This window comes from Pristis pectinata, chromosome 40 (genome assembly GCF_009764475.1).
Source record: "Pristis pectinata isolate sPriPec2 chromosome 40, sPriPec2.1.pri, whole genome shotgun sequence".
Classification (NCBI taxonomy): Eukaryota; Metazoa; Chordata; class Chondrichthyes; order Rhinopristiformes; family Pristidae; genus Pristis; species Pristis pectinata.
The window spans coordinates 5,206,194-5,270,941 of NC_067443.1; the positions used below are offsets into that span (position 1 = coordinate 5,206,194).

The following is a 64,748-nucleotide window of genomic DNA, read 5'->3' on the forward strand; positions in this document are numbered from 1 at the left end:
ACCATTGGGGATTGTGACACAATAAGAATCTTGCTGGGCTGAAAACCAAGGTGAGTCGGGGGAGACTGTGAACAGGACTCAGGGTTGTAGAGCCATGGAAGCACATGATATACTGAGGGCTGAGCGGGGAAGTGGGTCAGGAGGGAATTGGAATATTCAAGTGTGAAGGTGTCAGAAACCTGCGAGGGCTTCATCAGGGGATGAGTGAAGGCAGAGCAGAGTTGGGTGGCATGTTGGTGAGCTTGGTTTCTGATAGTTGCTGAGGAGAGCTTTGTATAAAGTTATGAGGTGTATAGCTGTAACCCCATATCAGAGGTTAGTAAAACTGGAGGACACACATAGAGGGCAAAGGGTAAGAGATTTATAGGCATCTGAGGGTGACCTCTTTCACTCAGAGAGTGGCGAGTACCTAGAATACACTACCTGAGAGAGTGGTGGAAGCAGTCGCTGACAGTATTTAACAAGTATACAGAGCAGCACTGAATTGCCTAGGCAGGGATGGTACTGTGCTGGAAGATGGGATTAAAATGGATGGGTGCCCACTGGTCAGCATGGATGTGGTGGGAGAATGGTGTTTTTCCTTGTTGTACAACTCAGTGAGAGGGGGTGGGAGCTGGGTTGACATTGTATTTTTCACTCTGCTGGCAATAGTCGAACAAGCAGTCTCACAGTTCATTGGGTGGGGGCATCAGGGCGAGTGGGGTCAAGGTCAAAGTGTAGGGGGAAACTCAAGTGGTGTGAGCTGTTGAAATGGGCTTAAAATGTCTCAAGAGGGAGATGGATGGCTTGGTAGCTGACAAATGAACTTCAATATAGGGATGTGTGAATCATCTATTTGGGTAGAAATTACAAGGGTGTAACAGTGGTGTAAACCTATCTGGATGTATCATGGCTTGGTACAACAACTGCTCTGCCCAGTACTGCAAGAAACTGCAGAGAGTTGTGGACACAGCCCAGCACATCACAGACACCAGCCTCCCTTCCTTGGACTCGCTTTACCTCTCGCTGTCTTGGTGAAGCAGCCAGCATAATCAAAGACCCCACCCACCCGGGTCATTCTCTCTTCCCTTCCATCGGGTAGAAGATACAGGAGCCTGAGGGCACGTACCACCAGACTTAAGGGCAGCTTCTACCCCACTGTGATAAGACTATTGAACGCTTATACAATGAGATGGACTCTGACCTCACGATCTACCTTGTTGTGACCTTGCACCTTATTGCACTGCACTTTCTCTGTAGCTGTGACACTTTACTCTGTAGCTGTGACACTTTACTCTGTACTGTTATTGTTTTTACCTGTACTACATCAATGAACTCTGTACTAACTCAATGTAAGTGCACTGTGTAATGAATTGACCTGTACGATCGGTATGCAAGACAAGTTTTTCACTGTACCTCGGTATAAGTGACAATAATAAACCAATACCAAAACCAGGGGTCTAAATTGGACAGAGGAGAAAGGGAATTGGAATTGGTCTATTATCGTCATGTGTACCAAGATACAGTGAAAAGCTTTTGTTTGCGAGCCATTCAGTCAGATCGTGCCGTATACAAGTACATCTATGTAGTAAAATGAAAAACAGAACGTAGAATATAATGTTACAGTTACAGAGAAAGTGCAGTGCGGGTAGACACACAAAGTGCAAGGGTCAAGACGAGGGAGATTGTAAGATTAAGAGGTCATCATATACAAACCCTTAGAAGTAGCAACAAGGTTAACAAAGTGCAAGCCAATTTCTGAGGCTGATTTTTACATGGTTGGAACTGAAATGCAAATTAGTTACTATAAATGCACACTGTGTGCTGACTGATCTATATCACACCATCATTGTTCCGCTGACACAGTGGTTGGTGCTCCTGCCTCACACCTCCAGCAACCCTGAGAGATGCCTGTGTGCTGAGTTTGCATGTTCTCCCTGTGCCCCGGTTTGCTCCCCGTATCTGGAGACTGACCCCCAAACATCTGAAGACAGCGACCCTCTACATACATCTGGAGACAGTGACCCCCAAACATTGGGAGAAAGTAACCCCACACACACACACATCAGGAGAGTGACCTTCAAACATCTGGAGATTGACCCCACACAAACACACACACATCTGGAGACAGTGACCCCACAGACACCTGCAGTCATTATCTTACCCCCTCCAACATCTGGCAACAGCTGCCAAAAGCTTGTCCAAGTTGTTAAAGCAGGGAAGGGAGTGGGAAGGTGGGTGGGTGCAGGGATTTTGGAAGGGGATGCCCGACCTCAGGCTGAGTCTCGTGATTCGACGACAACGGCCCCTTACCTATGCGCTTTTGACAGCCGACATATGTCGCAGAGGATCTTCTGGTCAGTGGCACAGTACATGGTCATGGGCTTTTGATGCTTCTTGCACTGCTTTGGCCCTGAGTTACCAGGAGAGCGGGAGGCAGACTTCGATTCCTGCAGCCTCTCGACTAAGTTCGCAGCCAAGAAGTTCTTGGTAAAGTTCTTAGACGAGAATATCTGCAGGCAAGAGATGGGGACATTAATTTTAAAAACACACCTGATATGTTTCACGAGTATGTCTGTGGTGCAGTGGTTGTTACCCATTGTGATTCAGAGGCCTGGACTAACAGTCCAGACACCAGAGTCTGAATCTCACCTCAGCACATGTGGGATTTAAAGTTAGCTAACAATCTGGAACTGAAAACCAAGCAAGGAATAAAACCCAACTGGTTCACCGAGCTTTGACCTGAAACCTTACCCTATACAAGTCCTCCCCAGGTCCCAGCAGGGTTCCGTTCCTGTGAACTGCTTGTAACCCAGACAGTTTGCAAGTTGGAAATCCGGCTGTGAACCGTGTTCCCACCCGGCAGAAGATGCCTGCAGACCCGGGGCATCTGTCAAATCCATCCTGCCAGTCTCCCAAACATTTGCTTGGCTGTACATAATTCCAGCATTCATAAACTGGGGAGGACCTCTTTTCACTGATGCTGCCTCTCCTGCTGAGAGTTTCTAGCATTTTCTGTTTTTATTTCAGGTTTCTAGCACCTGCTGTTGTTTTGGTTCACTAATGTCCTTTCTTATTCAGTATTTTTTATTAATTCCAAATAGAAAATACAAAGTACATGAAACAAAAGACAAAATGTTACCAAATACATTGTATTGAATCACACTTGAAATCACAAAACCTCATATCGATAAACAAAAATGATAACTAATTAATATTAATAAATTGGAATAATTTTATTATAAAAAAATCTAAACCCACTACCAAAACCGAAGCTGTTTGGTAAGAAAAAAGACAAAAAGCCCTAAAGACATAATAGTATTAGCCAGTATCTGTACTTTAAGAACCAAATCAATGGTTTCGAAAGTAGTTCAAAAAAGTTCCCCATAATATTTGAAAATTCAGATTAGATCCAGAAATTGAACAATGGATCTTCTCTAAATTTAGATATAACAGAACATCCCGTAGCCATTGAGCATGAGTGGGGGGAGTAACTTCCTTCCATTTCAGCAACACAGCCCTCCTGGTTATAAGAGAAATGGAGGCCAATATGTGTAAATCAGAAGGCTCCAGAATTATATCTTTTTCTCCAACAATCCCAAATAATGTAGTTAAAGGATGTGGCTTAAAATTTATTTTAAAAAGCACAGAAAAGGTTTGAAATACCTCTATCCAGTATTTTTTCAGACATGGACATGACCAGAACACGTGAATTAAAGAAGCCTCTCCATTATTGCATCTAATGTCCTTGAGAGGAGGAAATCTGCCATCCTTAACCCAGTCTGAGCTATATGTGACTCCAGACTCACCAATGTCCTCTGACGTGGCCCAGCAAACCCCTCAGCTGCATCATTACTCATTACGTTTGGGCAACAGGATTCAAAGTGACTCATAATTTGGGATGGGCAAGAAATATCGCCATTGCCAGCAGTGCTCAGATCCCAGTAGGTGGAAACACCCTGTTGGATAAACCCACAAAGCCATCTATCAGATGTGTGGGGTTATTAATGTGGGAATGAATGAACCACAGGGACATTCAGTCCCTTGAACCTACTGCCCTAGTCAATAGGATCATGGCTGATCCAATACTGGCAGTAGGAGGCAGAGGGTGAGGGTAGAGGGTTGTTTTTTGCAATTGGATGCCCCGTGGCCAGTGGTGTCCCACAGGGACAGGTGCTGGAACCCTTGTTGTTGGCAATACATGTGAATGACTTGGATATGGATGGTGTGACCAAAATCGCAGACAACACAGAAATTGGCAGAGTTGTTGATTGGTATTGGTTTATTATTGTCACTTGTACTAAGGTACAGTAAAAAAACTTGTCTTGCAAACCGATCATACAGGTCAATTCATTACACAGTGCAGTTACATTGGATTAGTACAGTCCATTGATGTAGTACAGGTAAAAACAATAACAGTACAGAGTGCAGTGCAATAAGGTGCAAGGTCACAACAAGGTAGATCGTGAGGTCAGAGTCCATCTCATCGTATAAGGGAACCGTTCAATAGTCTTATCACAGTGGGGCAGAAGCTGTCCTTGTCTGGTGGTACGTGCCCTCAGGCTCCTGTATCTTCTGCCCGATGGAAGAGGAGAGAAGAGAGAATGTCCCAGGTGGGTGGGGTCTTTGATTATGGTAGACAGGCTGCAGAGACATCAACGTGTTGGTGAAACAGGCTGGAAAATGGCAGATGGAGCTTAATCCAGACAAATGTGAGGGGATGCATTTTGGGAGCACTAATGAAGCCAGGACATAGACCACGAATGCTAAGATGTTGGGGTGTAATAAGGAACAGAGAAACCTTGGAATAGGAGTCCATAGGTCTTTGAATATGGCAACACAGGTAGATAACATGATCAGGGTATTGGCCTTTGTTAGGGCATTGAATACAGAGATGGGGAGGTTATGCTGCAGCTTTATAAATCCTTGCTCAGAGCTCCGCTGGAGTTCTGCATGCAGTTCTGGTCACCACACTATGGGAAGTATGTGATAGTACTGGAGAGGGTGCAGAGGTTCGCCAGGATGTTGCCTGGGATGGAGTGTTTCAGTTATGAGAAGGGATTGAAGAGGCTGGGTGGGTTCTCCATGGAGCAGAGGCTAAGAGGGGACATGATTGAGGTACATGACATTTTGTGGGGTAGAGATTGTGCAGGCTGCATAAAGCCTTTCCTATATCAGAGGTAGATAAAACTAGAGGACATAGGTTTAGGGGAAGAGATTTAGAGGGGACCTGAGGGGAGTGGTGAGAACCCAGGATACACTGCCTGAGTGGCTGAAGCTGGGTCGCTGACAGCATTTAACAAGTGTCTAGATGACAGCTTGAATCAATTGGGCACATAGGGCTGGGAGATAGGATTAATGGATGTTCACTGGTTGGCATGAATGAGTTGGACTGAATGGCCTGTGTCCCTGCCCTGAGATTCTACAACTCCATAACATCCTTCAGGTCCATTTTCTCCACCCTTTCCCCATTACTCTGGATGATGCCAACTGACGAGGTCTCTCTCTCAGCCTGTTATATACCCGGGTGATAGACCTGACACATACCCCCATAGCGCTACGTGACAAGGAGTTCCACGGACTCTCAAACCCTCTGAGGAAAGAAATCCTTCCACGTCCCCCTCCTTCCCAGGCAACGCCCTCCGGCCCTGGCCGCTCCCCTGAGGAAACCCTCCCAGCATTTACCCCTCCAAACTCCCTCAGAATCTCACACATCTCGATAGCATCGCCTCTCATTCTTCCAACCTCCAGCCAGTGGAGCCGCGACCTGTTCAACGAACTCCTGGGGAAACTCAGCGGGTCGAGCAGCGTCCGGGGGGGCGGGAAGCGAGAAGGGTGCCCACGTGACCTGGCGGGCGGGAAGCACGAGGGATGCTCACGTGCCCGGGAGGGCGGGAACAGCGGGGAGGGGGAAGTGCCCACGTGACCAGGAGCCGGAGGAGGAGATCGGTGCCCACGTGACCAGGAGCCGGGCTGATGCCCACGTGACCAGGAGCGGGGGAGGAGATCGGTGCCCAGGTGACCGGGCGGTGCCCACGTGACCAGGAGTCGGGCGGGCAGGGAGCCCACGTGACCAGAAGCGGAGGGAGAAGGGGGAAGAGAGAGAAAGATCGGTGCCCACGTGACCAAAGCCGGGTGGGTGCCCACGAGACCAGGAGCCGGATAGGAGATCGGTGCCCACGTGACCAGGAGCCGGGGAGGAGATCGGTGCCCACGTGACCAGGAGCCGGGCTGCTGCCCACGTGACCAGGAGCCGGGCGGGGCCGCATGGCCGGGAGGGCGGGAGCCGCTCACCTGCCTGCACTGCGGACACGAGTAGCTGCTGCCCGACCCCCGGGCCGGAGCCGGAGCCTCGCCCTGCGCCAGCCGGCGCTGCCGCTCGCGGCTCTCCCACACCTGCACGATGCAGGCGCGGCAGAAGTTGTGGCCGCAGCCCAGGGTGACGGGCTGGCGGAAGAGCTGGAGGCAGACGGAGCAGGTGAGCTCCCGCCGGAGGGCTGCCGGCGACAGCAGCGCACTGCGCATGTCCAGCGCTCCGCAAGGTTAGCGCATGCGTTATGGCAGCCCGATCCCCGGCAGCGGCAAGTAATAGAGGACTTGCACTGACGTCATGCGCTGACGTAAGGGGCGTGGCTGGCGCCATCTTTCATCCTGGCCAGGATGCTGTGGAGCTTTTCCAAACAAATTTCATTCGTTAAAACCCCAATTCATTCCTAAACAGAATTATTTATCTTTAATTAATCGTTTCAAATTATGTTAGAACTTTCATTTAACCCATGAAAACGATTTATTAAGAAAAGTAACAAATAGGAACAAGTCAATCCGGGTCTGCACGACTTTTCAACAGGATCGTGGCTCCTCATCCACTCAGTGCCCGGTGTCTCCTCGCTTCCCTCAGTCCCTTTGGCATTAAGAAATATACTTGCATCCTTCTCGAATCTATTTAACGACTTGGCATTGGTTTATTAATTGATAAAGGAACGACCGATATACTTCCAGGGCAGTTACCGATAGAGCAATCGCACAGGTCCCAGCCTTCATCACTTCCCCTGAGGTCCTGCAAATCGTTTCCCCTCAGCAGTTTACATAATTCTTGTTTGAAACCAGTTATTGGTATTGGTTTATTATTGTCACACGTACCGAGATACAGTGAAAAGCTTTTGTGTGCCATTGAGACAGATCATTCCGTACATAAGTACATCGAGGTAGTGAAAAGTAAACAGAATGCAGAATATAGTGTTACAGCTACAGAGAAATTGCTGCAGGTAGACAATAAGGTTCAAGGGCCATGACGAGGTAGATTGGGAGATCATCTTTTTGTGTACGAGATGTCTATTCAAGAGTCTGATAACAGCGGGATAGAAGCTGTCCTTGAGTCTGGTGGTACGTGCTTTCAAGATTTTGTATTTTCTGCCCGATGGGAGGGGGGAGAAGAGAGAATGACCAGGGTGGGAGGGGTCCTTGATTATGTTGGCTGCTTTCTTCAAGAGTGTGTGTCTTCAGGCTCCTGTACCTCCTCCCCGATGCTAGCACTTCCCGGTTGGTGAGAGTCCTTAGTGATGGATGCCACCTTCTTGAAGCAGCACCCCTTGAAGATGTCCTCGATGGTGAGGAGGGTTGTGCCAGTGATGGAGCTGGCTGAGTCTACAACCCTCTGCAGCCTCTTGCGATCCTGTGCATTGGAGCCTTTGTACCAGGCGGTGATGCAACCAGTCAGAATGCTCTATAGAAATTTTTACAGAGTAAGACAAATTAACATTCATGGTTGACCACTTAAAATAGAGAAAAGGTAAAAGTGTTTCTCCTGGAGAGTCATAGAGTTATACAGCACAGAAACAGACCTTTTGACCCAACTTGTCCATGTCGACCAATATTCCATCTAAGCTGGTCCCATTTGCCTGCATTTGGCCCATATCCCTCTCAACCTTTCCTATTCATGTACCTGACCAAGTGTCTTTTAAATGTTGCTAATGTACCCGCCTCAACCACTTCCTCTGGCAGCTCGTTCCACATACCCACCACGCTCTGGGTGAAAAAGTTGCCCCTCGGGTTCCTATTAAATCTCCCCCCTCTCACCTTAAACCTACGCCCTCTAGTTCTTGGTTCCCCAACCCTGGGAAACAGACTGTGTGCATTCACTCTATCCATGCCCCTCATGATTTTATACACCTCTATAAGATCACCCCTCATTCTCCTACACTGTAACGAATAAAGTCCCAGCCTGCTCAAGCTCTCTCCATAATTCAGTTCCTCGAATCCCAGTAAAATCCTTGTAAATTTCCTCTGCACTCTTTCCAGTTTAATAGCATCTTTCCTACAGCATGGTGACCAAACTGAACACAATATTCATTGGAACACTCTCCCTCAAAGGGCTGAGGAAGCAAAGTCTTTAACTGGTAATTGGTATATTACTGTCACATGTACCGACATATAGTGAAAAGCTTTTGTTTGTGTACCATCCAGACAGATCATTCCTTACATAAGTACATCAAGGTAGTAAAAAGAAAACAGAATGCAGAATATAGATAAGATTTCTTTATTAGTTACATGTACATCAAAACACACAGTGAAATGCACCTTTGCATAAAGTGTTCTGGGGGCAGCCCGCAAGTGTCGCCACGCTTCCGGCGCCAACATAGCACGCCCACAACTCCCTAACCCATACGTCTTTGGAATGTGGGAGGAAACCGGAGCACCCGGAGGAAACCCACGCAAACACGGGGAGAACGTACAAACTCCTTACAGACAGTGGCCGGAATTGAACTCAGGTCGCCGGCACTGTAAAGCGTTACGCTAACCGCTACACTACCGTGCCTGTTACAGAGAATGTGCAGTGCAGGTAGACAAATAAAGTGCAAGGACCATGATAATTGGGAGACCAAGAGTTCATCCTTTAATGTATGAGAGGTCCATCCAAGAATCTGATAACAGTGGGATAAAAGCTGTCCTTGAGCTGGCCTCTTGCTCATCCCTGCAATCCACTCCTAACTTAAAAACAAGAGAACACTAAAAATAGCAGCATCTCAGGAGTTAGAATCCAAGTTAATGTCTCAGATCAGCAATCTTTCGTCAGTTGAAATGTCAAAGGGTTAAAGAGTGGAGCAGATTATGGAGATTGCAAAGGCATTGGAAGCAGATCCCCATTATAGCATTAACCTGAAACGTGAACTGTTTCTCTCTCCACAGATGCTGCCTGACATATTTCCAGCATTCTCTTTTATTTCAGATTTCCAGCATCTGCAGGACTTCTTTTTGTTCGTTTCTCACACTTCGCTGTTTGTGGGATCTTGCTGTGCGCAGACTGGCTGGCGCCTTTTTTAGCCACGTTTGGAGAAAATAAAACCAGGGGGACTAAACCTTTCCCTGTCAACCCAATGAAGTTCCCCCCTTCGTTTGTGGCTAGGCCCTTTCAAACGTGGCAAGGGCGCCAGCCAGGCTGAGCACAGCAAGATCCCACAAACAACGAAGTGTGAGAAACGAACGAAATAAAAGTCCTGCAGATGCTGGAAATCTGAAATCAAAGAGAATGCTGGAAATATGTCAGGCAGCGTCTGTGGAGAGAGAAACAGTTCACGCTTCAGGTTAACGCCCTGTCTGGCTCTAATGGAGACCGGGGAAAAACCCTGCAGATGTTAGAAATCTGAAATAAAACCAGAACAAATGCTGGGGATACTCACTAGGTCAGGCAGCATCTTTTAAGAGAAACTTTCCAACTCATTTTTCAAGTCTCCGGAGGAGGACTGTCTCTTTAAGACGTCGCGGCGACGTGGTTACCCCGGCAACGGGACACCGCTTCCGTCAACAAAGGGAGCCCCGCCCCCCGGGTTCCAACAGCCGGCGCCGCCTTAAAGGAGCCTCCTCGGTGCTCAACTGCAGGGCGGCCACTCATTCACCGTCTCCTTTCTTGTTGCAGATCCGTTCAGTTCCCCTACCGGCGAGGATGTGCACAGTCCCGAAGCGGCGATCGAGAAATGCCAACCAGTGGCAAGGCAGTGGGAAGGTGCAGTGAGCAGCTGGCTATTCGACCAAGGGGGGCGGCCCAGGGTGCACCTACAACTCTCTGCAATCTCCCCTCCCTAGAAGTGACTGACCCATCCACTTGGCAGGAGCTCAACTTCAATTCTTAAATTCTAAAAATTAACTTTCCTTAACTCTCCCAACTTGTGGGTAAGAGAGGGAAATGAGTCATGTGCTGTGGGTTAGTTTGGGGAAGTACTTCTTCTAACAAAGGGTGCTGTATATTGGAGTGCTTCCCCCCTCCCCACCAGAATTGTTGTAGCAACTGGATTATAGTATAGAAGGCCATTGAGCCCATCGTGTCCATGCCGGGTCCTAGAAGAACAGTTACATCAGGTAATTGGTTCATTATTGTCATATGTACTGAGATATGGTGAAAAGCTTTTGTTGGTGTGCCATCCAGACAGATCGTTGTATTGGTATTGGTTTATTATTGTCACTTGTACCGAGGTACAGTGAAAAACTTGTCTTGCAAACCGATCGTACAGGTCAATTCATTACACAGTGCAGTTACATTGAGTTAGTACAGAGTGCATTGAGGTAGTACAGGTAAAAACGATAACAGTACAGAGTAAAGTGTCACAGTTACAGAAAAAGTGCAGTGCAATAAGGTGCAGGTAGTACAAGTTAATTAATTGGTTTATTATTGTCAGATGTACCGAGGTACAGTGAAAAACTTTGTTTGCGTGCTATCCACTCCGATTATTTCACCACATTAGTACATCGAGGTAGTACAAGGGAAAAGCAATAACAGAATGCAGAATATAGTGTTACGGTTACAGAAAAAGTGCGGTTTAGGTGAACAAATAATGTAACAATCAGAATCCGGTTTATTATCGCTGACTTGTATGACATGAAATTTGTTGTTTTGCGGCAGCAGTACAGTGCAAAGGCAGAATTACTATTCAGAAATCTGAGGGCGGAGGGGAAGAAGCTGTTCCCAAGTCATTGAGTGTGGGTCTTCAGGCTCCTGTACCTCCTCCCTGATGGTAGTAACGAGAAGAGGGCATGCCCCGGATGGTGAGGGTCCTCAGTGATGGATGCCGCCTTCTTGAGGCACCGCCTCTTGAGGATGTCCTCGATGGCGGGGAGGGTCGTGCCCGTGATGGAGCTGGCTGAGTCTACAACCCTCTGCAGCCTCTTTCGATCCTGCACATTGGAGCCTCCGTACCAGACGGTGATGCAACTAGTCAGAATGTTCTCCGCCATACATCTGTAGAATGTGCAAGGGCCACGACGAGGTAGATTGAGAGATCAAGAGTTTATCTTTACTGTACAAGAGGTCCGTTCAAGAGTCTGATAACAGTGGGGTAGAAGTTGTTGTAACTTATTCTCTCTCACATGCCCATCAACACCCCTCTGATTTTTAAGCCAATTGCCTACTGTATGAGGTAACTTACAGTGGCCCTTTAGCCCACCAGCATGTCTTTGGGATGTGGGAGGAATCTGAAGCACCCAGGGGAAACCACAGAGTCACAGGGAGAATGTGCAAGGTCCACACAGGCTGCACCAGAGGTTAGGATCGAACTCGGGTCTCTGGAGCTGTGGGGCAGCAGCACTAACCGCTGCACCACCGTGCCCCATACGGGGTTCGACCCACTATTAGGCAAAGAGCAGGATGAGGGAGACCGCTCTAAAACCATACACAACACAAGCTAGACCACAGCTTGAGCAACTGCACAGTTCCAGTCACCACACTACAGGAAGGGTGTGATTACATTGGAGAGGGGATTTCCGAGGATGTTGCTGGCCCTGGGAAAAAACTTTCAGTGTGAGGAAAGGTTGGATAAGGAAATGTGTAAAATTCTATCACATAGATAAAGGAAGGCGCAATTTCCCTTGGCGGAAGGGCCAAAATCAAGGGAGCAGATCTGCGGAGGGGTTGGAGGCAAGATGAGGAAATCTTTTCCCGCAGTGGCAGTCTAGAACTCTGACAGGGAGGTGGTGGCAGAAACCCTCCCCACAATTAAACAGTACATGGATGTGTCCCAACGGGGCCACAGACCCAGTGCTGGGAGGTGGGACTAGGCTGGACTAGACTGGCATGGACACAATGGGCCAAATGGCCTCTTCCTGTGTCTTAAATATTCTATGAATCCGAATGTTGAATTGAAAACTTCAAAACCGACGCCCTGTAGATTTTTGTTACACAAGGGGATCAGGAGTTGTAGGTCCACGATAAGTGGACTTGACGTACAGACAGGCCTTGCTAGTATAACTTCAAGGGGCTGAATGGCCTATCTTGGTCTTTATGGAATCGGCTCAATGGGCGAACTGGCCTCTGTGCGGTCAGATGTGGAGGGAGGGGTGTGTTGGTGTTTGTGGGGCTGTTAGATCGAGCTGGGTTGTTCAGGATAGGGAATGGGTTAAATGATTCCCCTGACTTCCCCCCATTCCCCCAACATCCTCGAAGGTCCCTCGCTCAGAGCATTGTGGGTTTGAATCCCACTCCACTCCAGCGTTGGAACTCTTTGTGCAGTCAGCGGTGCCTCATTTCAGAAGGCGGGGGGAGGGGGCATGGACACTAAACCTCAGACCTGACTGCCTGCTCAGTTGGACACAGAAAGATCCCACAGCTGCTACCGGGGAGATCAGCGTCCCTAAAATCAAACGGCCCAGGTCGTCACCGCTTCTGATGCTATGTGCCTGTGACGCCGCTGCAAGCTTTTTCCCAGGGCAACAATGGCTAACACGAGGGGACATAATTTTAAGGTGATTGGAGGAAGGTATAGGGGGGGATGTCAGGGGTAAGTTCTTTACACAGAGAGTGGTGGGTGCATGGAACACACTGCCTGCAGAGGTTGTGGGGGCAGATACGTTAGGGACATTTAAGAGACTCTTAGATAGACACATGAATGATAGAGAAATGGGGGGCTATGTGGGAGGGAAGGGTTAGATAGATCTTGATAATGTTGGCACAACATTGTGGGCTGAAGGGCCTGTACTGTGCTGTAGTGTTCTAAGTTCTATGTAAGTTTTTCATTGCATGTTCTTGTGCATATGGCAATAAATTCCACTGACTCACAGCATTAGAGGCACAACATCGACAAGAGAAACATGAATTTAAATTATACCAAGAACACAACTAGAACAAGAAGAACAAAGTCCATTGTGAGCTGCCTTCTAGACCCGCTGCAGTCCGTGTGTTGGAATCCGAGGGGGGGAGTTGATGGGGATGTGGGGGAGAATATGGGGAAGGTGCTGCCACAGATGCGGTCGGATTCTAGAATTTAGACCCAGCGAATGCAGCCCAAAAAGAATTGGGTGTGGGATGTCCTGAGACATATTTCAGATTTCTCGTGAGATTGGAGGCCATTCTGCCCATCAAGTGTTTACTGGCCTTTAAAGCATTCCCATTAGAGCACTCCCCCACTAATTCCGCTGTAACCTACCCCCCCCGCCCCAGATTCTACCCCTCATCCACACACTAGGGGGGCAATTCTCAGCAGCCGATTAACCCACTGACTGCAGAGGTGGGAGGGAACCACAGCACCCAGGGGAAACCCACACAGATATGGGGAGAATGTGCAAACTCACACACACACACACACACACACACACACACACGCACAGCGCCGGAGGTCGGGATCGAACCTGGGTCCCCGGAGTTGCGGGGCTGCAGCACTAGCCACTACACCACCGTGCCGCTGGGGGAGCGCAAGCCAGTGTCACAAACCCTTCTGTGTGACTGTTCTATTTCTTGTGTTGCAGAGGGAAGCCCTAATTGAACAAATTCAAGAGGATCTAGCCAGGTATGGAAGAGCTGGAGAGGATGTTAATAAGATTTACGAAGATTTGGTAGCCCAAGTCAGTCACACAGCACAGAAACTGGACCTTCAGCCCAACTCATAGCCCTCTATTTTTCTCAGCTCCATGTACCTATCCAAAAGTCTCTTAAAAGACCCATCGTATCCGCCTCCACCACCGTTGCTGGCAGCCCACTCCATGCACTCACCACTCTCTGAGTAAAAAACTTACCCCTGACATCTCCTCTGTACCTGCTCTCCAGCACCTTAAACCTGTGTCCTCCTGTGGCCACCATTTCAGCCCTGGGAAAAAGCCTCTGACTATCCACACGATCAATGCCTCTCATCATCTTATACACTTCTATCAGGCGCCCCCTCATCCTCCGCTGCTCCAAGGAAGAAAGGCCGAGTTCACTGAACCTGTTTTCATAAGGCATGCTCCCCAATCCAGGCAGCATCCTTGTAAATCTCCTCTGCACCCTTTCTATGGCTTCCACATCCTTCCCGTAGTGAGGCGACCAGAACTGAGCACAGTACTCCAAGTGGGGTCTGACCAGGGTCCTATATAGCTGCAACATTACCTCTCGGCTCCCAAATTCAATTCCCCGACTGATGAAGGACAATACACCGTATGCCTTCTTAACCACAGAGTCAACCTGTGCAGCCGCTTTGAGCAATGGGAAGATGGCGAGTCAGGAAAGTAATCAGCAGCAAAGATCTCTGGGATGTTGCATAGTTATAAGGAAATAAACTGAGAACAGTATCGGGGAAGAGTGAGTTCCAGCCCTGGGTCAGTAGTGAAGTACTGTGCCAGACAGTCAGAGAGTGGAACAGGGAGGGACACACAGACTCAGGAAATGGGCTGGGCATTCAGCAGTGTACTGCAAAGCAGGAGGGCTGTGGCAGCACAGCAGTGCAGCAGGTAGAGCTGCTGCCTCATGGCTCCGGAGACCCAGGTTCAATCCTGACCTCCGCCGCTGTGTGTGTGTGTGTGTGTGTGTGTGTGTGTGTGTGTGTGTGTGTGTGTGTGTGTGTGTGTGTGTGTGTGTGTGTGTAGTTTACACCTTCTCCCTGCGACCATGCGGGTTTCCCCCGGGTGCTGGGGTTTCCTCCCGCATCCCGACAACGTGTGGGTTTTCAGCTGTGAGTTACCCCCAGTGTGTGGGTGAGGGGCAGAATCTGGGGGAGTTGATGGGAACGTGGGGAGAATAAAATGGGGTTGAGTGCCAATGGATGCTCAATGGTTGGTGTGGACTCATTGCGCTGAAGGGCCTTTCCGTGCTGTACGGCTAGGGCCCCGTGGTTGGGGCCCCATCCAATGGAGACACAAGAGACTGCAGATGCTGGAATCTGGAGCAACACATAATCTGCTGGAGGAACTCAGCAGGTCAGGCAGCATCTGTGGAGGGGTGGACAGTCAACATTTCGGGTCGAGCCCCTTAACCCAGACTGAAAGAGTAGAGGGGATAAGAGATCAGATTTCTTTATTAGTCACATGTACATCGAAACACACAGTGAAATGCATCTTTTGCGTAAAGTGTTCTGGGGGCAGCCCACAAGTGTCGCCACGCTTCCAGCGCCAACATAACACGCCCACAACTTCCTAACCCGTCTGTCTTTGGAATGTGGGAGGAAACCGGAGCGCCCGGAGGAAACCCACGCAGACACGGGGAGAACATACAAACTCCTTACAGACAGCAGCCGGAACTGAACCCAGGTTGCTGGCGCTGTAATAGTGTTACGCTAACCGCTACACTACCGTGGCAGTATAAAGTGAGGTGAAGGGATAGGTGGATCCAGATGAGGGAGGGGGTGATGGGCAGACGGAGGAGGGGAGGGTGGGAACAGCGACAGAGGCCGGGAGGTGAGAGGTGGAGGCAGCAAAGGGCTGCAGACGGTGGGATCTGATAGGAGAGGAAGGTGGAGCCTGGAGCCAAATAATGGAGGTGGGGAGGGCGGTGGGGAGGGCAGAGGGGAGGAGACCCAGTGGGAGAGAGTGTGGCTGTTGTTTGGGGAGCCATGGGTGTTCAGTTATCGGTGTAGTTCAGGACTGAGACTCAGGACGTTTGATTCGAGGACCTGGGGATGGCACAGGATCAGGGAAAGGATCAACAGCTCCCAGTATCCCTTTGGCCAACTCCTGCTTCAACTGTTGTGTGTTCACATTCACTGCTCTCCTGGCCTTGCACTGCTCTCTTATCTCCTCACCCCAAGCTCTCAATGTTGCACTGAACATAGAACACTACAGCACAGTACAGGCCCTTCAGCCCACAACGTTGTGCCGACACTTTATCCTGCTCTAAGATCTATCTAACCCTTCCCTCCCACATAGCCCCCCATTTCTCTATCATTCATGTGTCTATCTAAGAGTCTCTTAAATGTCCCTAATGTATCTGCGCCCACAACCTCTGCCGGCAGTGCGTTCCACACACCCACCACTCTCTGTGTAAAAAACTTACCTCTGACATCCCCCTTATACCTTCCTCCAATCACCTTAAAATGATGTCCCCTCGTGTGAGCCATTGTCGCCCTGGTGTTATGTTTATCCTTGTGCAAGTTAAGGTCAAAGCCCAGTTTACTGCCATCCGCACAAGTCTGTGTGTGCACAGGTGCAGTGAAAAACTCACTTGCAGCAGTGTCCCAGGCACACAGCATCAGATAAACAGGGTCCACAAGTAAAACATAAATTAAACATACACTTTTACAAGAAAGAACACAATTGGAACAAAAAAAAACAAAGTCCATTTTAGTGGAAAGTGGTCCCAGTGTTGCTGTACTGAGGTAGTGATTAGGGTTGTGCCGGTTGGTTCAAGAACCGAATGGTTGAAGGGAAGTCGCTGTTCCTGAACCTGGTGGTGTGGGACTCAGGTAAGATGTACTGCTGCTGCCAAAAGCTCATTTTCCTGGCATTTATACCCATGTGTTATGTATACCTAGGACAGCAATAAACCCAAACAGAGGCATAACATGCTGGAAAAGTGCAGCAAGTAAGGCAGGAAAGGGTCAAAGAGCAAACAAACAACCTTCTGGAGGAACTCAACGGGTCAAGAAGCATCTGTGGGGGTGGGGTGGAACTGTCGACGTTCCCTGCACCGGGATTGTGTGTTGCTCCAGACTCCAGTGTGTCTCCAGCTGGGGTCAGTGTTTTGAGTCCGCGACTCTTTGTCAGGACCGGGATAGGGGGAGACGCGGGTAGGGTTTCAGTAGGAGGGAAAGCAGGGGGCGGAGTGTGGCGAACAAAGGCAGCGTTCGTGACAGGAAGACTTGAAATGCTGATAATACTTAACTATTTTGACACTTCCTGTCACAAACATTTCCCTTCATTCTCCACATCCTCACCCACCTTCTCTCCCTCTGAAAACGAACGTCTCTCTCTCGCCCAGTTCTGATGGAGGCTCAAGTCCAAGCTTATTGTCCTAGGCATACATACACTGGGTATAAACGCCATGAAAATTAGAACATTTGCAGTCCTGAAACAAATTGGTCTGGTGCGGCAATTCGAGTGCCCAGGAACATAAGGAGCTGCAGAGACTGGTGGACTCTGCCCAATACGTGACAGGCACATCCCTCCCCACCATCGGGGGTATCTACAGGAGGCTCTACCTCAAGAAGGCAACATCTATCATCAAAGATACCCACCATCCAGGCCGTGCCATCTTCTCACAGCTCCCATCGGGCAGGAGGTACAGAAGCCTGAAGTCCCCACACCACCAGGTTCAGGAACAGCTACTTCCCTTCAACCATTCGGTTCTTGAACCAACCGGCACAACCCTAATCACTGCCTCAGTACAGCGACACTGGGAGCACTTTGCACGAAAATGGACTTTATACTTTTGTTTTAATTGTGTTCTTTCTTGTAAAAATTGTGTATAATTGATGTTTTTCTTGTGAATGCTGCGTATCTGATGCTGTGCCTGTGATGCTGCTGCAAGTTTTTCATTGTTCCTGTGCACACATGGACTTGTGCATAATGACAATCAACGTGACTTTGACATTAACTCAGTTTCTCTCTCCACAGATGCTGCCTAACCTGCTGAGTGTTTCCAGCATTTTCAGTTTTTCTTTCAGATTTCCAGCATCTGCAGATTTTTTTTTGCTTTCCATCCAAAACTCATCCCAACTTGCATCCAGTCCCATCCAGCCACCTCTCCCAGTGCTCTCTCATCCACACCAGCTCCCCCTTTGACTCTCACCAACTTTTACCAATGCACCATAGAAAGCATCCTATCCGGATGCATCATGGCTTGTTACGGTAACTGCTCTGCCCGGGACCGCAAGAAACTGCAGAGAGTTGTGGACAAAGCTCAGCGCATCACGGACACCAGCCTCCCCTCCTTGGAATCTGTCTTTACCTCTCGCTGCCTTGGTGAAGCAGCCAGCATAATCAAAGACCCCACCCACCCGGGTCATTCTCTCTTCTCTCCTCTTCCATCAGGTAGAAGATACAGGAGCCTGAGGGCACGTACCACCAGACTTAAGGACAGCTTCTACTGCACTGTGATAAGACTATTGAACGGTTCCCTTATACGATGAGATGGACTCTGACCTCACGATCTACCTTGTTGTGACCTTGCACCTTATTGCACTGCACCTTCTCTGTAGCTGTGACACTTTGTACTGTTACTGTTTTTACCTGTACTACATCAATGCACTCTGTACTAACTCAACGTAAATGCATTGTGTAATGAATTGACCTGTACGATCGTTATGCAAAACAAGTTTTTCACTGTGCCTCGGTACAAGTGACAATAATAAACCAATAGTTAGGAGACACAAGAGACTGTGGATGCATCAGTCTGGAGCAGCACACAATCTGCTGGAGGAACTTAGCGGGTCGAGCAGCATCTGTGGAGGGGGAAAGGAATTGGTCCTGATGCAGGGCTTTGACCCAAAACGTGGGCTGTTCCTTTCCCCCCACGGATGCTGCTCAACCCGCTCAGTTCCTCCAACGGACTGTTTGTTGCTCCAAGTTAGGCGTTGCCTTTTATTCAATTCTCCCAGTTTTCAGATCCTTTTCCTAGTCTCAGCCACCCATGCCCATCCTGGTAACTGGTTTATTATTGTCAGTGAAAGCATTTTGTTAGCCTGCCATCCAGATCTACCTCCCCAACCTCCACCGATCCTCCAGACATCTGTGTTCCTCTGGCCTCTCGATCCAATCCCTGTTGTTCCACTGTTGGCCGTGCCTTCAGCTTCCTGAACCTCAAGCTTTGAAATTCCCTCCCTAAGCCTCTTTGCCTCTCTCCCTTCCTTTAATACACGTCTCAACCCCAACCCTCTGACCCAGCTCTGTGTCTCCTGTTCCAACGTCTCTGTGAGTGTCGCAGTGCATTGAATGCGTTGAGAGTGATGGGGGACTGGCGCAGAAGAGAAGAGGAAGCCAGCAAGGATCAACAATGAACGGTGGGGCAGGATTGGAGGGCTTGGTGACCTACTCCTGCCCCTGTTTTCTTCTGAACATCTCTGTGTCCTACCTTGGCAGGCGGAACAAGGTCATCACCTACAACGTCAACATGAAGGCAATCGAGGCCTCGGCCAAATCAAAGATCACCGAGGAGCAGATCAAGAGGCTTAATGAGGAGGTGAAATTGGCAGCAAAGGCGGTCCTCCTCGTGAGTCGCACCTCTTTTCACTTGAAAACTGCTAAGTCCTTCCCTGTAGATTGGTTCTTCCTTCTGGGATCTTGCTGAGCTCCAATAGACTGCTGCTTCCCCCTGCCCTGTGATGGTACCTCCTGTACCATGGGCTTCGAGCAACACTTTTACCACCTGTTGTACACTCTGGAAACAGAAATAAACGGGCAGATTATTATCAAGAAGGAGAGAAAAGGTACTAAGGGAGCACTGCACTGTGGGAGGGGCAGTACTGAGGCACATAGATAAGGTGAATGCAACAATCTTTTCTCCAAGGTAGGAGAGTCTAAAACTTTAGGGCACAGGTTTAAGGTGAGAGCAGAAAGATTTAAAAGGGACCTGAGGGGCAACTATTTCCCACCCAGAGGGTGGTGGGTGTATGGAATGAGCTGCCAGAGGAAGCAGTAGAGGTGGGTACAGTTACAACGCTTATTACAACGAAAGGCCAGGTTGGCTGGGTGCTCAGTGCCAACGACGACGGGAATTAAGCTGGTGCTAACCCTGTTCTCCCACAGATGCGGCAGGCAGCAATGCGGGAGCTGCTCCAGTCTGAAAGCAAGCAGTACCTGGAGGAACTGAATTTGAAGGGAAAGACTATCTATAAAGAGCGACTCTAGAGCCAAAGGATCCCAGAGTAAGGTGGACCCAGCCAGCACCCACATCGGAAAACGCTGAAACTCTCTGGGGAAAAGGCATTTATGTACTGATAAGAGGTGACTGGCTAAATAAACCAGAATATTTTCCAGCAGTTTAAATACTTCTGACCCCTCAAAGAGTTGAGCCCAGGCTCCAGAGAACAGGGCATAAAATTGAGGGAGCAGCACACTGTGGGAGGGGCGGTGCTGAGGGAGCGTCACACTGTGGGAGGGTCGGTACTGAGCCTCCAGGCGCTGCAGAGATACCTGTACACTGAGTACCCCCCCAGCAGTGGCACGCGCTGGCCACCTACTTCCTCCGCCGGGGACGCTGCCTCCGGGAGGGGGCACGTCTCCCGGTGGTGGGCATCGACCGAGCCGCCCTGCGGGAACTGCCCGGGTCCTACTGGGATCTGATGCGGGTGTGGGGCGCGGTGTCGTGTGGCGAGCGCGCGGCCGCTCCCCCTCCGGTCACCGGGGGGGTCCCGGCTGCGCCGGCGCCGGCCCCGCCGGAGTTGCTGGTCAGGCCCAGGGCCCGGCGCAACATGAGCCGCCTGGCAGACACACGGACGGTGCCGTTCCGCGAGGCGCCGAGGTGGTTCTTGTACGGGCTGCTCCTGCACACCTTTCACTTCCTCGCCCTGGTCTGCCGGCCAGACATGCCGTGGCGGTCCGTCTTGCCGGCGGGCGGCGGGGACGGTCCCCGGTGGGGGTCTCTCTACGCGGGAGTCCTCCTGCTGTACGTCGGGGACCTGGGGTGGAGGGTGTTGCACCGGGCCGTGCCGTGCAACCGATTCTTGAGCCGGTTCACCGACACCCCGGCCGCCCGTCACTTCCGCGGCCGGGAGGAGACGGTGTACCACGCGTACGCGGAGTGCGAGAGGTTGCAGCCCCTCTTCGAGTATCTGCGGGGGCTGCTGCTGAAGTTCTGGTTGCACTTCAGCCCGGCGCTGTTGGTCTACGGGCACCCGGTGCGGCACGGGGAGGGGCGCGCGGCGGATCTCCTGGTGGGTCTCCTGCTGGGCCTGGCCAAGCTGGCCATCCACGGGACGCGGCGGCGGGCGGCCGAGGGTCCCGGCAGGTCGGCCTGCCTGCCCGTCTTCTGCGCTTACGTGCGCGTGCGTTTAGAGAGGGAGCACGCGGTTTCCGCGGACGGTACGAACGCGATTCTTATTTGAAGTGTCGCGTTGACGGGTGTAGCGTCGCGTGTGTGTTTCGTTAGTATTAGTTTGCATTCTCTACCGTAGTATGTCGTTGCGTAGTTTCTTCTTTTCTGTATTAGATGTGGTGTATTGACACTGGTTGTCTTTTGTAGTGCTTTTAGTGAATAAACGTTTATTATTAAAAAAAGGGGTGGCGCTCAGGGAGCGCTGAGCTGTCGGAGGAACAGTGCTGAAGGAACATCACAGTGTGGATGGGGCAGTACTGAGGGAGCACAGCTCTGTCAGGACAGCAGTGCCGAGGGAATGTTGCTATGCCAGGGAGGCAGCATTCCCTCAGTCTGACACGGAGTTGGATGGATGGCAGTAGGTTCGAGTCGGATCGGCTCCCTCAAGCAAGAGGCAGGGCCACACGCAGCAGGCGGCGTGATGTCCCAAATTCGACATTTACAGGACAGGGACAATCTCTCCTTATAACTCAAGCCCTCCAGTCCCGGTGACAGCCTTGTGAATCTCTTCTGCACCCTTCTCCTTGGAGCGACGGAGGATGAGGGGGGACCTGATAGAGGTGTATAAGATGATGAGGGGCATTGATCATGTGGATAGTCAGAGGCTTTTTCCCAGGGCTTAAATGGTTGCCACAAGAGGACACAGGTTTAAGGTGCTGGGGAGTAGGTACAGAGGAGATGTCAGGGGTAAGTTTTTTTACTCAGAGAGTGGTGAGTGTGTGGAATGGGCTGCCGGCAACGGTGGTGGAGGCGGATACGATAGGGTCCTATAAGAGACTGTTAGATAGGTACATGGAGCTGAGAAAAATAGAGGGCTATGGGTAAGCCTAATAATTTCTAAGGTAGGGACATGTTCGGCACAGCTTTGTGGGCCGAAGGGCCTGAATTATGCTATGGGTTTTCTATGTCTCTATAAGACACAATGAGAGAGTGTGCCCGCCATGAGAACCTGCCAAACCCTGAAAGTACAAGGGCGGTGATATTGGACTTTGGACTTTATGCTGTTGTTAGTTTTGTTTTAATGATTCACAGGACGTGTCGCCAGCAGTGTCAGCCCTTGTTCCCCAGCCCCGACTGTCCTTGAAGACACGGTGCAGAGCAGGATATTGATCTGGCAGTTTTTTTGCCGGAACCTTCTCCCGCACAAAGGTCACTTTATATCCTCAACAAGGGCACAATGGAGCAGCAGCTGTGGAGTCGCCGAGCTGTACGGCAGGGAAACAGGCCCTTCGGCCCACCACACCTGTGCTGTCCTTTCTACCCACCTGCACTAATTCCACTTATCCGCATTAGGCCCATCTCCACCTGTGCCTTGCCTATTCAAGTGCACATTTAAATGGCACTTAAACGTGGTGACTGTGTCCAACTCCACCATCCACTCCAGCATCAAGTTCCAGATATCACCCACACTCTGTACAAAAAATACTTCGCCCTCAGATCCCCTTTAAAACTCCACTCACCTGACCCCTATACCCTGGGGAAATGATTCAGTCTCCCCTATCTCTGCCTTTTATTCTTTTATCTCTCTCTCTCCATCAGGTCACCCTGCAGCCTCCTTTGGGAAACAATTCCAACAACCCCCTGGTGAATCTCCTCTGGACTCTCTCCAGCGCAATCACTTCCTTCTTGTAGTGTGGTGACCAGAACGGCACACAGCACTCGAGGTGTGGCCTAACCAGTGTTTTGTAAAGCTGCAACACATCTGTGCCATGACCGATGAAGTCAAGCATGCCGCACGCCTTCTTCACCTCTCTATTTGCCTGTATTGCCACTTTCGGGGAGCTATGGACTTGCAACCCAATGTCCCTCTGTTCATCAACATTCCTCAGTGCCCTGCCATTTACTGTATGGGTCCTACCTCTATCTGACTTCCCAAAATGCATCCCCTTGCACTTGTCAGGATTAAATTCCACCTGCCAACCTTCCGTCTGACTTTCCATCTCATCTATGACCTGCTGTAGCCTCAGCCAACCTTCCTCACTGTCCACATCATCAACTTTCCTGTCATCCGCACACTTACTAATCATACCTCCTAGTCACATGACAAGCAACGTGGGTCCGGCCCTGATCCCTGCGGTACACCACTGGTCACAGGCCTCCGGTCACAAACGCTTCCTTCCACCACAGCCCTGCCTCACCAAGCCAATTCTGGGTCCAATTAGCCGGCTCGCCCTGGATCTCGTGGGCCGAAGGGCCTGTCGCCATGCCGTATGACTCCACGACCCTTTGACTGGGTGGAAAAAGCAGATGGTGCCAGAATCCCCTGGCAGTGAGACAATCCCAAACTCGCTCTCGGTGTTGGATGCCGGCGAGGCCAACAACATCTCAGGGGAGTGCAGTCAGAGGCACTGTGGCAGACTAGAGGGGAGAGGAAATGTCGCCGTGCAGAGATCCGGAACGCAATCCCTGAGAGGCGCAGAGGTAACGTGATTCCACCACTTCCAAAAGGGAATTGAAAAGTTAAAAGGACCAGAAGGGAGCACAGGGCAGGGGGGGGGAAACATGAAGGGAACACGGCCTCCCACGGGAACCGAATACTCCATAAACCAAAACTATATACCGAATAAAATATTTATTGAACAAATAGCACAAAGATACATAGTTAGGAACACCAGCCAAGGGAAAATAAAAGAAACAAAGGTTGAATAATATTCAGTCGATTAAAGGCTCAGAGGAAGTCAAAGTTCCTTTTGGTGATTCCCTGCTGTATGAAGTTCACTTTCACTGGCTGTTGTGCACAGCTTTTCCCAACCTTTGGAGATCACAGTGTTGTAGTGTTGGGGGGGTGGGGGGGGATGGTGGTGGATGGTGGGGGGGACTCAGCAGCTAGTTCCTGCACTGGCAGCAACACGATAGGGCAGACCGTCAGTTTTCATGTTCAGGACGTCCAATAGAAGTCATCTGCCCTCCTTCCAATTGTGTCAGTGGGACCTTTCCCATTCCTGCCTGTGCCACAGTGCCCATTCAAAGATACCTCCTGGGCAAACCTCTGAACCTGAAGCCTTTCTGGATATCCGCTCAGGTGTGGCTCTTCGTGGGTCACCAGTCTGATGCACAGTCCATCAACCTCACCCAGGGAGAGACGGTTGGGAGAACTGGAAACAATGTCTGGGTGCAACAGGGAGAGAGAGCTTTGCTACTTGCCAGACACGGGCAGCGCCTGAGATGGCAGTGTACAAAGATGAAGCCAGAAGGGAGCAGGCAGCAGCTTTAAAACTGACCCCAGGGCCCTCTTAAAGGTCCTCTGACCCCCAGACACTGACAGTGCTCACCTCGTGATCGTCCACGTGTAAGAAAAATTGTAAGACAAATTGAATCAAATAGAACACATAGAACAATGATATAAAAAATTCTCTTCCACCTTTTAACAAAATAAGTGCTGAATTGCTTACATTATAGAAATCCTGATTACCTCTAAATAAAGAATTAATCAAAAGGAAATGGTTTATACCTTGTGTAGAGGTTTGAACTTTTGACCAGAGGATATGCTTTAGAGAGAGTGCATTAAAGATTGGTAGAATTCATTCTTGCGATGAGAATGCTGCTCTGAGAAGTAGGCTGTTTCTATTTTGCTTAGGCTTTACAAGAATAGAGGAGATCTCATTAAAATATATTAATTTCTTAAGGGGCCTGAGCTGGAGGCTTTTTTTTGCTGAGTCAACAGCCTAGAATATCACGGTAGCATGATAATTAGCTGGCACTTTCGAACTGAGATGAGGAAAAGGTTCTTCAGTGAGTGTTAGAAGCTTTGGAGTGCTCTACCCTAGAGGGTTGAGGATGCCCAGTTGCTGAATGCACTGAAGACTGAGCTCAGTAAATTCCAGGACACAAAAGCAATGGAGGGACATGGGGACGGACCAGGGAGGTGAGGTTGAGGTAGATCAGCCATGATATTGTTTGGCAAGGTCGGCTTGAGGGAACGTATGGCTGACTACTGCTTTTGTTCACAAAGAAGGGAAGGTGTGATGACTCTTCAGGCAAGCTGTGGTAGGATGGAGGGTTGGCGGCAAGGGGGGAGTTGAGCCGGCTCTGATTCTAACACTGGTTAGCAATGTTACTGAAGGATTAACACGTCGTATGCCAGTGATAATAAATCTCATTCTGATTCCCCTCTGGAATTGTGACAGGGGTAATGCTACAGGATACAAGGCTGGCGCTTAATGGGAGCACTTTTAAAACAGCAGATCTCCCTCCGAACTGGACCAGATTACAACTTAAGCATGACAGTTAAACCAGGACAAGCCATATAGTTACAGAAAGTGCAAAAGTCCCCAGAAAAATCCATTGAGGAGCTGGTAAGAGAGTTGCTCAGGAGAGAGGGAGGCACTTCTTGCTGTTTGGCTAGCATAGTGCACAAGAGTATCTGCATATGCTGTACAAACAGGCATCGAAATAACTCATCAGAAGTTCGATCAGTCACATCTGCATTCCAAGTAGTCAGTGTGGCAGGGTTGAAGACATTGAATAATAACGTGTATTATAGATAGATGAGATGAGAAGGACTTTTTCGCCATCTGAGTTTGGATCGAGGTACTGGAGCAGGTCCATCAAATTTTGAGTGGGACAAAGATTTCTTCAGGAGATAAGAAAGGGTAGTGTCCACCGCTGGCCAGGTTGGATGTGGTGTAGGAAGGGATAGGATGTGGCTCAGTGCCTTTATTTCTTTTCTGTGAAGGTTTATTTCCACTTCATTGTTTTGGTGCCAGCACGAGTGATATCTTGGCCAAGGTGACCACCAAGCCTTGGCAAAAGGTCTCTTCAGTTGACTGTGGAAGGAAAAGACACGGGTTTTTACGATGAAAGAAACAGCTGGAAATGGTGATCTGGTCTACCGAGCCTGGCCTGTACAGTGTGGTGGCTGAAGTACTGTAGCACGACTCTTGCCAGCCCCCTTCCACCCTCCCCCCGGCATGGAATGTGCTGGGGTGGCCAACGAGGAGGAGAGCCCAGGGCTAATAACAAAAGACTTGCATTTCTGTAATGTCTTTCACAAGCCTCAGAAAGTCACAAAGAGTCATTGAGGTGTGGTCACAGTTGTAAAGTAGAAGAAAACCAACACCAGGTACACACACGGCAAGCTCCCACAGCTGGCAGTGTGATCATCATTTCCCATATTGTTGGTTAAGTATTAGTGCAGGGGTCTGCAGAAACCCTTCTGTTTACCTTCAAAAGAAAGCAACGCACATCTTACGCCTACCAATGAAGGCAGTCAAGGCATGGTTGAACAGGTCAACTGAAAGTTGATAACCAACAGCGCAGCATTCCTGTGCTGCCAGATTCCACAGTGCCTTATTGTGACAGAGACATACAGAATAGTGAAGGGATATCTGGAAGGAGGGAAGTAAGTGTGTGTGTGTGTGTGTGTGTGTGTGTGTGTGTGTGTGTGTGTGTGTGTGTGTGTGTGTGTGTGTGTGTGTGTGTAGTGAAGGGACTGATTGATTTTCACAGCAGAACAGCGGCTAGGAGCAAACATACAGAGAATCAACGGGCAATGCAGGATCACAACACAAAAGCAGATTACAGAGCCAAATGGTCCGTACAGGTGCAAACAAACATTTTCTATTCATAGACGAGCAGTGAATCAAGGAAGAGTGAAAGGGACTCACATCTTATTAATAGGCAGGGACTGAGTCAAAGGATTTAGCAATTGCCGAGGGTGTATGTGCATTGTGTGTGTGTGTGTGGCGCGTGTGTTTTCAGTGTGGTGGGGCAGGGATGCCAATTTTCTTTCCAAAGGCCAGTCTCGTCGGTTGTTACAGATAAAGGGTTGTCATGGAAAAAAAATGGTCAAAATTCCAGTTAAAACTTACCGACTACAGAGCCACTTTTACAGATTTCTCGGAACAGAGTTTCCTGTAAAAACAAGACAATAAGTCAAATTAAACAAAAGAATCATCAGAACATATCACTATAATCCATCTGGTATTTTATCAGCTTGTACCACCAGTGCTCATTAACTTTAATTTCTGCGTCACTGCCTTTCCATCTGAGCTCCAAGACATCGTCAACACCTGAGTCAGCTGCCGCTGCTAATCGAGGTGTTTACATCTTCTGCAATCACCCTGAACTTTTGCGGTGTTTTGAACACCAGCTGGTGTTCCCTCACCCACAGTGAACATCACCACCCACACGACTGGTCTATTATCATGTACCGGTCCCTCAGCTCAGTGGGTGAAGTGCACTTGGTGTGATGGGATGTGGGGAAGACTTTGACATGGGTCTTTACTGCACTTGATCCCAAGTGTTGGAGTGGCTTCATCAATTGCTGTGGATAGACATGTTGGGATGGTCAGCATCCGGGGGGGGGGGGGGGGGGGGGGGGGGGGCAGGGGGGAGGGAATTGTCAACGTCTTGGGTTGAAACACATTAGTCCTGGGTTGACAATTCCTCCCCCCCCTCCCCACAGATGCTGCTCAACCCACTGAGTTCCTCCAGCAGATTGTGTGTTGCTCTAGATTCCAGCATCTGCAGTCTCATGTTGGTATGGTGACTGGTCTAGCAAGCAGATTCAGATCGGCTTGAGAGTTTTCTCTCCCACAGGGATGACACTCCTGAGGAACGGAATCACCATGAATTCACCGATCTCACTCTGACTTCTCTGTCTGTGGCCTCCCGCAATGTCACAACAAGACCCGATGCAAGAGAGACACAGGGCACTGCAGACACTAGAACCTGGAGCTAGAAACACAAACTGCTGGGGGAGCTCAGCGGGTCAGGCAGCATCTGTGGAGGGAAATGGACAGTTGACGTTTCGGGTCAAGACCCTTCAACTGGACTGCAGACAGACGTGTCGGTACGGTGACCGGAATAGTAAGCAGACACGAAACATCGACTGTCCATTTCCCTTCGCAGATGCTGCCTGACCCACCAAGTTCCTTCAGCAGTTTGTTTTTTAGACCCAATGCAAGTTTGAGGAACAACACCTCTTGTCTGGGTATGCTACAGCCTTCTAGACTCAAATTCTCCAACCTTAGAGATTTCACTCATTCTCTCCATCTGTATTAGAACCAGCCTTTTCTACCTGTCAACATCTCGGCTTTTCTATTCATACAGTCTGGCCTTTTGGGCATGTCCCACACTTCACAAGATCACAAGACAAGGGAGCAGAAGCAGGCCATTCGGCCCATCGAGTCTGCTCCAAGGAAAAGGGAAAAAGAAATGGGGTGGGAAAAAAACCTATTCTAATCCCATTTTCCAGCCTTATCCCCATATCCCTTGATACCCTGACTATTTAGATATCTGTCTATCTCCTCCTTGAGCACCCCCACTGATCTGGCCTCCACTGCTGTGCGTGGCAAGGAGTTCCACAATTTCACCACCCTCTGGGTAAAGAAATTTCTCCTCATCTCTGTCTTGAAACTGTACCCTCTAATTCTAAGATTGTGCCCTCTGGTCCTGGACTCGCCCACCAAGGGAAACAGCCTAGCCACATCTACTCTATCCTTTCCTGTCAACATTTTAAATGTCGCTACGAGGTCCTCTCTCATCCTTCTGTACTCCAGTGAGTACAGTCCAAGAGCCGACAAACGCTCATCATACGTAAGCCCTTTCATTCCGGGAATCATTCTCGTAAATCTCCTCTGAACCCTCTCCAACGTCAGCACATCCTTCCTAAGATGTGGGGCCCAAAACTGCGCACAGTATTCCAAATGAGGCCTCACTAGTGCCCCGTAGAGCCTCATCAACACTTCCTTACTTTTATACACTATACCTCTCGAGATGAATGCCAACATAGCATTCGCTTTCTTAACCACCGATCCAACCTGGTGGTTAACTTTTAAGGTATCTTGTACGAGTACCCCCAAGTCCCTCTGTACTACCGTACTTTCAATCTTCTCTCCTTCTAGATAATAATCTACCCGCTTATTTCTGCTTCCAAAGTGTACAACTGCACATTTCTCAACATTGAATCTCATCTGCCATTTCCTTGCCCATTCTCCTAAACTGTCTAGGTCCCTCTGCATCCTTTCTATTTCCTCTATGCTCTCTACTCCTCCACTTATCTTGGTGTCATCCGCAAACTTAGCCACACAACCATTTATTCCATCATCCAAATCATTGATGTACTAGGTAAAAAGGAGCGGCCCCAACACCGACCCTTGCGGCACACCACTAGTAACCGGTAACCAACCAGAACGAGATCCTTTTATTTCCACCCTTTGCTTCCTGCCAACCAGCCAATGCTCCACCCATTCTGTTATCCTACCTGTAATTCCATGACCTCTCATCTTATTAATCAGTCTCTTGTGAGGCACCTTATCGAAGGCCTTTTGAAAGTCTAAATACACAACGTCTACCGCCTCTCCCTTATCCACCCTACCTGTGAATTCACTTTGTGCAGATTACTTGGTCTCACCCTATCAGAGATGTTAAAGGGAGGTTCTGCCACCACCTCTGCTACCGAGACTAACTTCTCTCTCTTTCCCAGTTCTGATGAAGGGTCCCAGACCTGAAACGTTTCTCCCTCCACGGATGCTGCTCAACCTGCTGAGTGTCTCCAGTATTTTTATTTCACGTTTCCAGCATCTGCAGATGTTTGATTTTCACCTTGAATTTGAGAGATTTTTTTTAATATATGGATGAAATGTGGATGTCACTGACAAGGAGATCATTTATTAACCTTACCTAATTATAGAATCATAGAACAGTACAGCACAATACAGGCCCTTCGGCCGACAATGTTGTGCCAACCCTTAAACCTCGCCTAAGACTATCTAACCCCTTCCTCCCACATATCCCTCTATTTTAAATTCCTCCATATGCTTATTGAGCAATCTGTTGAATTTGACCAATGTACCTGCCTCCACCACCACCCCAGGCAACACATTCCATGCCCCAACCACTCTCCGGGTGAAAAACCTTCCCACCCATTACTTTAAAGCCATGCCCTCTTGTATTGAGCATTGGTGCCCTGGGAAAGAGGCACTGGCTGTCCACTCTATCTATTCCTCTCAACATCTTGTACCCCTCTATCATGTCTCCTCTCATCCTCCTTCTCTCCAAAGAGTAAAGCCCAAGCTCCCCTAGTCTCTCGATCCCTCGACTTATGAAAGTTAACATCCCATAAGCTTTCTTAACTACCAGAAACATAACTTTCTTAATTATCCCTGACCTGAGAGGCTTACTGGGATATTTCAGAAGACAGCCGAGAGTCAACCTGATTCCTGTGGGTTTGGAGTCACATTTAGTGCAGCCAGGGTAAAGGTGGCAAATCCTGGACATTAGTGACCCAGATGGGTTTTCAGGACCATGACTGATACTGGCTTTTTTAAAATTTATTTAATTAACCGAATCTATATTATTCCCCAATTGCCAGGTTAGGATCCACAATCCCCTGATTAGCAATAAAACCACAATCTTGCAACCAGGAAGTGGAGAGGGGTGCCATTGGCTACATTGGACGGATCTTCCAGAGTGGGCACAGGACTAACAGGGGGTTGAAGAATGGTCTAAATAGCTGCTTTCTTAGGTATTATTCCACGGGGATTCTGCCACACGTTATATACACGCACGCACGCACACACACAGAGTCTTGAAAGGATTTTGTCCCCATTTGATCCAAGTAACCCTTACTTTAACAATTCGCTTATATCAGTCCGGGTGCAGAGTTTCTTGAATTCTTCCAGAGTGGCTTCAATCTTCTTTTTCTCCTCCTCCAGACGCTTCTGCTGATCTAGGCAACGAATTATAAGATGCAACAATTCAGAATAATTGAACAAACCTCCGGACTTTCCTTTTGCTGAACCAGCCGATCTTTGTTCCACTGCTGCCAGCCTCATACAACCTCCGCGTGAGTTACTTTCAACAAGGCAAAATACACCATCTTAATAACTTCCAAATGTCTTTAATATCACCAAGTTCCTCGCGCGAGTGTTTCCAAACAAAGAACTTACATGATTCGGTGATCAAAAGCTCAGGTTGGTTTTAAAGAGATTCTTAAAAGTGAAAAGAGAGGTATTGAGGAGAGGGGATGCCCGAATCAAGGGCCCAATCAAGGCATGGCTGCCAAAAATAAGTAGTTAAGTTTGGGGAAGATCAATAGGTCAGAAATGGAGGAGTACAGAGGTCTTGGAGGGCTGAAGGTACAGAGCTGGGGAAGGATGAAACCACAGACAGATTTGAACAAAAGGGTGAGAGCTTTAATTGGTATTGGTATTAGTTTATTATTGTCACTTGTACCGAGGTACAGTGGAAAAACTTGTCTTGCATGCTGATCATATAGGTCAATTCATTACACAGTGCAGTTACATTGAGTTAGTACAGAGTGCATTGAGGTAGTACAGGTAAAAACAGTAACAGTACAGAGTAAAGTGTCACAGTACAGAGAAAGTGCAGTGCAATAAGGTGCAAGGTCACAACAAGGTAGATTGTGAAGTCATAGTCCATCTCATTGTATAAGGGAACCGTTCAATAGTCTTATCACAGTGGGGCAGAAGCTGTCCTTAAGTCTGGTGGTACGTGCCCTCAGGCTCCTGTATCTTCTACCCGATGGAAGAGGAGACAAGAGAGAATGTCCCGGGTGGGTGGGGTCTTTGATTATGCCGGCTGCTTCACCAAGATAACGAGAGGTAAAGACATAGAGTCCAAGGAGGGGAGGCTGGTGTCCATGATGTACTGGGCTGTGTCCACAACTGAGGTGTTGCTTAACTGGGAGGCATGCAGGCCAGTGAGTTCAGGGATTGCTGGGTGAACAAGACTCTGTGAATTAGGGCAATGAGCAGCAGAGTTTTGAAGACCCCAAGTTAATGGAGGAAAGAGTGGGGAGAGCAAACAGAAGCCCACTGGCAAAGACGTCTGCAGATGAAACATGAACCTGGTTTCAATGGGTAGATGAACCGAGGCAAGGGGCAAATTAGGGCAATGACATGGTGTTCTTTGATGCTTTTCTCTTTGGCTCAGTGAGCCTCGTTGCATGCTTCTCTATCATCTGGGTAACTTGAGTGAGCCTGCAATCTTTCGCTGTAGAGCTGCCAAAAGTTCACAAGCTCACTGCAAAGAAATTGAAGCAATTTCCAGAAGTGGTTTGAGCTTGGGAACCAGAAACACAATTTGCCAGTGGCAGCACACTGGGGAGTGCTTTGACAAAATACAAAAAGACATTCAAAAACAGGGTCGTGATCAACAGAGTAATTCCAATATAGAGAGGGGCGAGGTTGTCTATTTGTGTAGGAATTATGAGGTAACGCTGGTGAAAACTAGGGTTCTAAATTGGGCAGAGTAACAAAAAGATCTCGAGGTGCAAAGTCATACACCGTTAAAAGTAGCAACGAGGTCAACATAGTGCAAACAAATTAGCAGGGTGCATTTTTATGTTAAACACACATCGTCAGATAACCATCTAGATCACACATGTATTGTTAGTTGTGCAGCTGATGCACTGGTGTTGTTGCCTCAAAGCTGCAGGGACCTGGCTTCAATCCTGACATCAGGGCTATCTGTGTGAAGTTTGCACATTCTCCTTGTGACTGCAGCAGTTTCCTCTGGGACCCCCACCATTCAGGCCGTGCCCTCTTCTCGATGCTGCCATCAGGCAGGAGGTACAGGAGCCTGAAAGATCCACACCTCAAGGTTCAACAACTGCTTCTTCCCCACTGCCGTCAGGTTCTTGAACCGATCTGAAAAACCTTAACACTACCTCAGACACCCACCCACATACCTTCCCCTGCCTCAGCTGGACTCACCTATCGCCTGTGTTCCTCCCCCTCTCCTTACTTTTTTATTCTGGCTTCTGCCCTCTTCCTTTCCAGTCCCGATGAAGGGTCTCGACCCGAAGCATCGACTGTTTATTTCCTTCCATAGATGCTGCCTCACCTGCTGAGTTCCTCGAGATCACAAGACAAAGGAGTAGAAGTAGGCCATTCGGCCCATCAAGTCTGCTCCATAAGCTGAACTAAAACTATTCCTATCTAGCCTCAATTTCTGGCCTTATCCCCATATCTCTTGATACCCTGACTAATTAGATACCTATCAATCTCCCAATGATCGGGCCTCCACAGCTGTACGTGGCAACAAATTCCATAAATTCACTACCCTCTGGCTAAAGAAATTTCTCCTCAATTCTGTTTCAAACCAGTACCCTCTAATTCTAAGACTGTGCTCTCTAGTTTTGGACTCACCCACCAAGGGAAATAGCTTAACCACATCTACTCTGTCCAGTCCTTTCAATATTCTAAATGTTTCTATGAGGTCCCCTCTCATTCTTCTGTACTCCAATGAGTACAGTCCAAGTGCCAACAAACTCTCATCATATGTAAGCCCTTTCATTCCAGGAATCATCCTCGTAACTCTTCTCTGAACCCCCTCCAACATCAGTACATCCTTCCTAAGGGGCCCAAACCTGCACACAGTATTCCAAATAAGGCCCCACCAGTGCCCCACAGAGCCTCATCAACACTTCCTTACTTATCTTGTGTGTGTTGCTCCAGATTCCAACATCTGCAGAATCTCATGTGTCTCAGACTATATTTTATTTTCTCTTGCTCTCTGAACTTGCACTAGTGTCGTTATGTGTATTTTGTCGTGCAAGTTCTGTATAACTTACGTTAAGTTGATGTTAACTTATGTTTGTACTTACCGTGCTACTGCTGCAGACAGCTAATTTTCATGCCTTTATACCCTGTATGTGCATGCCTATGACAATAAACTTGAACTTGTTTCCTCCCACGTCCCAAAGATGTGCTGGTAGATTAATTTGCTGGAGCAAATGTATGGGTAAATGACAAAATAATCAGGAAGGGAATTTAATGGGCATGTGACAGAGAATAAGTTGTAAAATACAGGAAATAACGTGAGGTGGGATGGGGCTGATCGGATCACTCTGCTGGAATCAATGGTCCAAATGGCCTGTGTTGTGAATGACCCACAGGTCCTCCCCCAGGTTACGGCAGGGTTCCGTTCCTGTGAACTGTCCCTAACCCCAACAGTTCACAAGTCGGAAATGGCGGCCGCAAACTAGGTTCCCACATGATAGAAGATTCCTGCAGCCGTCGGCAAATCCGTCCTCGAAAACACTCGTTCATATGTAGACTGGACGCGTCAAGCGTTCGAAAACTGGTGAGGACCTGTAGCGGGAAAGGCTGATAAGATCAGGCTCCCTTTTCTCTGGAAAAGGGAAGGCTCAGAGTGTGACCAGATGGGAGTCTTTAAGACCATTGCCGGGTAGATTTACAGGAGTTGGTTTCAGCTGTAGGGGTTATTACAAAGCTACAGCTATGAAAGCAAGGCAATCCCTATTAAGTCCAGTTGGGAATCTGGAAGGATCTTGTTTATCCAGAAAGTGGAGCTTATTCCCACAGAGTGGCTGAGGTGATTAAGGGGATGGACTTAAGGGGAAGCTGGATGAGGCAGAAAGGAAAAGGGGAGAGAGAGAGAGAGAGAGAAGATGGAAGGAGTCTCATATGGAGCAGAAACAGGCAGGGAGCAGATGGGCTGAATGGCCTGTTTCAATACTGTTCCCTCAAAGAAGGGTCACAAGGTCCACGAACACCCTAATGCTCTGAACTGCCTCAGGAGCTAGTTGTAAATCCTGTTTTAAAGATGTTGTTCTTTCTTGTAAAAATTGTGTATAATTTATGTCTAATTGATGTTTTTCATGTGAATGCTGCTTATCTGATTCTATGTGCCTGTGATGCTGCTGCAAGTAAGTTTTACATTGCACCTGTGCACACGTGGACTTGTACGTATGATAATAAACTCCACTATGACTTTGGCAATCTACTTTCATCAGGTCCCCTCTTGCGCTACTGATATCAGACCTTAACTTGAGGACCGACCTTATCCCTGTCTACAACCACCTTGAGACCTACAGAATTACGGTCACTGTTCCCAAACCATTCCCCACGGACACTTTGACCACCTGCCCAGTTTCATTTCCTAAGATCAAGTACTACCCTGGCTCGAGTAGGACTATCTCTGATGCAGGGTTACGACCCGAAATGTCAACAATTCCTTTCCTCCCACAGATGCTGCTCGACCTGCTGAGCTCCTCCCAGCAGATTGTTGCTCCAGGATGATCTACATTTTGTCTCAAAAATCTCTCTTTGATGCACTAAACAAATTCTGCCCCATCTAAGCCCCATGCATTAAGTCTTCCTTAGCCTCCCTAGGATGATTTAACAAATTCTAGCCCAACTAAGTCCCTTGCACCAAGCCTCCTCAGCTCTCTTGTGGAAGTTTTGAGGTGGGATAGTGGGGGGAGAGACTGGGTGGGGTAAACACTGTGAAGGTGATCACTAGTTGTGTACCATTCCACCAGGGTGAAATCACAGCCAAACTGGATCTACTCTACATCCATTCAATAAGGACCATTGATCATTGAGATTGTGGCAGGGGTGGGGTTTACCATGACCCGCCCCCTCCTGGACCCAGTGGATTGTGCCACCTATAACGTGGACTGCAGTTACACCCCCAGGCTACTCCGACAGCATCTGCCAAACCCACGACCTCCACCAGCCAGGCAACGGCAGCAGGTGTAGGAGATCTCCACCCCTCCAAGTTCCACGCCATCCTGACAGCAACTGCTCTGCCCGCGACGGCAAGAAACTGCCGAGAGTTGTGGACACGGCTCAGCACGTCACAGAAACCAGCCTCCCCTCCATGGACTCTGTCTACACCTCCCATTGCCTCGGTAAAGCAGCCAAAATAATCAAGGACCCCTCCCACCCCGACATTCACTCTTCTTCCCCCCTCCCATTGGGCAGAAGATACGAAAGACTGAAAGCAGGTACCACCAGGCTCGAGGACAGCTTCTACCGGGCAGGCACAGTAATGTAGCGGTTAGTGTAACGCTATTACAGCGCCAGCGACCCGAGTTCAATTCCAGCCACTGTCTGTAAGGAGTTTGTACGTTCCCCGTGTCTGCGTGGGTTTCCTCTGGGTGCTCCATTCCAAAGACATACGGGCTAGGAGGTTATGGGCATGCTATGTTGGCGCTGGAAGCGTGGTGACACTTGTGCGCTGCCCCCAGAACACTATGCAAAAAAGATGCGTCTCACTGTATGCTTCGATGTACACGTGACTAATAAAGATATCTCTTATCTTATCCCACTGTTATAAGACTATTGAACGGTTCCCTACTACGGTAAGATGGACTCTTGAACTCACAATCTACCTCGTCATGGCCACACTGACGTCTGTCCATGGCCTCCTGTGCTGCCACTTTGAGGCCAGATGCAGGTTGGAGGAGCAACACCTCATATTCCACCTTGGTCGTCTCCAATCTGACAGCATCAACATCGATTACTCTAACTCCCAGTAACCCTTCTGTTGACACCACCCCCCCCCACCCTTTTTACTCCCCCTTTTGCTTTCCCTCATTCATGTGGCCCCCTCACCCCTTCTCTTTCCCCTCCCCCGCCCTTGCCATCACCTCCCTCTGGTTCCCTACATCCTTCCCTTTATTCCATGGTCTACTGTCCTCTCCTATCGGATTCCTTCTTCAGCCCTTTGCCTCTTCCACCTGTCACCTCCCAGCTTCTCACATCATTCCCCCCCCCCCCGCACCCCACCTACCTTCCCCCTCTCACCTGAACTCACCTATCACCTGCCAGCCTGTGCTCCTCCCCCTCCCTTTTTATTCTGGCTTCTCCCCTCTTCCTTTCCAGTCCTGATGAAGGGTCTCGATCTGAAACGTCGATTGTTTATTTCCCACCACAGATGCTGCCTGACCTGCTGAGTTCCTCCAGCATTTTGCCTGTCTGCCTGCACTGCACTTTCTCTGTAACCATAACACTTCACATTCTGTTATTGTTTTCCCTTGTACTGCCTCAATGCACTGTTGTAATGAAATGATCTGTACGAATGGTATGCAAGACAAGTTTTTCACTGTACCTTGGTACATGTGACAATAATAAACCAAATTTTATTTAAATCACTGTTCCTTCAGCATTGCTGGGTCTAAATCCTGGAACTCCCTCCCCAACAGCACTGAAGGAGCACCTGCACCATACAGACTGCAGCAGTTCAAGAGGTCACCATTTGCCAGTGATGACTAGATTGAAATAGATACTGGGGAAAGATTTCAGGTGGGGTGGATTGACTCTGAACTTTTTCCTTTCAGTCATGGGGTTTATAAGTGATCATGATTTCCATGAATATACTTTGGCAGCCTTTAACCTCTGTTGAGGATAAAACAAACGTTTGTCATCTCACTGCTTCAGCCTCAGGCTTAAAACATCACCAGTACAATTACAATTAGATTACCAAGTACCAGGAGCAGATTTGCTGTTTCCTTGCCCTCCTTAGGCTAAAGAGATTGAATAGTGCAGACTAAACGCTGAGATCAACACACCCACAACCAATTTGGAGGTAGGGTGGGGCGTAACAGTGTTCCCTACACATGGGAGATGATTGTGCATTGTCCCACACCAGCGAGTCTTTATCACATTATCTTTGCCTTTAATGTGAGTTATCCTGAGATCAAACTCTTGCAACAAAACTTTGTCACGAACCAGCAACAAAAGAAACACACTGAGCATGATTCAGTGTTAAAAACTATTTTATTAATCACTACTTATGATAATACGTAAAATAAAAGTAAAAATGTTAGTATGTTAGAATTCAAAAATGTTAAACCTTGAACGTTAACCCCAAAACTAAACTCTTCGTGTGTGTGTGTGTGACAAAGTCCAAAACTCCCAGTTCCGGAATGGTTCTTAAAGTTCAGTTCCGCAAGCCATAAGGTGAAACATGAGCAAGGGCTTCTTCAACAACCACCGTTGTCTGAAGATAAGACGTAGATGTAGAGAACATAGGGAGAGTAGATACGAAATCCAAATGTTCCACGATGGAACCCCAAACGACACTTCAGTATTTACTCGGTAGTGACTTCCTCACCCCGAAAAGCATCCAGCAACAAAAGAAACACACTGAGCATGATTTAGTGTTAAAAACTATTTTATTAATCACTACTTATGATAATACGTAAAATAAAAGTAAAAATGTTAGTATGTTAGAATTCAAGAATGTTAAACCTCGAACGTTAACCCCAAAACTAAACTCGTCGTGTGTGTGTGTGACAAAGTCCAAAACTCCCAGTTCCTGAATGGTTCTTAAAGTTCAGTTCCGCAAGCCACAAGGTGAAACATGAGCAAGGGCTTCTTCAACAACCACCGTTGTCTGAAGATAAGATGTAGATGTAGAAAACATAGAGAGAGTACATACGAAATCCAAATGTTCCACGATGGAACCCAAACGACACTTCAGTGTTTACTCGGTAGTGACTTCCTCACCCCGAAAAGCATCCGAATCGTGGTCGTCCACACACAAATACCTGTTTCCTTCTACAGGTCAGCAACAAAGTGAACTCCACCGGATTACTTCCAACTTCCATACATGGATTTCAGTGGAAAACACAGTTATTGTTTCTCATCCCTCTTTAGAGAAAACAAGCAGGCTGGTGTCTCTCTCCCTTCTCTCTCTCTCTTTCTTCTTCTTCTTCTTACTTCTTCAACAACGTCATTACGTCCTTTATCTTCTATTGACGTAAGCACGCCCCACACACACATACACACACACTTTCTATCTTAAAGGGACTTTCACTGAGTCCGTAACACCTCCCACCTAAAAAAGGACTGGAGAGAGAAAAGCTATTTTGTCTGTTGGAGGGAAAGCCAAAATCAGAGTCGAGTTTACTGTCATATGTACAAGTCCACGTGTGCACAGGTGCAATGAAAAACTTACTTGCAGCAGCATCACAGGCACATAGCATCGGAGACACAACATTCACAAGAACACAAATTAATCAAAATTATACAAGAAAGGACACAATTAGAACAAAACAAAATACAAAGCCCATTTTAGTGCAAAGTGGTCCCAGTGTTGCCATTCTGAGGTAGTGATTAGGGTTGGTTTAAGAACCAAATGGTTGAAGGGAAGTAGCTGTTCCTGAACCTGGTGGTGTGGGACTTCAGGCTTCTGTACCTCCTGCCTGACGGTAGCTTCAAGAAGATAGCATGGCCCGGATGGTGGAGATCTTTGAGGATGGATGTTGCCTTCTTGAGGCAGCCCCTCCTGTAGATACTCCTGATGGTGGGGAGGGATGTGCCCGTGATGTACTGAGCTGAGTCCACTACTCTCTGCAGCTTTTTACGTTCCCTCGCATTTGAATTGCCGTACCAACCATGGTGCAACCAGACAGGGTACTTTCAACAGTACATATGCAGAGATTTGTTAGAGTGTGCGGTGACATGCCAAACCTCCTTAACCTTTTAAGAACAGTGCATTACCTCAAAAGAGGTAAAGGATGACATGGGGAAGCACTTCTTCATGTAAAAGCTATTGGAAATGACAAAACTTAGATGAGTAGATATTTATCAGGCAAGATGATTAGAGTTATGGAACTAAGGTGAGTAGGTGGGGAGGAAGAGAGAATGACAGGGTTGGGAGGATCCTTGATTATGTTGGCTGCTTTCCCAAGGTGGCAGGAAGTGTAGACAGAGGAACACTGACTGAATTTTCCCTCCCCCCTTTCCCCCCAAATACTGAGGCTAACTGCAGCTGCCCACCCTCCCTGCCAGCCATCACCCCATTCACGCCACCCACGCTGCCCCCATCCCGCCCCGACTGAAAACCCACCAACATCCATTAATTTATTTAACCTGAAGAGCACCAAAATGGTGAATTTAAAACTGGAACAAAAGCCTGGGACAACGGGAACAATACCTGAGAGATATTGCACAATGATCTTTATAATGGGAGTGTTGCAGACATTACTATATTTAAAACATAGGTTTGTTTCTTACCTTCCTTTGCCTTAAGTTCATTTTTCTGTTTCTCAGCATTGTCACTTATTTGTTTCTGGAACAGGAGGGCAAAAAAAGACATAAAAAGCTTTTGAAAGGCTTAAAACAAGGTGGATTTACACAGAATTTTTAACATAAAGGCACTACAGAACAGTGAGTTCCCAACAAACTGTGGCACTGAATTACACAAGGTGATGAAGGAAGGCAATTAAGAACTTGATCAATAGGTTTTAGGAAACAATTTCAAGGAGCAGCTGCAGAGGCAGTTCGGTCAGTGGACACAGATTTCAACACCAGTTTTCAAATGGAAATTAGATAAATACTCTGAAGGAATATTGTGAATTGCTTCTGGTATGATAATTGGAAGAGGATCAGGGAGGGTATTAATAGCAATTGCTTTATTATTGTCACATTACCAAGATACAGTGAAAATCTTTCAGAGCGACACAAAAGGGTCGACTGTCCATTTCCCTCCACAGATGCTGCCCAACCTGCTGAGCTCCCCCAGCACCTTTCCTGTCAGTCCAGATTCCAGCATCTGCACTCTCTCGTGTCTCAGTGAAAGGCTTTTACTTGCATGCCACGACTGGTCACAGCTATCTTCGTCTCCCCAGGCTGAACAGAGACAACACTTGTCCTGTCCTTTGGGATGGGACAGGAGCGTGGTGTTATGAGTCAGGTTGCTATTTGGTGAATGTCCCTTTAAGGCACCTGAACAGTAGAGTAGTTGTGTGTGTGTGTGTGTGTGTGTGTGTGTGTGTGTGTGTGTGTGTGTGTGTGTGTGTGTGTGTGTGTGTGTGTGTGTGTGTGTGTGTGTGGTGTCATCAAGACAGCAAGATAACAATGTGCTGGCTGTTTTGCTCAGTCAATCGAAGTGAGTCGGAGAAATGACAGAGACAGAGACACGGACTGCTGGTCTCTGTATCGATGGATGAAGAACAATAGCTGTGTCTGTCACTACAATCCATGTATGGATTTTTGGAGCAAACAAGTGGAGTCCACTTTGTTGTTAAGCTGTACTGGAAAACAGGTATTTCTGTGGGCAGCCGCATATCGAATGCCTTTGGGGTGGCAGATACTTAGGAACAAAGCAGTGCAGATCATTAGAAATTGAGGTGTCGTATGGGTTCCATCGTGGAACATGTGGATTTCATAATTTCTCTCTATGTTTTCTCTTCAGTCAACAGTGGTTTTGCAAAAGCCTTTGCTCACGTTTCAGCTGATGACTTGAACTGAACTTTGAGAACTATTCCTAGACTTGGAGTTTGGGAATTTGCCACACACACACACTTCGAGTTTAGTTTTGGGGTTAATGTTTAACATCTAACGTTTTTACTTTTCTTATTATCATAAGTAGTTATTAACAAAATAGTTTCTAACACTTATACATGACTCGGTGTGTTTCTATTGTTGCTGGTACGTAACAGTGGGGATCAGCTGTCCTTCCCTGATCTGGCCTTTAAATGAGTCCAACCCAATGATATGGTTCACATTTAATAGACCTCTAAAGTGGTCAAACAGGGCACTCAATTTAGAGGACAAATAATTCTGGGCCTTTAAGTTCAAGTTTATTGTCATGGGCAGACATACCCAGGGTGCAAATGCCCTGAAAATTAGCTTTTTGCAGCAGCAGCTCAATACATTACAAACATAAATTATATAAACATAACAACATTGGTGCGAGTTGAGGGAAATATAGGCCGAGGTAGAATTTGGGTTTTTCCAGATTGGTTCAGGAACCTGATGGCAGAGGGGAAGGAGCCGTTGTTGTTGGCCCTCAGGCTCTTGTATTGATGGCAGAATCGAGGAGAGGGCACAGCCTGGATGGTGGGGGTTCCTGGTGATGGATGTCACCTTCCTGAGACATCGCCTCTTGCAGATGTCCTCGATGGTGGGGAGAGCTGTACCTGTGATGGAAATGGCCAAGTCCGCCACTCTCTGCAGCCTCTTGCGTTCTCTTGGATCATTGCCATCCCACACAGGAATAAATTCAAATCTTACCTTTTTGACCCAGTTTTTTGGCCAGCAGTCCTAAACTCTTCAGCAATAAATTTTGATTTACATTCCCCTGATGTATGGGGCATTTTACTATAGAGCCATAGAACCATACAGCACAAAACAGGCCCTTCGGCCCACCGTGTCGTGCCGTCCATCAGACCACCCTCACACTACCTAACCCCTTCCTCCTGCATATCCCTCTATCTCACGTTCCTCCATATGCCTATCCAACAAGCTCTTGAACCTGTTCAATGTATCTGCCTCCACCACCACCCCAGGCAGTGCATTCCATGTACCAACCACTCTGGGTGAAAAACCTCCCTCTGACATCTCCCCTGAACCTCCCACCCATAACCTTAAAGCCATGACCTCTCGTCTTGAGCACTGGTGCCCTGGGAAGGAGGCGCTGACTGTCTACTCTATCTATTCCTCTCAATATTTTATATACCTCTATCATGTCTCCTCTCATCCTCCTCCTTTCCAGTGAATAAAGCCCTAGCACCTTAAGCCTCTCCTCATATTCAATACCCTCCAATCCAGGCAGCATCCTGGTAAATCTCCTCTGCACCGTCTCCAACGCCTCCATATCCTTCCTATAATGAGGCGACCAGAACTGAACACAGTACTCTAAATGTGGCCTAACTAGAGTTTTGTAAAGCTGCATCATAACCTCGCGGCTCTTAAACTCAATCCCGCGACTTATGAAAGCCAACATCCCATTGGCCTTCTTAACTGCTCTTTCCACCTGTGAGGCAACTTTCAACGAACTGTGAATATGAACCCCCAGATCCCTCTGCTCCTCCACACTGCCAAGTACCTTGCCGTTTACCCTGTACTCTGCCCTGGAGTTTGTCCTTCCAAAGTGTACCACCTCACACTTCTCCGGATTGAACTCCATCTGCCACTTGTCAGCCCAGCTCTGCATCCTATCAATATCCCTCTGTAAGCTCCGACAGCCCTCCACACTATCCACAACACCGCCTATCTTAGTGTCGTCTGCAAAACTTACTAACCCAGCCCTCCACCCCCTCATCTAAGTCATCTATAAATATCACAAAAAGTAGAGGTCCCAGAAACCGATCCCTGCGGGACACCACTAGTCACTGCCTTCCAATCCGAGGGCACTCCTTCCACCACAACCCTCTGTTTTCTACATGCAAGCCAATTCCTAATCCACACAGCCAAGCTTCCTTGGATCCCTTGGCCTCTGACCTTCTGAAGAAGCCTACCATGAGGAACCTTATCAAATGCCTTACTAAAATCCATGTAAACCACATCCACCACACTGCCCTCATCAATCTTCCTGTTAAAGGATGCTCCATAAATGCAGATTCCATTGATTTTCAGTCTATTTTGCCACATTCAGCAGGGTCAAATGTACAACTAGCCACAGAGCAGTAACTGATCTCCCCATTGTACTGATGCCTTGCACCCTGTGTTGATGCACTGACACCCTGGCTGTTATACAGAATGCACAGAACAGAACTGGTTAAATCACTGCTCTCCTTCTCTTTAAGCCCGGTTAGCAAATTATTGGTGACAGAACTTAATGTTCCCAAATTGTGAAGAACAGAGGTTAAGGATAACATTTGCCACAATCACACTGAATAGATGCCAGGTAAATTGGTAAATTATTGTCACATGAACTTTATTTTGTATGCCATCCATACAGATCATTTCATTGCACAGTGCATTGAGGTAGTACAAGGGAAGAGCAATAACAGAATGCAGAATAAAGTGTTACAGTTACAGAGAAAGTGCAGTGTGTAGGCAGACAATAAGGTGCCAGGCCTTAATGAGGTAGATTGTGAGGTCAAGAGCCCATTTTATCATACTGGGGGCCATTCAATAGTCTTACAACAGTGGGACAGAAGCTGTCCTTGAGCCTGGTGGTACGTGCTTTCAGGCTTTTGTATCTTCTGCCCGATGGGAGGAGGGAGAAGAGAAAATGTCTGGGGTGGGTGGGGTCTTTGATTATGTTGGCTGCTTTACTGCGGCAGTGGGAAGTGCAGACAGGGTCCGTGGAGGGGAGGCTGGTTTCCATAATGATAGACCAAGATACACAAGAGGCCAAGGTGATTAGTTGACCAAGATCTGCTACTGATAGCACAATGAAAACTATTTAATTCTGAAATGTCACAAAACGAGTTTGGTCCTAGGATAGAAAATCAAAAAAAAGGTAGATGCTGGACATCTGAAACAGAAACTTCTGGAAAAAATCTCAGCAAGTCAGACAGCATCTGCGGAGGAGAAACAGAGAGCATTTCGGGACTGCACCCCTTCGTCAGTTTGTCAGACCTGAAACGTTGATTGTCATAGAGAAATACAGCATGAATACAGGCCTTACAACCAGTCCATGCCAACTTGTGCCCACCCAGTTAGTCCCAATTTCCTGTGTTCGGCCCATATCCCTTCAGGCCCATCCCCTCCATGTACTTATCCAAGTGCTTCTTAAATGATACTATTGTACCTGCCTCACCCACTTCCTCTGGCAGCTCGTTCCACACACTCACCACCCTCTGCGTGGAAAAAGTTGCCCTTCAGGTCCCTTTTAACTCTTTCCCCTCTCACCCTAAACCGATGCCCCCCTAGTTTTGGACTCCCCTACCCTGGGGAAAAGACTGTTGCCGTCCACCTTATCTACGCCTCTCATTTCTATAAGGTTGATTCTCTTTCCACAGATATTGCCTGAATGCAGAGTTTTTCCAACATTTTCTGTTTTGGTCTGAGCTTCCATTCTCTGCTCAGGATTGGACGAACCAAAGAATGGGCCCTGGGTGAAAGTCATGGTAGGAAGTCACATTGGGTGTTGAGTAGATATTTAGTTCAATAGGTTTTTAGATGGCGACACCCTTTGCCATGTCAGTCATTGCTTGATGCTGGTATTATGAAACTAGTGTTACTGGTAAGGCAGCATTCAATGCCCATCTCTAATTACCCTCGAGAAGGTGATCACCAACAGCCTGTCCTGGTCAAATTACGTAGATGCCACGGCCGAGGATGCCTCTACTTCCTCAGGAGGCTAAAGAAATTTGATTTGTCCCTTTGATTCTCACCAACTTTTACCAATGCACCATAGAAAGCATCCTATCTGGATGTATCACGGCTTGGTATGGCAACTGCTCTGCCCAGGACGCAAGAAACTGCAGAGAGTTGTGGACACAGCCCAGCACATTACGGACACCAGCCTCCCCTCCTTGACTCTGTCTTTACCTCTCGTTGTCTTGGTGAAGCAGCCAGCATAATCAGACCCCACCCACTCAGGGTCACTCTCTCTTCTCTCCTCTTCCATCGGGTAGAAAGATCCAAGAGCCTGAGGGCATGTACCACCAGACTTAAGGACAGCTTCTACCCCACTGTGATAAGACTATTGAACAGTTCCCTTATACAATGAGATGAACCATGACCTCAACGATCTACCTTGTGACCTTGCACCTTATTGCACTGCACTTTCTCTGTAGCTGTGACACTTTACTCTGCACTGTTATTGTTTTTACCTGTACTACATCAATGCACTCTGTACTAACTCAACGTAACTGTACTGTGTAATGAATTGACCCGTACGATCAGCTTTTCACTGTACCTCGGTACAAGTGACAATAATAAACCAATACCAAATGTTGACCAGTGTATGTGGTGAAGGTGCTCCAGCAGGGTTGTTGGGTAAAGAGTTCCAGCACGTTGACTCACTACTGATAAACGAATGGCTGAGATACTTCCAGGACAGTTACCGATAGAGCAATCACACAGGTCCCAGCCTCACCTTCTTTCCCTCAAGTCCTGCAAATGGGTTCCCCTCAACAGTTGATCTAATTCTTGTTTGCAAACACTTATTAGTATTGGTTTATTACCGTCACATGCTTTTGTTTTGCTTGCCATCCAGACAGATCACGCCAGACATAATCACATCGAGGTAGTAAAAAGACACAATGCAGAATTTGCTGTTGCGGTTACAGAGAAAGTGCAGGGCAGGTAGATAAATAAGGTGCAAGGGCCACGACGAGGTAGGTTGGGAGGGCAAGAGTTCATTTTTTAAACATGTGAGGTCCGTTCAAGAGTCTGATAACAGTGGGATAGAAGGTGTCCTTGTGCCTGGTGGTACGTGCTTAAGAGAGAATGTCTGGGGTGGGAGGGGTCCTTGATTACGTTGGCTGCTTTGATTCTGTTTCCACCACTCCTACAGGCAATGAGTTCACATTCATAACCACTCCACGTAAAGCATTTCTCCCTCGCAACCCCTCATAACTTTGAGCCATCGCGTTTAACCTGCATCCCCTGATCTTTCCGCTGAAGGGAAAAGCTTCCTTTGATTGACCCTACATGAACTTAGCACTTCCGTCAAATCTACTCTCAACCTTCTTTGCTCCAAGGAGAACGAACCCAGCTGCTCTGAGCTAAACGTGAAGCTGAAATCTCTCATCCCAGGATCAATTCCAGCAAATTCACATCCTTCCTGAAGTGTGACCCAAAATTGGATGCTATACTCCAAAAGTGGCCTAACCAGTGTTTTAAAAAGTTTATAAGCAAGTTTTTGGTTTTGGTACTCTGCCTCTATGAATACTGGAATCCCCACATGCTTAATGACCTCATCTTTCTATATATATATATATATATATATATATATATATATATATATATATATATTCTGTCACTGTCAAATTATGGAAGTCTTTTTAGGTTGTGAAAGGGTTTGACAAGACTTTGAAAAATGATTTCACTTATCATAGAAACATAGAAAACCTACAGCACAATACAGGCCCTTCGGCCCACAAAGTTGTGCCGAACATATCCCTACCTTAGAAATTACTAGGCTTACCCATAGCCCTCTATTTTTCTAATCTCCATGTACCCATCCAAAAGTCTCTTAAAAGACCCTATCGTATCCGCCTCCACCACCGTTGCCGGCAGCCCATTCCATGCACCCACCACTCTGAGTAAAAAACTTACTCCTGACATCTCCTCTGTACCTACTCCCCAGCACCTTAAACCTGTGTCCTCTTGTGGCAACCATTTCAGCCCTGGGAAAAAGCCTCTGTCTGTCCACACGATCAATGCCTCTTATCATCTTATACACCTCTATCAGGTCCCCCCTCATCCTCTGTCACTCCAAGGAGAAAAGGCCGAGTTCACTCAACCTGTTTTCATAAGGCATGCTCCCCAACAGAAGATCATAACTAGAAATACAAAGCGTAAGACAGTCACTAATAAATCCAGTGGGGAATTCTGGAGAAACATCTTTACCCAGAGATTAGAACAGGGGTTTTTAATTCACTCCTGATACATGCAGGAGTTGGGACATCATGAGACCACACCTCAAGAACCGCGTACCTGTGTGCAGTTTCTGGTCTCCACACTTATAGAAAAGGATGTCATTAAGCTGGAGAGGGTGCAGGAAAGATTCACAAGGACGTTACCAGGACTGGAGGGCTTGGGTTACAAGGAGAGGCTGGATAGGCTGGGGGCTGTTTTCCCTGAGCGAAGGAGGCTGAGGGTGACCTCAGAGGTTTATAAAATCATGAGGGACGTAGATGAGGTGTATGGACGAGTCTTTTTCCCAGGGTAGGGGAGTCTAAAACTACAGGGCTTAGGTTTAAGATGAGAGGGGAAAGATTTAAAGGGGACCTGAGCAAGGCCGTTTTGTTTAGAGGTTGCCAGAGGAAGTGGTAGAGGGGTGTACAATTACAATGCTTCAAAGACACTTGGACAGGCACATGGATGGAAAGGGTGTAAGAGGGATGGGGTCCTGATGCGGACAGTTGGGACTAGCCCAGGAAGGCAACTTGGTCGGCGTGGACGAGTTGGACCCGTTTCCATGTTGTGTAGCACTGTGACTCTAAACATTGTCCCACAGCAACCATGTATAATTTAGTGATAGGTCGAGCTGAAAAGAGGCTCATAAAGGCATTGACCAGCTAAGATACATTTCTTGTGTTATATGTCTTTGGAAAAAGCTGGTTGAAACCTTCCAGTGACCAACAAGTGCAAGAGACTAAACTCTCAGGCGCACTGCTTTTAACTGTTTCTCTTTGTTATAATCCAATAAATGATCCGACAGAACAATGAGGTTGCATTGTGATTATCTTCCTGAATGTGTGGTGGAAGTAAATTTAATTGTGACTTTTGAAAGACTTTGGTTGGTATTGAATGAATTAATTTGGAAACCTAAGGGGAAAATAGCCTGGGACTAGTGTAGATTGGATTGGGCTTGCAAAGAGCCAGTGTAGGCTTAATTGCTGAATACTCTTCTCCAATTCCATCCGGGTGCTGCCGGCAAGGTCAGCATTTATCATCATCCCTAATCATCCTTGAGAAATGAGCTGCTTTCTTGATTCTTTTTTACGCTTTAGTGAAATGACTCCTGCAGTTGAGTTGTGAGAATCGAGTACTTGAAACGTAAATTAATTAAGTAGCACTTGAGGGGAAAGAAGTAGATTATGCTGATAGGACGAGCTTAAAAGGGGCCAGAGAAGGCTCATGTAGAGCACACTTGCTGGTGTAGACCAGTTGAGACACATTTCCTGTGTTATACGTCTTGAGAAATGCAGGTTGAAACCTTCTGGTGACCAACAAGTGCAACAGAGTAAACTTCTCAGCCTCACAGCTTTTAACTATTTCTCTGTTATAATCCAATAAATGGCTTGACAGAACAATGAGGGTGTGATTGCATTTTGATTGATTTACTTTGTTCTGTAGGGCTTTATTTATGATCCAAGTCAAGGCAACCAGTTTTTATCCAGGTTGCAACATGGTCTGGCACGGCATTTGAATGCACAGAAGCTGCAGAGAGTAGTGAATTCAGCCCAAAACATCACAGGCACATCCCTCCCCACCATCAGGAGTATCTACAGGAGGTGCCTGCTGAAGACCCACACTCAACAATTCAGAAACAGCTTCTTCCCCTCTGCCATCAGAGAGAGAACAAAGGTAAAAAGAGAGAGCAGTACAGAGGAAATAAAGTTAGAGAGAACAGTATAGGGAAAAAAGTATAGGCAATTTAGTGAAAGGAATATTGAACTACTTGGCACTGAAGGAGGGCTACCCGACCCATGTCCCTACCAGCCAATAAAAATTGACTTGGATAATCTCACATCCTATTTCTTGGAGCACATCCCTCTTGGTTATGAATCATTTAAGATCTTTATTAGTCACATGTAATTCGAAAACACACAGTGAAATACATCTTTTTTTGCGTAGAGTGTTCTGGGGACAGCCCGCAAGTGTCAGGCAGTAGACAATGAGTGATCAAAGCAAACTTTCTCTTCTTGTGCAAGGATATTTATTAATCCAAATCAAAGTCAAGTTTATTGTCATATGCACAAGTACATGTGCACAGGTGCAATGAAAAACTCACTTGCAGCAGCATCACAGGCACAGAGCATCATATATGCTGTGTTCACAAGAAAAAACAAATTATACACAAATTTTACAAGAAAGAGCAATTAGAACAAAAAAAACACCTTACATTTTGGTGCAAAGTGATCAAAGTGTCCCAGTGTTGCTAAACTGCAGTGATTAGGTTTGTGCCAGTTGGTTCAAGAACTGAATGGTTGAAGGGAAGTAACTGTTCCTGAACCTGGTGGTGTGGGACTTCAGGCTTCTGTACCTCCTGCCCGATGGCAGTAACGAGAAGAGGGCATGGCCCGGGTGGTGGAGATCACTTTCTAAACTTTCTCTGTCTTGTGTTACTTTCTCACACATTCTTCATTCTCTATGCAATTTTTCTCACTCTCCCTTTGACTTATACTCTCTGTGGTTCCTCCCCCTCTCCCGATGTTGTTGATGCACTATTGTCTATGCACCATTTGCACAACTACCTTTGCACTGCATTTTCTCCATCTATATTCTGCATTCTGTTTTTCTTTTCACTATCACAACGTACTTGTGTGGCGTGACCTGCCTGGATCACATGCAAACGAAAGCTTTTCACTATATCTTGGTACATGTCACAATAATAAACCAATATCTATACCAATAATTTGCACCATTCTGTTGCTCTGCATTCTTCACAGTATTTATGTTCTATGTATTATTACTATGTATACTATTTACACTGAGCTTCATGCAGGCAAGGAATTTAATTGCAACCTGGTGTATGTGACAATAAACTAATGTGAATCTGAACTTGTTCTTTCTCTTTGTGATTTCTCTCTCTCTCTCTCTCTCTCTTCCTCCCTCCTGCAGTTCCTCACTCCCTCTCCCTGGGCAACTTTCTCTCTGTGTGAGTGTCACTTTTTGGCTTTCATTCCCTTCCTATTATAAATCTGTCTGGCTCTCCATTTCTATCTCCTACTTTGAGTCTCTCTCCCTCTCTCTCTCTCACACACACAGTCTCTCTCTCTCTTTCTCACACACACAGTCTCTCTCTCTCTCTCTCTCACCCACACACAGTCTCTCTCTCTCTCACACACACACAGTCTCTCTCTCTCTCTCTCTCACACACAGTCTCTCTCTCTCTCTCTCTCTCACACACACACACACACAGTCTCTCTCTCTCTCTCTCACACACACACACAGTCTCTCTCTCTCTCTCACACATACACACAGCCCAACCAGTTCCCCTCCACTCATGCACTCATTCGCTCTGGCTGAGCACATTCTTACATTGAACGACTCCACTCACTTCCTCCAGATGAAAGGTGTAGCTACCGGCACCTGCATGGGTCCAAGCCATGCCTGTGCTTTTGTGGGACAGGTGGAACAGTCCTTTGTTCCAGTTCTACCTGGGTCCATTTCCCTCAACTCTTTCTGATACATCAATGACTGCATTGGTGCTGATCCCTGTACTATGCAGAACACAATAAGTTCATTAGCTTTGCTGCCAGTTTTCATCTTGCCCTCATCTTCACATGGTCAATCTCTGACACTTTGCTTCCTTTTCTGAATCTGTCTCCATCTCAAGAGATAGACTAACTACTAACATCCACTACGCCTACCCCCTCCCACAGCTACCTACTAACATCCACTAAGCCTACCCCCTCCCACAGCTACCTCGACTGCACTTTGTCCCACCCTGCCTCCTTGCAAGGATTCCATTCCATTTCCCCCCCCCCCAATTTTGCCGTCTCCATTGTATTCATTGCGACGATGAGACTTTCCGTACAGGCGCCTCCGAAATGTCTTCCTTCTCCCTGAACTGCGGCTACCATTGCTGACAAAGTCTTTGACCACATAGCATCCAGCCCCTGTGCCTCTGCTCTCACTCCCCCTCCTCCAATATAGAATGAGGATAGAGTTCCTCTGACCCTCACTTTCCACCCCACCTACGTCTGCTTCCAACAAATCATTCGTCATAACGTCCACCTTCGGATTCCACCACCACAAGTATCTTCCCCTTTCCTTCCCTTTTGACATTTTGCAGGAACCGTTTCCTTCATGATTCCCTAGTCCACTCTTCTGTTCCCACCAACCACCCCCCTCCTTACAGCACCTACCCTTGCAACTGCCGGTGATGCAGCACATACATTCACCCCTTCCCTTCACATCCTGGGACACAAACAGTTTTTCCAGGTGAAGCAACCATTCACTTGCACTTCTTCCAATCGAGTCTACTGCATTCGGTGCTCATTGGGAGACTGTAAATGGAATCTGGAGGCAACTGCTGGAGGAAATCAGCAGGTCGAATAGCATCTGTCGGGGGGGGGGGGGGGGGAGGAATTATCGACGTTTTGGGTTGAAACCCTGCATCAGTCCTGAGCAGGATTTTGATCCGAAACGTTGACAATTCCTTTCTCCCTACAGATGCTGCTTACAAGGTGATAGGCATAGATCAAGTGGACAGTCAGAGACTTTTTCCCAGGGCAACAATGGCTAACATGAGGGGACATCATTTTAAGGCGATTGGAGGAAGGTATAGGGGGATGTCAGGGGTTAGTTTTTGTTTTACATAGAGAGTGGTGGGTGCGTGGAATGCACTGCCAGCAGAGGTTGTGGGGGCAGATACATTAGGGACATTTAAGAGACTCTTAGATAGACACATGTATGATAGAAAAATAGGGGGCTATGTGGGAGGGAAGGGTTAGATAGATCTTAGAGCAGGATAAAATGTCGGCACAACATTGAGGGCCGAAGGGCCAGTACTGTGCTGTAGTGTTCTATGTTAATCCGCTGAGTTCCTCCAGCGGATTGTTTGCTGAACTTGATTTCTCCGTCTGGACCAGTAGCCCATCTACGATATTGGCTCAGCTTGTTTTTATTTTAACCGTGTTTTTTTGGGGGGAGTGGAGAACATACCTAGCCTGACCTGCCGGGCATGTCTTCCTTCTCTGCATTTCCCAGCTCCTACATTCTTTTGTCCGCGTTCTTGCTCTCTAACTGCTCCCATTCACAGCGTTGACCAGATAACCCTGTTGAAAGCCTAGCCCTATGATCGTCCTGGATGTGGCCTATCAGTCCATCTCCCTTCCCCCACCTTCCCTGCGGCAGAACGAGTCTGAGGAGACGTCTTCCACCCGAACATTAACTGTTTCTCTTCCTACAGACGTGGCCTGAACTGTCGAGTATGTCCAGCATTTTCTGTTTTTGTTCTAGATTTCCAGCATTCTGTTTCGATTCCTAAAATAAAGTTGCCCTGCAGAACAGAAAGTTTCAAAGCCTCTGTATAAGCTACAAGAGGGTGCCAGTCGCTAAACCTTCACTTTCATTTTGCAAAGAAATTCCACTTTGAACCTCCATTCCATAAGTTTAAGAACCCACCCCGGACTACAGTGCCTGTAGCCAGAGCGTTGGAGACGAGCAACCTTTTGGATGAAATGTTAAACAGAGAAGACTGTCTTCTCGCGTTTATGTGAAAAAATCTCACAATCATATTTTAAGAACGGAGGGGAGGGAGGCTTGTCCAATTCCCCGCGTCAACCAACATCACCAAGCCTGATTATCTGGCGACCGTTCACATAAGCCTTTTGCTACAATCCAATGGTTCTGCCTTTCAAAAATCGCTTTTAAATGCAACGTCGTAATTTTCCCTCTGTCCTCTTACCTTCTGCTCCAGGCATTGTTTCAGCTCGGCGACCTTTTTCTCCAAATCGGCGCTGGTTTTGAGCAATTTAGCGTCGGTGTCACTGATGTAGTGTTTCTTGTCGTCCAGAGACAGGCTCAGCTCATCGACCCGTTTCTGCAGCACGTTCTTCGCATTCATAAGCTTTCCTCTCTCGTCCCTCATTTGCTGGCTCTCCAGCTTGAGCAGAGCGTTCTCTGACATCACGGTCCACAGGTACAGTCCCACGACCGCCAGTAGGACCACCAGCCCTACCACTAAAAAAACAGAGTTCTTGCCTCCCTTCTCTCTCTCTCTCTCTCTCTCTCTTCTCTCTCTCTCTCTCTCGATGCTCACCCTGGGCAAGGCAGACTGAAACGACCCACACCGCCGGTACAGCTCGATCTACTTCCTTTTAAAGGTTGCACAATCAATAACTAACCTGTCAGGCAATTACGCCCCTGCCCAACCCGTTGGCAGTGCTGAATACATCTACATTAGGAAGCTGTCCCTGAGGGTTTGGGTGTGGCTTGCCTAAAGATTTTTGTTTGGATGCTGTTTTTTATGCTGTTTTATGCATTATTATTTATGCTGTTTGTTTCCTGTACCTTTTGCTCGGTTAGTCCTCTGACGTCTTGAATAGGATGGTGGTCAGGGATCAGAAATTAGGTTCGAAATTAGTGCCACAGCTACAGTTGCAGAAGGAGGGAGGGATTCAACCTGTTAAGTTTGTAGGATGGACTAACAAATCAGGAGAAGGGCATGTAGAGTCTGTTTTGCCATTTTAAAAGATAATGGCTAGTTTGATTGTAACCTGTCTATCCGTGGTGACCTTAACTTCACATCCTTGTCTATCCATAGCGACCTTAGCACATCCATACCTATCTGTAGTGATCTTTCACCCCTTGCTCTAGAATCTATTGATCTTTTTCTATTTCAGTTATCATACTTAGGCTCAAGGATGTTACCTGGACTGGAGGGTTTGAGTTAGAAGGAGAGACTGGATAGGCTGGGACTGTTTTCCCCTGGAGCGTGGGAGGCTGAGGGGTTGACCTTAGTGAGGTTTATAAAATCATGAGGGGCATAAATAAGGTGAGTGCTCAGTCTTTTTCCCCAGGGTAGGGGTGCCTAAAACTAGAGGGCAAAGGTTTAATGTGAGATGGGAAAGATTTAAAAGGGATCTGAGGGGCAACTTTTTCCATGCAGAGGGTGATGAATATATGGAACGAGCTGCCAGAGGAAGTGGTTGATGTGGGTACAATTGCAATGTTTAAAAGACATTCGGACAGGTACATGGATAGGAAAGGTTTAGAGGGATATGGGGCAAACGCAGGCAAATGTGACTAGCTCAAGTAGACAACGGTCGGCATGGATGAGTTGGGACGAAGGGCCTGTTTCCATGCTCAATGAATCTATGGCCTTAAAAATATCAAATGACTCTGTTTTCACTGCTCTTTAAGAAAGAGAGTTCCATAAACTGATGAACCCTGGGAGAGTAAAAAAAATCTTAAATGGCAACTCCCTATGTTTAAACCGTGCAGTTCTATGCAAAAGTAATCAAAAAAGCAAATGTTTGCAGATGAAATATTTGAGATAAAAAGAGAAAATGCAGGAAATATTCAGCATCTGTGGAGAGAAAAGCAGAGCTAACATTAATCCTGTGTCTTTCTCCACAGATGTTGCACGATCTATTTAAGAGAATCCAGCCAGTCCTACACCCCTTCCTTACCCAGAGACCTGAAAATTCTTTCCTTCATATACCATCCACTTTTGAAAGCTGCAGTTTAATCTCGCTACACTGCTATCTCCGTGAGTGCATTCCAGTTGCTGTGTAATAAAAAACTTCATCATGCAACTTTCGGTTCTTTTGCCATTCACCATTTTATGCTCCTCTATTCTTGACCCCTCCAAAAATGGGGAAATCTCTTCTAACAGTCTGTTATAAGACTAATGAACAGTTCCCTAATATGATAAGATGGACTCTTGACCTCATGACTACCTCATTATGGCCTTGCGCCTTATTGTCTGCCTGCACTGTACTTTCTCTGTAACTGTAACACTCTATTCTGCATTCTGTTATTGTTTTCCCTTGTACTACCTCAATGCATTGATGTGATGAAATGATCTGTATGGATGGCATGCAAGACCAAGTTCTTCACTGTTCATCTGGGACATGCCCTCTTCTCCTTACTACCATCGGGGAGGAGGTACAGGAGCCTGAAGATCCACACTGAACGATTTAGGAGAATATTGTGTTCAGTTCTGGTCACCGATCTCATTATAGGAAGGATGTGGAAGCTTTAGAAAGGGCGCAGAGGAGATTTACCAGGATGCTGCCTGGATTGGAGAGCATGTCTTATGAGTATAGGTTGAGTGAGCTAAGGCTTTCCTCTTTGGAACGGAGTATGATGAGAGGTGATCTGACAGAGGTGTACAAGATGATAAGAGGCATAGATCGAGTGGACAGCCAGAGATTTTTCCCAGGGTGGAAATGGCTAACACAAGGGGGCATAATTTTAAGGGTGATTGGAGGAAAGTACAGGGGGAAGATATCAAAGGTAAGTTTTTTTACACAGAGAGTGGTAGGTGCGTGGAACACACTGCTAGGGGTGCTGGTGGAGGCAGATACGTTAGGGGCATTTAAGGGACCCTTAGATAGGCACATGGATGATAGAAAAAATGGAAGGGTATGTGGGAGGGAAATGGTTAGATTGATCTTAGGGTAGGCTAAAAGGTTGGCACAACATCATAGGCCGAAGGACTTGTACTGTGCTGTAGTAATTCTTTCTAATTCTATGTTAACAGCTTCTTCCCCTCCACCTTCAGAGTTCTGAATGGTCCATGAACACTTCCTCGTTATTCCTTTCCTTTTGCACTATTTATTTATTTTGTAATTTATAGTAATTTCATGTCTTGCACTGCACTGTTTGCCAGAAAACAACGAATTTCACACCATATAGTCAGTGATAATAAACATGATTCTGATGTGACAATACTTGGTCAAAAGTGGTAAGTTTCAAGGAATGTGTCAAAGTATAAGAGATAAGTGAACACACAAAAAAATTACCATTATTGGACATTTCTCCAACTACTAAAATGTAATTTTTACTTTATTGTATATTTTAAAAAATCAACAAAGTACCAACTGTTTTTATTTTCTTGTGGTTCTCTGCAAACAGCCGCAGGGATCACATTGGTCCGGCAGAGGGTAGCAGATTCTACAAGGCATCATCAGGATGGAAACTGGAAAGAAAGTCACTAAAAGCTGAACAAGTCAGTGATTCTAAGTAATGCTTGGGAGAGTTCTCTGAACAAGGGGACAGGAGTGCTTGGTGTGGGGCAGGAGAAGCACAAAAAACCCAGAATGGAAGAAGTCAAAGAATTACATATGTTGGAATTGAAATAAAACAGAAGCTGTTAAAGACAGGCTGATAAGGTGTCTTCGACCTGACTCTTGTTTCCCTTTCCAGAGGTGCTGCCTGATCTGCTGAGTGTTTCATGCACTTCTCTAAATCGGAGGAATGCAGATTGCAAATATGTGACTCCATTCCAGAGCTCTGCAGACCGTTAAAGCACTGTGGCGACGGCGGCTGCTAATAAAAGTCTTTCTTTCTTTCTTTTGAATATTCTATTTTCACACAGCTAAGTGACCCAAGGTCCACGTGTCGGACACGAGTCAGTTTGGAGTGAAAAAGGGGAGCCTTATTAATTACCGAGAAGGCAGTTGTACTGGGCATGATACGAGTCAGTAATACTGCGGGAGACTGATATTGGCAGGTCAGTGAAAAGGAAAATTAGAGAGCAGGGGAAGAGATAAGCTGGCGAATTGGGGATAAAAGGAGTATGGGTTAGAATGAGGAGGGTGATAGAGAGCAAGGAAAAAGACAAGGGAATGAGAGCTTATTGAAAGAGACAATGAAGGAAAGAGAGGAAATGAAAGAAAACAGGGGTAGTGCCTTTGAATATAAAGGTGATTAAATGTCATTGGCCCTGGCCTTAATTCTGTTCCTTTCTCCAGTGATGCTGACTTGACCTGCCGAGAATTTTCAGAATTTCTGTTTTCATTTGAGATCTCCTACATCCATGGGTATTTTGCTTTTGTAATATACAGAATGTTGATTTCGCCTCTTCTAAAGTGAGTTAAAGTTGGCTGATGTTATATAGGCAAACACAATTCAAGTTTGTATCAAGCAAGATCCCACAAGTATCAACTCAGAATGAGTGGTTTTCGGTCAGTGTTAGGACAATGAGGGGAATACCTTACTGTCATAGAACATAGAACAGTACAGCACAGGAACAGGCCCTTCACCCCATGATGTTGTGCTGAGCTAATTAAACTAGTGATTGAATGCCTAACTAAACTAATCCCTTCTGCCTGCACATGGTCGACATCCTCCATTCTCTGCACATTCATGTTCCTACATACGAGCCTCTTAAACACCTCTGTTGTATCTGCCTCCATTACCACCCTGGCAGTGCATTCTAGGCACCCACCACTCTCTGTGTAAAAAACAGAGTCCTTCCAACATTGCGATCGGACCTTTGACACGGGGCTGGGTGGCATTTAATGGCACTGCCAGAACTGGATTCTGACAGTCCTGCCTGAAGGATTAAATCCTGTGATAGCAATTAAACCCTACAAACTGCCTGACACCAAGTACAAGAAGGAGAGTGAGATAGGGACTTTAAAAGATCTAGCAGCAACTTGTCAACTTATTCATTGGATGGGATGTGAATGTACCAGGCATGGTTAGTAAGTTTGCAGATGATACTAAAATAGGTGGTGTTGTAGATAGTGTAGAAGGTTATGGACAATTACAGGGGGATCTTGATCAGCTGGATATGTGGGCTGAGGATTGGCAAATGGCTTTCAATCCAGATAAATGTGAGTATTGCATTTTGGGAGATCAAACCAGGGTAGGACTTGTACAGTGAAAAGTAGGGCCCTGGGGAGTGCAAGTGCATAGTTCGCTGAAAGCGGTGTCACAGATAGATAGGCGAAGAAGGCGTTTGGCACGCTGCCTTCATCAGTCAGTGCACTGAGTATAGGAGATGGTAGTATAATGCAGTTATATAAGACGTTGGTGAGTCCGCACTGAGTTTTGTGTACAGTTTTGGTCACCCTGTATAGGAAAGATGTTATTAAACTGGAAAGAGTGCAGAAACAGATTTACCAGGATGTTACCTGGGCTTGGGGGCCTGAGTTACAGGGAGAGATTGCAAGAATAGGACTTTATTCCCTGGAAACATAAGAGATTGGGGGGTGACCTGATAGAGGTATATAAGATCATGAGGGGCACAGACAGGGTGAAAGCACACGGTCTTTTTCCAGGGAGGGGGGTGATAAAACAAGAGGGCATAGGTTTAAGATCAGAGGCGAGAGATTTAAAAGGGATGTCAGGGGCAGCTTCTTCATTCAAAGGGTGGTGTGTATTGGGAACGAGCTGCCAGAAATAGTGGTTGAGGCAGGCACATTAGCAACGTTTAAAAGCCGTCCAGATAAGTACATGGATAGGAGGGGTTTAGAGGGCTATGGGCCAAACGCGGGCAGACAGGACTAGCTCACTGGGCAACAGTCAGCATGTATGAGTTGGGCTGAAGGGCCTGTTTTCCGTGTTCTATGACTCTATACGGATGTCACCGGCAATGCCAGCATTTACGACCATCCTTAACTGCCCCTGAACTGAAGTGGCAGCTGCCACTCAACAGCGTTGCTGGATCTGGAATTACATGTAGACCAGACTGGGTAAGGATGGCAGATTTCCTTTCCTGAAGGAAAGGACCCAGGGTCAAAATGTCTAATACTAGATGGCATGCATTTAAGGTGAGAGGGGGTAAGTTCAAAGGGGATGTGCAGGGCAAGTTTTTTTTCCACACAGAGAGTGGTGGGTGCCTGGAATGCACTGCCGGGGGTGGCAGTGGAGGCAACTATGATAGGGGCGTTTAAAAGGGTCTTAGGTAGGCAAATTGGTTTATCATTGTCACATGTACCAAGGTACAGTTAAAGTCTTGTCTTGCATACCGTCCATACAGATCAATTCATTACAACAGTGCATTAAGGTAGTCCAAGATAAAACAATAACAAGAGTGCAGAATAAAATGTTACAGTACAGAGAAAGTGCAGTGTAGGTAGACACACACGAACGTGCAGAGAATGGAGGGATATGGACATTGTGTAGGCAGAAGTGATTGGTTTAGGTTAAGCATTTAATTACTAGTTTAATTAACTCAGCACAACATTGTGGGCCAAAGACCCTGTTCCTGTGTTGTACTGTTCTATGCTCTGTGAAGGACCATAAGTGAACCAGATGGCTCGAGAATTTCATGGTTACTGACACCAGATTTTTGTTTCAAATTCCAGATTTCTTTAATATTCAATGAATTTAAACTCCCCAGCTGGCTGAGCAGGATGTGACTTCACATCTCTGAATCAATAGTCCAGAAGTCTGCCTGTTTGGTCCTTCTCCTTCCACAGTCCCTCAGGATCGAGAACGACACACTTCCATTCCAGGTTTGCCGATTGTATGGTGGCTGTTGGGGCCAATGCGGAAACTGCAGACGTGTGCACAGAGGTGGCTGACTGGGTGGGCGGCAGGTAGTTGGTGGGGGGGGGGTGTACTCCTTCCCCCCAATTACAGGGGTCTTTAGTGTGTTCCCCCTGCATGGCCACAAAGGTTCTTAATACCATCCCAAATGCTCCTTTTCCATTTTGAGCAGCAATGGGCCAGAGCTACCCAGGAATCAATGGGGATGTTGCAGTTTTTCCAAGGATGGTTCTGAGCACATCCATCAACCCGAAACGTCGACTGTCCATTTCCCTCTATAGATGCTGCCTGGCCTGCTGAGTTCCTCCAGCGCCTTTGTGTGTTGGTCCATGAACCATTTTTCTCTGTCTTCCCAGCAATCTCCCATGAAAGACCTCGGAATAGAGTGTTTTGTTTCGGGAGTGGCGTGAAGACATGCGAACAACATGGTCTGATAATTTAGCCACTACACTGTTGCATCTTTCAGAGTCATGCTGCCAAACCAATTAAACTCAAGGCATAATGTCCATGTTTACTGAACAAGAATAATCCTCCTTCCAACAATTGGTTTAATAGCAACTGTTGTAATGTGCTCAAATAGAAACATAGATCACTACAGCACAGAAAACAGGCCATTCGGCCCTTCTAGTCTGTGCCCAAACTTTATTCCACTAGTCCATTGACCTGCACCCAGTCCCTAACCCTCCAGACCTCTCCTGTCCATGTATCTATCCAATTTATTCTTAAAATTTAAGAGTGAGTCTACATTTACCACGTCAGATGGCAGCTCATTCCACACTCCCACCACTCTGAGTGAAGAAGTTCCCCCCTAATGTTCCCCCTAAACCTTTCCCCTTTCACCCTAAGGCCATGTCCTCTCGTACTTATCTCTCCTAATCTAGGTGGAAAGAGCCCACTCGCATTTACTCTGTCCATACCCCTCATAATTTTGTAAACCTCTATCAAATCTCACATTCTTCTACACTCCAAGGAATAAAGTCCAAACCTGTTTAATCTTTCCTGTAACTCAACTCCTGAAGACCCGGCAACATTCCAGTAAATCTTCTCTGCACTCTTTCAATCTTACTGATATCCTTCTTATAGTTATTTTTCTGACTGGCGGTCTGTGACCAGTAGTGTTCCACAAGGATCAGTGCTAGGACCTCTGTTTGTAAGATAAATTTTACTTACAGCGTGGTAACAGGCCCTTCTGGCCTAACGAGTCCGCGCCGCCCATTTTAAACCCCAAATTAACCTACCCGTACGTCTTTGAAATGTGTGAGGAAACCAGAGCACCCGGCGGAAACCCACGCAGGACACGGGGGAGAACATAAAAACTCCTTACAGGCAGTGACGGGAATCGAACCTGATCGCTGGCACTGTAATAGTGTCGCACTAACCACTATGCTACCATGCTGTATTATATTATATATATTATATTATGTATATATATTATATATTAGTGATTTGTATTGAAACATAGGTGGACCAATTTGCAAGTTTGCAGATGACATGAATATTGGTGGGGTTATGGATAGAGGAAGGTTGTGAAGGTTGTGAAAGAACACAGCAAGATATAGATCATTTGGAAACTTAGGTGGAGATTAATCTGGACAAGTGTGAGGTGATGCATTTTGGGGAGGTCAAATGCAAGGGGAAAGTACACAGTAAATGGCAGGATCCTTAGAAGCACTGATGTATAAGGGATCTGGGGTGCAAGTTCACAGCTCCCTGAAAGTGGCAAACACAAGTTGGTAAAGAAGGCGTACAGCATCAGTCAGGGCAATGGGTGTAAAAGTGGGAATCATGTTGCAGCTGTATAACACATTGGTTAGGCCACATTTGGGGTATTATGTGCAGTTCTGTTTACCACGCTGTACAAAGGATGGTGCAGAAAATGATCACCAGCATGATGCCTGGATTGGAGTGTATTAGGTAAAAAGAGAGGTTGGACAAACTGGGATTGTTTTCTCCGAAGTGTCGGAGGCTGAGGGGCAACCTGATAGAGGTATGTAAAATTATGAGAGGCACAGACTGGGTAAATAGAGTCTTTTTTCCCCAGGGTGAAATGTCAAATATTAGAGGGCAGAGGGTTAAGGTGAGACGGGGAATAGCTTAAATGAGATTTGCAAGGCAAGTTTCTTTTTACAGAGTAGTAGGTGCCTTGAAGGCACTGCCAGGAGAGATTGTAGAAGCAACATTCACGAGGCATTTAGACAGACACAAACAAGCAGGGAAATAGAGGGATACGGATCATGTGCAGGCAGATGGGATTAGTTTAGCTTGGAATCATGGTCGCACAGACATGGTGGGCTGAAGAGCCTGTTCCTGTGCTGTATTGTTTTATGTTCAATAAAATATCAATATATATCCGGGTGGGGAGGGAGGGAGGAAGAAAGAGGGAAAGAGAGAAAGTGCATTTATTTCTATTGCTTCCTCAGGCATCCAAAGGTACTTCACATCCAAAGTACTTCAAATTAAAACACAGTCACTGTGCTGATGTTACAATAGTGGTAGTTAATTTACGCACAGCACAATCCATACCAGAAATGTGACATGACTAGATAATTTGCTTTAATGACATTGGTTAAGGGATAAATATTAGTTCAAACATCTAGGGGCATTCCTCTGCTGTTTTTTAAAAATAGTTGTGAGATCCTCCCCCTCCTCCCCACCTCCCTCTGCAACGTTCTCCTCCCTCCCCTCTGCAACGTTCCTCCACCTCCCTCTGCCAACGTTCCCTCCCTCCCTCTGCAACGTTCCCCACCTCCCTCTGCAACCGTTCCCCCACCTCCTCTGCAAAGTTCCCCACCTCCCTCTGCAACGTTCCCCCACCTCCCTCTGCAACGTTCCCCCACCTCCCTCTGCAACGTCCCTCCCTCCCTCTGCATTTCCTCCCTCCTCTCCTCCTCTGCCATATTCGCCCCACCTCCCTGCAATTTTCTCTCAGTCTCTCTCAGCTGCTTATTTCTCTTTCTGTGCGATTTTTCTCGCTCCGTGCGATTTCATTCCCTTTTTGATTTTGTTTCTTTTCTTTTTTCAGACCTACTTTGAGCTTATTTGCTGACGCACATTTCATATGCTTTCTTTCAGTTCCATGACAGGCTGATAAAGCATTCCTTTGCAAATTGCTATGGAGCAGTAATTAGGAATTAAGATGTTGGAAAACTGGTTTTAAAACCACACGTCACACATTCAGATGACAAGAAAAAGATTTGGATTGCTGCAGAGACTGAGAGGTCAGACTGGGAATGGGATAGAGAATTAAACTAACCATCAGTGGAAAGCTCTGGGTCACACAGACTGAATAGGAAGGTTTTGCAAAGTGGTTATCTGACCAGTGGAAGGAAAGATGCAAGACGGTAGGTGTCGCATCTCCCGCAGAAGGTGCTGTCAGAAGGGGAGTGTGTTCGAAGAAATGGAAGAATGAACGGGGAATCACAGTCCCTTTGGAATGTTGAAAAGGGAGGAAAAAGATATGAATGGGGATGGCATGGGGTGGAATTACAGAGAACAAGTGAGGGGAGTGGTAGGGTGGAAGACGAGGACAAAAGGCACCCTACCAATGCACTGGGTGGGAGAAGAGGAGCTACGTGCAGGTGCGGGAAATATTTCTCATATTTTATATTATTGCCTTTACTCTCTGATGGCATAGGAGGCCATTTGGCCCATCAAGTTAATGCTGGCCCTCAGGGCATTCCTCCCACCTGTTTCCCCACTTATTTCTGTATCTCCCATTGATTCTCCTGCTCCCAACTACTTAGGGGCAATTTTACAGCAACCAGTTAATCTACTAGCACGTGTTTGGAATGTGGGGAGAAACTGGAGTGCCTGGAGGAAACCATACGTGGTCTCAGGGAAAGCGTGCAAACTCCACACAGACAGCACTCAAAGTCAGGATTAAACCCAGGCTGCTGAGTTATGTGGCAATGGAACAGACGTGACTAAGATTCCTCTCCACTACGGTGGAGACAAAGCCATAATTAAGTGAAAGGAAGACATTACAGAAACACAGATGCAATAGAGCCAGAGAAAATGTGCTTTTTCAAAATTTTTAAAGAAAATTCATCGACATAAAATATTAACTTTATTTTTTCTCTTTTTGCAGATGCTACTGAGTATTTCCAACACTTTCTTGTTTTATTCCTCTTAATAATTTAAAGTCTTCAATCAAATCAGATCATAGCCTTCTGAATTCCAAACAATACAAGGCTATTTATTGAATGGACCTCTGTATGATAAGATGGCCTCTTGACCTCCAAATCTACCTCAGGCATGGCCTTGCACCTTATTGTCTGCCTGCACTGCACTTTCTCTGTAACTATAACACTATATTCTGCATTTAGTTATTGCTTTTCCCTTATATTACCTCGATGTACTGATGTTATAGAGTAATACAGCACAGAAACAGGCCCTTCGGCCCAACTTGTCCAGGCCAACCATGGTGCCCACCAAGCTAGTCACATTTGCCCATTACAGATTTATAAACAGTTGATTGGAATGTGGGGAGAATGAAACAGGATGATGCAGGATTAATGTAATGAGCGTTTGATTGTCTGTGAGGACTCGGTGGGTTGAATGCCTGTATCCATGCTGTATGACTCTACGACCTCTACAACCACAACAAACATTAGGTACATTTCACATGCCACTTCTCTGCTTTGCTTAACCGGCCATAAAGGTGCAGCGCAGTGGGTAGTGCTCTGTTTCACAGCCTCAGTGACCCGGGTTCAATCCTGACCTCTGGTACTGTCTGTGTGGAGCTTGCAGGTGCTCCGGTTTCCTCCAACATCCCAAAGAAGTTTGGGCTGGTAGGTTAATTAACCACAGTAAATTCCCTCTAGTGTGTGTGAATGGTGGAATATGATGGGAATATGGGAGAGAATAAAGATATGATGAAATGATCTGTATGGATGGCATGTAAAACAAAGTTTTTCACTGTACCTCAGTACATATGACAATAATAAACCACTTACCAAAACAACCCCACTTTCTGCGTAACCTTGTCTCATAAATTATTTGTTGGTATGATTTTGGTAAATCTATCTTGCACTCCTCCAAGGACAATACATCGGGTCTGACGTCAGTGGTGGGAAAGTTATTGGAATCTATCCTCAAGGACGGGGTTATGGAATACCTAGAGGTGCAAGGCAAGATAGGTCCTAGCCAACATGGTTTTGTGAAGGGAAGATCCTGCCTGACCAACCTATTGGAGTTTTTTGAAGAAATCACAGGTAGGGTGGATAAGGGGGAGGCGGTAGATGTTGTGTATTTCGACAAGGTTCTGCATAAGAGACTGATTAATAAGATGAGAGGTCATGGAATTACAGGTAGGA

General features: G+C 47.0%; 2 protein-coding genes and 1 long non-coding RNA gene across 3 annotated transcripts in view; 1 reads left to right on the top strand and 2 right to left on the bottom strand.

The window, feature by feature from the left end:
* trim47 (tripartite motif containing 47) overlaps nt 1-6,504 on the bottom strand; it is a 21,657-nt gene extending 15,153 nt beyond the window's left edge. The window contains exons 1-2 of the mRNA XM_052045701.1: nt 6,274-6,504; nt 2,293-2,492 (exon numbers count right to left, since the gene is read on the bottom strand). Of these exons, the coding sequence (XP_051901661.1) occupies nt 2,293-2,492; nt 6,274-6,504 (431 nt within the window). The remainder of the gene's footprint in view (nt 1-2,292; nt 2,493-6,273) is intronic.
* A 3,392-nt stretch (nt 6,505-9,896) lies between these two features.
* LOC127587378 (uncharacterized) lies at nt 9,897-18,973 on the top strand. The gene is made up of 3 exons (XR_007958773.1): nt 9,897-9,979; nt 13,708-13,748; nt 18,178-18,973. It is a non-coding gene; the product is annotated as an uncharacterized LOC127587378 (long non-coding RNA).
* Nucleotides 18,974-23,731: 4,758 nt separating this feature from the next.
* LOC127587373 (chromatin assembly factor 1 subunit A-like) lies at nt 23,732-53,378 on the bottom strand. The gene is made up of 5 exons (XM_052045664.1): nt 52,892-53,378; nt 39,919-39,973; nt 30,752-30,851; nt 26,989-27,031; nt 23,732-25,944 (listed from the first exon to the last, which is right to left on the bottom strand). Exons 1-4 carry the CDS (start codon nt 53,111-53,113, stop codon nt 26,992-26,994), a joined length of 417 nt encoding a protein of 138 aa, XP_051901624.1. The 5' UTR covers nt 53,114-53,378; the 3' UTR covers nt 23,732-25,944; nt 26,989-26,991.
* Nucleotides 53,379-64,748: the final 11,370 nt, after the last annotated feature.

What these genes read in the sequence shown, in the direction of transcription:
- LOC127587373 (XM_052045664.1), bottom strand. Translation starts at nt 53,113, where the DNA reads ATGTCAGAGAACGCTCTGCTCAAGCTGGAGAGCCAGCAAATGAGGGAC. An exon ending in TGAACTTAAGGCAAAGGAAG is followed by an intron (nt 30,852 to 39,918) that starts GTAAGAAACAAA and finishes TTCGTTGCCTAG; the next exon opens with ATCAGCAGAAGCGTCTGGAG. An exon ending in GATATAAGCGAATTGTTAAA is followed by an intron (nt 27,032 to 30,751) that starts GTAAGGGTTACT and finishes TTGTTTTTACAG; the next exon opens with GAAACTCTGTTCCGAGAAAT.